Consider the following 64667-nt stretch of genomic DNA (forward strand, 5'->3'; position numbering starts at 1 on the left):
GGAGTCACTTCAAGGAGTGCTTCTTTTTCTCTAGTATGTTTTATAAGTTGATATATCTTTAATTTGTACGACAATATTATAATGATAATGATTCCAGAACATATCAAACACACAAGAATGTACTCGCACATATCAAAACTAATGGCGTAAAGTGAGTGACTTCAGTTCATGGAGTCAGTTCAAGGAATTCTTCTTTTTTAATATGTTTTATTTGATATATCTTTAATTTATACATCAACACTATAATGGTAATGATTCCAGAAGGTGTCAAACACACATGAATGTACTCATACATACCGAAACTAGCGACGTAAAGCAAGTGACTTCAACTGCTGGAGTCACGTTAAGGAGTCCTTCATTTTCTTTAATATGTTTTATAAGCCGATATACCTTTGAATCACATCACAATATTATAATGGTAATGTTAAGAAGCAAAAACCCTTTAGTACTCTTGAAACTAGGAAGTAAGCAAGCCTGCATCTTGTATTCAGGATACAGAGTCAAATATTTGCACATTTTGCAGCTTCAAACACTTCAGTTAACATCAACTCTATTACGATAGCATTGGTCTTTGTAATAAATTATTCTTATGGAAATTTTAATTCAGTAAATGATACGTTTCAGTTCTTATCTTAACTGTGCAATTTTTGCATGAGAAGAAAAATTCGCAATTAATTACGAATAATCCCCATTTTTTTTTTCCTTTCATGGCATAGAAATGAATACACACATTATGATCATATATGTACCGGTGTTTGCTAAGCAAAGAAAAAGTAATAAAGCGTCCTTTATTACTTTTACCGAGATTATAACCATTGGTGGCTCCAATCTTTCAAACAACAGCCTTTTCTAATCTTAAAATTCGATTTTGTTTCCAATACATAATACGGAAATGCATAAAATCCTTCTTCTATGAGTTGAAATTTTTTAATCATGTCCTACAGTTTCATTTATAGTGTCAAGACGATATAGAAAATAGAATTCTAAATATTGAAATATTTAAAAATAATTGAAACAGAATTTTCATTGATTTATTTTTTTGATATTATTAATAGAATCTGGACACTGAAAAATAACATGATAGAATCTGTTCGTATATTTTCAGAAAGGTTTAGGTCAAATCTGAAAAAATAAGCATGAAATGTTTTCATTACCACGATATCCATGTAATAACTAGCCATTTTAGACGATTACATATTGTTACGAATTTTTAATATTGTTTCTCAGCTCAGTAAACTTCCAAATAAGGAAGAAAGTTTCACAGAAATAACAATGGCTGTCAAATGGGTGCTGGTTCAATGACTCTCGATCTTAACGACCATTTAGCGATTTTAGAAAACAGAAACAACAAGACTTTTTGTCGGTAAATATATTAGAACTCAAATTATGGTTATCCTGCCTGAAGTTTCTGCGCTATGTCTCGGAAACTGTAAGATGGTGGATGATAGTTGCATACTAAATTAATATTTAGTTAGTAATGAGTCGACAATTGAGTTCAACTCAAGCGATTGAGAATAGCAGATGATCAGGAGGTAAAAATAGTCAAGTAAAATCTCTCTCCTGTGGAGCATGAAACGTTCTAGAAAAAAACAAAGTCATGATGGACTGATAATCATGCTAAGATTTCAAAGGATTTTAAATTTTAGACAAGACTTAATATAGTCTTTCATTTGAATTTGATATCTATTCAACCCATCCATACCTGACAATGGATTGAAATTGTGAATTTTGGTGAAACATTCTGGGGGAAAAGCCATGATGACATGATAATCATATTTCAGGTTCGATTTCAGAGGGTTTTGAATTTTAGACAGGACTCAAGATAGTCTTTCATTTGAACATGTAGTCCATATATATCTGACAATGGATCGAAATTAATGAATCAAATAATAGACAAAAACGCTTAAGAGACGGATTTATATATGTCTTTATAATAAGAAAAAGGATCTTAGAAAAATCTTTAGAAAGCAATTCCTTGCTAATGTATATTTTAAAAAAATCCGGATACTTATTTTTAGATAACAGTTATAACACTGAAATATTATTCATAGCTATGTATTACGTCAATTAATTGTGATATTAGCTTTATCACAATTAACGCAACAGGATTTCCTTAGAAAAATATGTCCTGCTTCCTGTAATATGTAGACTCATCATTTTCTTAAGATATAAAAATGCAGTCATAAACACAACTGTTCCGAAATTGCAGAGTGCTTCGAGAGTGCCAAATCGAGAAATTCAAGAAATTGCACCGTGCCAAAATGGTTCTTTTCATATTTATTCTGTCTTGTATGGTCACAGGTAAGCTGAAATTTAATGTTACATATCAATGTAATATTCTTAAGTAGAGAAATAAATTTTATTTATTATCTGTCTTACTACCCGTCATTGGCGACTAGCTTATTTTTCGTGAATGCCGGTGGCAGTTAATTCAAAATTAAATTTCTTATGTATAACTTAAGATTCACATTTCCTTTAACCAAATATTATCAATAATCAAATCGAAATAGATATTGAATATTTACTATTTTAATAGATTTACACCTTTTGCTTGTTATATTCTTTGATTGGAGTATGCTGTATTATGTATTGTTTTGCTTATTATATTCTTTGATTGGAGTATGCTGTATTATGTATTGTTTTGCTTATTATGCACATATATCTTGCTAATGGAACATAATAGATATAATTCGAAGAATGTGTTTTTATGATGCAAGGAGGTCTGACGTGTGGCGAGTCATCAAAATATAGAGATAAAATTTTTTGACGGTTACAATACTTTTTCTTTGTATACTTAATATTAGAGAACATGATTAAATATAATAATTAAAAAAACACACTTTTATCAGTTCATCGAAAAACTAATCCTATTAAAAATCTGAAGTTAAAAACAAAAATTATATAAGCATAAAGCGTAGAAAATAAAATGAAAATGCTAGAAATCCACAAATAATAAATGTCGGAAAAAAGATTAAGCGACCATTATATAAAATTTTAAACATGCATATTAAAAATATTATAACGATTCCAGTTTATTTTAGATTTTTTTTTATATGTACGTCACACTTTTACGCTTTCTATGTTGAACTCATACATTCTTATTAAAAAAATATTTTTTTTTCCTATTCACTATGGAGAAAGTGAATATTTTTTCAAGGAGTTTTCATTAATATTTTAATTATATACTAAATATAGTTTTTGAGGTGAGAAATTATGTCTTCTGATTAAACATAACTGGCAATAAATAAATCAATGTTAATCGGAAGAAATTCATTCATCTGTATAGATTTGTGTTAATCAGAAAAAATTAAAATGCCTTTTCTGAAAACTAAAAAAAAAAAAAAAAACATGATTAACTTATGTTTTTTATTAACAGTAATTTTTCTTCTTTGCATGGTTAATGGAACTATAAATTGAAATGTTTGATCTATATGAAGCAAAATCAATCGGATTCACATAATTTTAGACATTTTAATGTTTGATCTATACGAACATAATTGATCAGAATCTCATAACTTAGGCACAGTTAATTTAGGCATTTAAATGTTTGGCATTAAAATCTATACGAAGTGAATCAATCGGATACATATAGTTATTGTTTTCATTAAGATACTAAATGTAATTTTTTCTTAAGGTTCTCTTGCCTGTACTGATGAACATTGTCAGGATTTTACTGTCACCACACAGCTGTACGAAACAAAGTTTATGCCAAACAGATCACAACTAGAAATTATTTGCCCGTAAGTTAATTTTAATTAAATCGTTATTAAAATATTTTGTTATAGTTAATGTATACAAGTTGATCATAAAGTCTGTTTGAAATCAAAGCGATATCTCACATAACAAGGGATGTAACATGTGCCTACAGTAAAGTGACTATGCTGAATTTGTTGAGACAAATTACAGCGACCCTAGCAACAGAATCAGGAAGTTACAAAAATAACTAACAGAAAAGGAGATCGGCCAAAAAGTCCAGTAGAAAATTTGTCTTTTACAATAATAAAAGAACAAGGCAAAGTTTTATGTAGTTATTTGTAAAGTTAGAGGAAACATATACTATTATATTTATGAACTTCCATTGACTTGAAAGAAAATGTCTTAATTTGAAAAATGAGTTCTCCGAGATTATCATAAAGTTTTTTCGAGTTAAACAATGACTAAGTGAAATTTAAACAACAAATAAAGTAAATAAAAATAATGGGAAAAAAAAAACGAAAAACGCTCGCAGAGATAGGATAAAATATGAGGAAATATTTTTCATTTTTGAAGCGAACCCTTTTTCAACTCAAAGAAAGTTCAAAATTTTAATTGCAAATCCCCAATTTTACAGATATCTCCAAAAAATCTTTTCTTGTGTTTATTATGGTATGGCGTACATTTCTTTGACAGGACATTTTTGCTAATATCCCTCAATTTCTGAACTATTTTTAAAGATTCAATATTTCGCCTCTATGTTCGCTGTAACCTGTCTCAAGAAATTCAGCATATTCACCATAAATGTACTGTAAAAAGACTTTATGTGTCACCCTGTATATAAGCATAAAACAAGTATTGAGAATTATTATCTCCATTCAGGAAAATTATTCTTTTTATTAATGAAATAAATTTTTATTTCGAACTAGGTGACTTTTGTGTAAATAAATTGTGCGCCGGGAATAACGCATGCATCAAATATCAATAAAAATCGCTTATGCGTATTTATGTCTTCGATTGCCGCAGGTTTGAAATTAAAATTTTGATAAACATGAAACTCGCTCTATTTAAAGATTCTTGTTCGATGTCTATTCATCTAAATTATCTCGATAAGGCTTTACAAAATATTTAGATCAACAATATTATTAAAAAAAAAACCCTGAAACTTGAAGAGACCCAGAATAAATCAATGCACTCATTTGCACTAAACAAAGAGCAAAAAGTTTTAGAAACTTACAAACTATTAAAAAAATCATGATCGTAATCATTAATATTTGGAATTAAAGATTACATTTTCCTTATTTTCCCATTAACCCTATTCCTTATCTCATGAATATTATCAACGAGTTGATACATTGATAATATTGAAGCAACTAAAATATTAATGTAAATGTATTTTTTTTAGAAATCTCATCAAGATGTTTGAGTGCGAGAAGACATATCTGGAATGTCCTGGACAAAGCATCGAAGAGGTAGCTGTCTCTTCAGATACAGTGAAATCAAAACTAGCAAAAGCCATTCTGGGCGGATTGAGTTTGATCCGTGAATTATGTGACAATGATTCAGATCTCCAGAAAGGTAAATGACTTTGATATTCCGAGGATATTTTATTATGAAAACTCAAATCTGCAACCCATCTCTTAGAAATGCAAACCCGTAACAATTATTAGATTTTTTTTTGTAAATATATTTTTTTTATCTTTTACATGCTGAATATATATTTTGGAAGCCTTTTCTTTTTTCAAATGATTAAATGCAAATTTAGCATAGAACTGCCATTTTAGACTCGCTGGTGTGGTGTGGAAGTTTAGAAAGGGAGTTGAAGCTCAAGTGTCGTCCTCGTCATCTGACCACGGATCAAAATTACGCGGTCCATCCCAAAATAGTTTTAGTACTGTTTTAAAACGGAACGTTAATATAATTAAACTAAACTAAGCAATGATAGTCACGGGATCCTATATCATATTATAAAAGTCATCACGGTTTTGAATCATAGCATTGAAAAGTGCAAAAGTACGGATTTTCAGAGGGTAAATAACTTGACTGATTTATTTTCAAATTTGATCTGATTGTCTCTTATAAATTTTAAGCCTACATATCAAATTTTAATTATATATTTCTCCACGTTCTGAGGTTACATTTTTCCGTTGCATTTGAGAAACCGAACTTATAGAATTCCTGGTAATGATTTTCATTTAAATTCTGACAAATATCCTCATCTTTGGTGTAAAAGACACAAACCAAATTTCATCCTTCTAGCTGGAAACATTTTTCAGTTATCGTGTTTATAGGCAGACATAATTCCAAAAATGTGCTTTCAGGGTTCGAAAAAGTTTGAACCCTACGGATGTATACGGGAGATTAATCAAAATCTTGAGTACTAATTTTTTTTAATGTTTCTTTTTCTATTCTTTTACGTTTCTTTATATTTCATATAAAAAAAGTAACAAACGAGGAAGTTAGTGAGAACGATTCATTCGAAAACAGAATAAATATGTTGCCTTTCGCGCTTATTCTCAAATAAAGATAATTATCCTCTTTCCTCCTCATATAATCGTAGATCTTCAGAAAGGCTATTAATATATTGTATGGCATTGGCGAATGATAGTTATGAAATATGGATCTTTAAGGTGAATTTAGTATTTTTACTGAATCTAACGAGAAAATATGTATTGCGGATGCTTCTTTTGCCAACTCATTGATCGATAGTCAGTCACAAGATAACATTGTGGTGAAAGCTTATAAGCCAGTTAACAGCTACACTACACGGACAATTGCTTTTGTGTTGTGGTCATGTTACTGGTCTGCTAGCCACAAAGTTCCGGATTCTATAACCGCGCATCACAATCCACCAACCTCAGACAATGAACCTTCGTACAGCTGTCTACCCTCAACCAAAGTCGTCAGACTCACTTGACGCAGCAACTACTCACCCACACACGCTCGCCATAATGCTTGGAGCTACTCAAATGGGTACAGGCGCATTAGACTCAACAGCTAATGCATCACCACTCAACAGCCATATCGTTCGTTTCACCTTCGACTCACTAAAGGGAGAGTCTGTGGGGAAATCTTATATGCCAATTAACAGCTACGCTACACGGGCAGTTGCTTTTGTGTTGTGGTCATGTTACTGGGCTGTTAGCCATAAAGTTCCAGGTTCTATCCTCACTCATTCAATCAGCTACAGCATACCAAATTTAATGGATTTAAATCATTTCTTTTACATGCATGTTAAAGTAGGATTAAAGGCCGACTTTGTTCGAACAGATTTTCCTGTCCGACCATCGAATTTTATCTTTCCAAGCAAATTGATGATCACTAGAACCGGATAATTTTCTGTGTATTTAGCATTGAATTACTTAAGTGTAATCGATTGTTATCTCCGTAATGACTATAAGCAGTGACACTTATAAAGATATATTTTAAATTAAAGACTATCAAGCAGGAAATAACTAAAATTCAAAAAGATTCTATTTTCGGTCTTTGAAAAAACCTGTAGATTTAGAAATTACTTTTATTAATTTATTACATAAATGCAGCGCAATCATATTAGATCAAATCAATAACAAAGGCTAAACAATTTCATCAACTTTCACCGAATTAATTTAAACAATAGCTCGAAAGCATCGTCTTTTTAAAATTTGGATGGAATAAAATTTGAATATACCAATAACACTGACGAAGAAATAATTATAAGTGCTTCTATAATATTTTTATGGATCTAAGTCGAGAAAGATAGGTTATAGAATCACTATTTCATTACGCTTTATCTGTGGCTATCTATTAGTGACCTTTGAGAGTGTAGTGGATTTGTATGAGCGAGGATAGAACCTGGGACCTTGTGGTTCGCAGCCCAGTAACATGACCACGATACAAAAGCAAATACTTGGATAGCGTAGCTGTTAATTGGCTTATAAGCTTTCACCACAAGAGTATTAAGGGAAAATAAAATTACATGTATTGATGTTTTTCCAGAATATAGTCGTTTTATACATTATCTACATTTATATTTTCTTATTGTTTTCAGATTATCTTGAAAGTGTGGAATGTGCTAGAAGCCATATTACCGATATCGGAAGGCTGTGTCTGCCAGAAACTTCCAAACCGACAGAGGATTATTTTAACCAATTCTATTCGAATGAAGATGATTTCTTCAAAAAAATTTCTCATATCAGTTGTGTGTAAGTATTCCGTTGTTCCTAAGTATCAGAATGTAGTAAGAAAAATTTTTTCCCCTAGAAGGGGGGGGGACTTAAATTTTGGAATTGCCGATAAATTGTAAAAAGGTGACATATTTACAGAAGAAGTTTTAATTAAATTTAAAACATTTAGGCTTTCCGGAATGTGTGTAAAGTATGAAATACTTTATCAAAGACTTAATCCCACGGGGGGGGGCACCTCGTAATTGAGGATGACAAGTTTCCAGCATGGTGGTTGGTTCTCACCACCCTAGTGGGTACACAAAAGTGTGGGACTTTGGCTCTTCCCATCAATGAGAGATAAGTTGATACGTGAGTCCAAGAGATAAGTTGTACCGTAGCCGGTGATGGCCTTAAGACTCAAACATAGTTCCCGCCAGTGTTGCTGTTGCGGCGGTCCGGTCGTTAAAATTTTTTCGTGTGCCTTCCAGTGGGTCGGAGAAGCCAGTTTGTGGTTATCAAAGACTTAGTTTTTCATATTTAATTCTTTGATAAGAACGTAAATGGAAATATATATATATATATATATATATATATTTGTTTTCAGCTATGAAGCTGTATAGTTAAACAAATCGATCAACAATAAAAAAAAAGTATATCCATCATGCATAACTTTTGTCTTCTAAATTAGCTGGAACATTTTTTAAGGAAAAAAGGGGGAACTGTAAAAGATTCCATTTGAAGCTATTCCATACGCTGCTTTTTTATCAAATTTTTAAATACTAAGTCTCTACTTATAAAAAATCTATAATTTTCCATTTTTATGCAAATTTTGTAACCTGATGTGCAGCGTCTTTTTAAATGAAAAATTTTTTAGAGAACAGTGCATATTGAAATAAATAAAAATGAACGAAAATATGACATTTTCCTTTCATTGTTTCAAAACTAAAATACAAGTATATATTCAACTAAAATGTCATTATAATTTTATTGTTCAATAAAATGATATTTGAAGGGCATAGAAACAAATTATCATATTTTGTTTACTTTTCTCAAAACAATGCTCTAATTATGTTTAAATATCCTCAAACTATTTCAGGTGTCTTAGTTTTTGATGAAATATAATGAAAATGAAGATTTCAATTAAATTTTAAAAGAAAACAGTGTATGCATTTAATGTTTCTATTTCTTTTAGGTAGCTGAAAGTGAATTTTAACACAGAAAAAACTAAAATTCTTATAAAAATTCTGTGCGTATGCATAAAAATATTTCTAAATAATTAATTTTTAATTTTATCTATTGATCTTATTTTATTATTCGATATAAGTTTATTTGGAACAAAACTGGTTATAACATTTAATGCCAACTAAGTCGCCTGGAATATTTTTACATTTTTTAAAATTTCTATTTTTGATTTTTTTTAAAAATAACACATTTTGCATTAAAGCGTTTTTATAAATATTTGAAGCATTTATATTTTAATACATATGCATAAGAAATTTATCACATGAAGTGAATAATTAGCCACCAGAGTCCACCGTCTCTTTAACTAGTTAACTGTTTCTACCTTTTCGGAAAATGCTTATCTAAATTATCATATATATATATATATATATATATATATATATATATATATATATATATATATATATATATATAATATTATAATTATAATATATTAAACGGTTATATACAAATATAATAATTGTCATTGCATAAACTCGTCATAACGCTAAATGTACTTTTTCCATGACTAGTGTACTCAAAAAAACAGTTAACTGGAAAGTTCTACTGTAAACAAATAGATTAAGACGTTCCGAAATTACAATGCCAATTTGAATTAAAAATATTCAATAGGTTTTAACGTATTAATTTTCTTTAAGACGATATTATTAAAATTTAAAATTAATGAAATTGCATTAAAAGATTAAAACATCAATAAAATAAATATAAAAATTGATGTAACTTTAACAAAGAATGAACTAAAAAAAAATATAATTAAAATTTATTTTTTAGAAATTAAAAACATTAGATTAAAAATATTCAACATTCTTTACTAAAAGTTGACATTTTATCGTAGTCACCTACTTTAACTGTCCTTAAAAAAACTGGGTAACCAAAAAAATTTTTTTTCCTCGATTTCGAACAAATTTTTCAAATTTAGTAATAGATAGATGTTTACTGTGCAGAAAATTGAATTTCTAAAATATTTTTCAGATTCAAAAGTTTTAAATTTAATTATTTTAAATTTTAGAAAAGGTATTAAACTTTTTAAAAATGTTTCATCTTGTACAATTTTCAATACCTTTTCCCCACATTTTTTAAAGGACCTCACAATGTATTTAACAAAATTAGAGATCCGATTTTTGATATCTATAATAATTTCTGAGAAAAAGATGTTGCTCAAAATATTATGAATTTTTTTGGAAAACATCAGATTTATTTTCACTTTTAATTTTTTTTTTCACTTTTAACGTTTTCAGAAAAAAATCTGATAATTTTTTTTACAAATCCCCACCCCCCCTAATTATATTAAGCATGCATTTAAGTGTGAACAAAAAAAAATAATGCAACTGCAATAAACTTTAATTGAATTTTAACATTTAGTAGCAGACAGAATTTCGAAAAAAAAGCAAACTGAGTAAAACAGCTTTAAAGTTTAAAAATAATAAAATTGTAATAAAAAGATCTCAAATAAGTCCTTAATGAACATTTAAAAATATTTGAAAAGATTCATTTCAACATTTAAAAATAAAAGAAAAGATTTTATTTGCTAATACTATTTTCTCATTTTAAAAACTATACATTTTGATTTTTCAGTAAAGACGCATTCCATACGGCTTGCATGGTATATAAACTCCGTGACACCTGTGGAACCGTTGCAGAAAAAACAGCACTATATGGTTTGGAAAGAATGAAAGATGCCTTGAAAGCTAACAGATGTGCGAATGTAGAAAATGCTGAAAATCTGAAGACGAAATTCTTGGAATTCTTGAATTATGATGAACAGAAAAAGAATAGTATAAAAAGAGTCTTGGACTTTTTCTTGAGAGAGTAAAAAGAATGATTCAAATGAAAATTTACAACCAGCAGGAGTTTACGTTGTTTTTTTATTATTATTTTTTTATTTTGTTAAGAATTATTTCATAGATGCACAGTATTTCGTTTTCAATATTAAAAATATAATTAGATTTACCAATTACATAAAATAACAAAAATATAATTAGATTTACCAATTTCATAAAATAACAAAAATATAATTAGATTTACCAATTTCATAAAATAACAAAAATATAATTAGATTTCCCAATTTCATAAAATAACAAAAATATAATTAGATTTCCCAATTTCATAAAATAACAATCTAGAAAATCTTGAAGATCTGAAGACAGTATTCTTGGAATTCTTGGATTATGATGAATAAAAAAAAAATAGTATCAAAAGAGTCTTAGACTTCTACACAAGAAAGTAACAAGGATGATTCAAAGCAAGATATACACCTTTTAGGAATTATTTTGCTTTTAATTATTTTATTTAGTTAATAATTACTTCATAGCTGCACAATATTTCGTTCTGAATATTAAAAAGATAATTAGATTTCCCATTTTTTTTTAATTTCACAAAATAACAATCTAGAAAATGTTGACGATCTAAAAATGAGATTCTTGGATTATTATGAACAGAAAAAGAGTAGTATCAAATGAGCCTTGGACTACGTCGCGTGAAAGTAAAAAGTAAGATTCAAAGCAAGATATACAGACTTAAGGAAGATTACGCCGTTTTTTTAATTTTTTAATTGTTTAATAATTACTTCATAGCTGCATAATATTTTGTTTTGAATATTAAAAAGATAATTAGATTTTTCAATGCTTTTAAATGGATTCTTGGATTATGATGAACAGAAAAAGAGTAGTATCAAAACTGTCTTGGACTTCTTCACGAGAAAGTAAAAAAAAAAAAAAAAATGGTTCAGAGCAAGATATACAACCAGCAGTTTATAAATTTTTATAATTGGTTAAGAATTACTTCAATACCTGCATAATATTTCATTTTAAATACTAAAATGATAATTAGATTTCCCAATTTCTTTTTATGGATTTCTTGTATTATGATGAACAGAAAACGAGTAGTATCAAAAGAGTCTTGGACTTCTTCGCAAGAAAGTAAAAGGGATGATTCAAATCAAGATATATAGCATTCGAGATGATTATGTTGCTTTTTAATTTTTTTAATTAGTTAAGTATTACTTTATAGTTGCACATTATTTCGTTTTCAATATTAAAAGGATAATTAGATTCTCCATTTTTTTAAATATCACAAAATAATAAAACGGTTTTATATAAAATAATTCTTTTAATATTTTATTCTTTTTTTCTTTCTTTCTGGCTTAATTCTTTTTTATTCTTTATACTGGCAAGGAATATATTAAAATGGATGTAAAGAATAAAACTAGATAGTATTAAATCTTGCAGAATTTCTAGAAAATAAATTATTTGATTTTTATTTGTGTTATAATGCATACAAGATGCAGTCATACTCTGCAAATGTTTATACAAAGTGATTCATTACTTACTATACATATATAATATACATCATAATACTTGTAATAATAAATCTCTCAATTTAATAATAAATGTTCTTGTAATAATAAATGTCTCAAAGACGCATTATAAATAATTTATTTAAAAATATATAAAAATTATAATTCAGTGATACATAAAAAATAAAATGTTTTATTGATTTTGAGTACTTCGTTCTTTTCAAATATACACAAATTTATTTCGCATTTTTCTCATTTAGATGTTAAATTATCAATCAATCGTAAGCAGTTTCGTAGAAAATATATCAAATTCTTACTATACATTCGAAATTAGAAAAAGGAAACATTCGAAAAAGAATATTTCCTTTCAGAGAATTCGGTTAGCACTGATACAAATCTCAATCTTTTATTTCATAAACATTTAGATAAAAATTTTAGTCCAATGGAAAGCTTTTTGTCTTCACACTAAACATATGTAGAAAAAAAAATCACAACATTGGGGTTACTTAATATTTTAATACATTGGCTGCCATATGACTTTCATGCGATTCACTCTAATTATTTAATTAGATTATTCTTTCTGTACTACAATAAAAAAAGGGCTTAAATAACCAAATAAATTACTCGAATCATAGATGTACATAAATCATGGTAACAAACATGTTAAAGCACTGAATTTCATTTTATATTATGCATCGTTTTTGCTTATCATTTGCAATGCTGTTCTATTTATTTAAAATAATTGGCGAAATCACGTAACAACTTCCCATCACCAACCAGTTGTCCAATTTCACATTTGGTCGTTCGAAATGGAAACTCAAGACGCCTAAATATATCATCATAAATCGTTTGTTCTCCAATTTATTGCCTATTTTCCAATGAAATTTAAAAATACTTTTTCCATTGCATATTATCTATTAGAAAAAGAAATATTTGCAGAGCCCTCTAACCACAACTATTGTACCGATTTCGCCGATTTTTGTCTCATTTTAATCAACTTTGTCGATCAGCTGGTTCACCGGCGACATTGATAATATTTAATTTTAGTTAAAAGGTTGAATATAACTTCATATTCCTATAAATTTTAAAACATTAAAGCAGTTTTATTTTATTTGTGTTACATATAATCCGTTTATTGCGTTCATAGATCTCTCTAATGGTGAACAGTTCCATGACATCAGAATGTTTTAAAAACATATATAACCGATTAACTTATCTTCTAACATTCGTAGTATTGTTACTTCACTTTTTTTATTCGTCTCGTAACTATACAGATATTAGACAGAATCCTTCTTTAACTTTCAACAATAGAAGAAAATCTATGATCAAATATTCGACGAAACAATGAAAATGGTTTGAATTTCAGGCAAATATGTAATCTATCTTAGGAAATAAATGCAGAAAAGAATGTTTTTAAAAGAATTTCTCACGATTATTAAACTGATATCATTAAAAAGAATTATTTAAATGTTGAAACAATGTAAAATTTATTTTTGTACAAAAAATATATTCGGACGTTATTGTGGAAAAAAGCTTAAAAAAACCAGCCACATTTTTTTAACTAAATAAAATTCTAACTAAAATTTCAAAAAAAAAAAAAAAAAATTAACCTCGCATATTTGTGCCATCCAGAATATATATAGATATATATCAAAATAGACATCAACTTATTTTCGCACATCTTCCAATTTTGTGAACAGCTGATTTTTCAAATATTACGACATCGAACTGAATAAATGGGAATCAGAAGGATCCAAGTCTGGAGAATATGCATCAAGAAATTGATTCTGAACCTAGTCACAAACCATAAGAAAATTTCGCCTTGTGTCTGAATAAGAGAATATGAATAACTGAGGGACATGCTGTATATTGACTTTCTATTTTAATTCAAATAATTAGCTTATATAAATAATTAAAAAGTTTTAAAATATTTATCATCACGTCCATTGTTTTATTATTGTAATTAACTAGGAATAAAAATATTGTATTGGAAATTTTAAAAAAAATATTTATGGTTAGATAAATGATATTATTACAAAAAAAAATTAATGTCAAATTTATGCTGCTAATAGACATCTTTCAAGTCATATGCCTAAGTAAAAGAAAAAAATTAACATGATAATATATGCACACTTGCATGCTACACCATGTGATCAAATGTATCGGGATACTTTCGGATTAATGCATATTCCCGAAAGGTTAACTTTGAATATTTGCTATGAATATATCCTACCCTAATATATCCTATGAATACTTATTTAAATTCACACCTTTATATCACAAATTTCTGTTACTGAAGCCTTTGATGAACTTATTAGAAATTGGAGAGATAAGGTTTCTAACTCCCAACATATGATAGAAAGCAGAGATTGATTTCAAATTTTCAACACTAATTTTATTTTCTTTGGATACTTGCATGCGTTTTCATAAAACTAGCATTAAATAATAGAAAATATAATAGTTTTTATTTTAAAAAATGATAAATTTTTCGACGAGTTTTTTGTTTCTAAAATTAAAAGTTTTTAGTCACATTATGGAAAATTTATAAAATATGCAACACAGTATTATTAAAACATTATAATAAAATTCATTATGAAATTCATTCAGAGAATATTCATTATTTAATACATTTAAACTAAATCTACAAATAAATTCAAATTTTCACATAGTAATTTATTTAGATTTTTCCTCACTCTCAAAAATTTATATCGAACAAGTAATATAAAAAAAATAATTCAATTCCTACTTACGTCAATAAAGAAAAAATTTATTTTAGTTACTTTTTATTAAATAATTATAAAAAATAATTATTAAGTATCAAAAAATTATTGATTTTTGCAGAATTGAACTCGGATCCTTCACCTTCACTTGAAAAATACTGAAATCCTTGCAATTTACCGATTGAGCTACTGCCTGTTGATTTCAATTTTCATTACAAACTGCTAAAACTCTATTTAAAGTATCAAAAATCAATTTAATTAAATTGAACAATTTTAATTAAAATTAATTATTTAATTTTAATTACAATTAATTAAAATTTTAATTACTTAATACTTTATTTAAAATTTTAATTAAAGTTAATTGAAATTAATAAATTAATTACAATTAATTAAATTTAATTAATGAATGAATATTTGAAAAAACTGTATTAACATCAAGTGTCATCCACTACAAGTTTTAAAAAATGTATTTGAACTTAAGTGGATGAATAAAAAGTATTTTATTAATGATTGAAAATTTGAAGAAGGTATATAAATATATATAGGGAGAGTGTGAACTAAGAGTAGGAATTGAATGAAAAAAGCATTGCAATCATTAAGGAATTCAGTCTCGAGGATTTCTGTAGTGCTAATTAAATTAATCTCGAAAATTAATTAATTTGATGTTTTCGACCTTCTCGAGTCCTCCACCCCCCCCCCCCCACAAAAAAAAAAAGAAAAAACGCATTAGCAAACAAATTTTATAAAACAGCCTCCTAGCACACGGGAAGGGGGAGGATTAGAATCCAAAGATCTTCTAAAAAAATATATACATGATGGATACTCAATTTAGACATTTTTTACCCCATCTTACACAAATAGTGGCTGTACGCTAGGAAAACGCTTACAGCGTCACCTGATTGCGAAATTTGGTGTTAGTATTTTCATTTTAGAAATGATACATAAACCATAAATATGGCAATTATGTAATTGTGGAATATTATATATTTATAACAGAAAAATAGGTTCATAAATTAAACAGTATCTCTGCTTCTTCACAAACAGTCGAGGCCGTGGTTGCCTTGTGGTAAGGTCTCGGCTTGTGAGCCATAGGGTGTCAGGTTCGAGACCCGATTCCACCGAAGAACCGCCGTGTAAGGGGGTCTGTCGCACGTTAAATCCGTCATGCCAAATGTCCTCCCACTGGTGTGGTGTGGTGTGGAGAGGGGGGGCCAGCTCAGGTGTCGTCCTCGTCATCTGGCCATGGTTCAAAATTATGAGGTCCGTCCCAAAAATAGCCCCAGTGTTGCTTTACAACGGGACGTTAATATAACTAAACTAAACTATCTTCACAAACAGTCAATTCTGAATCATTAGGAATTGAAAAACACTTCAAAAAAGTGAAGTTTTATTTGTCAAGTTTGAATCAATAAATGTGTTGTTATAAAATTTCTGGATTAAAATCTTAATCCCCTTTCCCGGTTTATTACTTATATGTAGCAAAATAAACTTGGTAAGAAAGACAATTCCATTGTTGAATAAATTTTATTAGATTCATTCGCCATCGTTGCAATTAAATTTGCAATAAAAATTCATAATTTTCTCGTATGCAAAATCTAAAATCAAAAAATTTTTAATCACTCAACTATCCGAATTTCTCATTTTAATACATTTTATGATTATGTTTCTTCCTTAATCCGAAAGCATATGTTCGGTGGTATACTTTAGTGTCTGTCTGATTACATGTTTGTGTGTGTTTATGTGAACGTGAAATTTAATGGAAGAATAAGTTGGACGAATTTCATCTTAATATCGTCTTCCTACCACGTGCAGTCAGTTCTCTATCAAATTCTGCATTAAATCCATCAAATGATAGTCATTCAATATTCTTTCTACCGTGTGTTTGTGAAAAATTAATCCAAAAATAGAAAAAACTACAAGAGTGAAATTTAAAGATAGGTTTTTACACCAAAGTTGTAAATCTAGATTAAATTTTAGATCAATTAAGTTAATGGAGGCAATAGATTGAAGTGGATTTAATTCTAGTTTTTACAGGACAAAAATCGAGCATAGAAACTAAATTGAAACATCACTCTACTTCAGCAGTATCCAAATCCATAAAACAGATTTTAAAAATATTTGTATATATCTACAAATATTTTAGCAATACGATAATTCAACAATTTGGATTATGTAATTTTGTATTTGACCTTAAAAATTGTAGATTTATATAAATTTTGAAACAAAAATCTGTCTAAAAGTAGATTGTTCGTATGAAAATAATGGCTCAAAAACGTAAAAAAATAATAAATGCATGTGTGACCTTGATATCAAGTTTGTAAATATACACCGAATGTTGCTAGCAATCAGTGATGGTAATTAAAGTGATGTTCAAAATAATACTAGATTCGCTCTTTGAAGCTGAACAACAATCGAGTTGTGAATTAACAGAATACGAGTAAGCAAACAAAAAAAATCTGATTAAGATTACCTTCTTCTTATCCTAACGAAAACCATGACTCAAACACGCAATAATCTAACTGAATGAGTTTAGAATCCTAATAACAGTATTATATAAGGATCCTATATTCATTCGCATTTTGTTATTCGCATTTTGTTATTCGTATTCTGTATAATCATACAATCCTTCACTTAGAAGGATATATAAACTGATTTTAGGATATGTGATCCTAACATCAGTATGATTTTGGTATCATATATTCATTCATTAAAAAATAGATATATAAACTGATGTCGGGATATGTGATCCTAACATCGGTATGATTTTGAGATCATATACTTAATCATAAGAAAGAAATATAAACCGATGTTGGGATATATTATCCTAGCATCAGTATAATGTTAGGATCAAATATTCATGCATTTAATAAGATATATAAACTGATGTTGGGATTTATAATCCTAATATCAGTTTATAGATCTGTGTCAATATTATATCCAGTTGTATGATGACAATGGAAGTAATGTTCCATAATTTATACTGGGTTTTTATTCTTCATAAGGGGAAGCTGCACCTTAAATATACCACCCTGAAATGGCGGTATATGAGTAAATCAAGGAAAAGATATTTTTCACTCTTTCAATTCCCTTCAATAAAATTTCATACATTTATCGATTTCCTTTCAACATGCATTTAATATTTATCTTCTATTAGTTTTTCATTATGTTGTTGGAGAGATTAAATCAGAAGCAGCATCTAATTGATTAATAGGAATATGCTGAGAAACTATTAGATAAGTTCATTTTTGGTTGAGTTGATTTGGGCTGAGAAGTATTATAAAAGAGAAAATATTTTTGACAGAAAGAATGACTTGTAAATATTGAATTTAAAAAGTATTATAAATGAGCTTTATGTCCTTTTAAACAGCTTTGAGAAGATACATTATTAAAAACTGCGCTGTTACTAAAGATAACACAGAGTTGTCTTCTCTATGAAATATTTTGCTTGTAAAAAATTATGTACTTAAAATTACAAAAAGCCTTAAAATTGATTTTGAAGAAGATGTAAAAAAAAAGAAAGATTTAGCACTTCAAGGAAATTTAGTACTTAAGGATATTTAGGTACAAATTTAGTATATTAAGGAAATTTAGAAATTCAGGTACAAATTTAGTATATTGAGGAAATTTAGAAATTCAGGTATAAATTTAGTATTTTTAGAAAATTCAGTATTTAAGGATATTTAGTACTTCAAGTACAAATTTAGTACCTTAAGGAAGTTTAGTAATTCAGGTACAAATTTAGTAATTTAAGGAAATTTAGTTCTTAAGGATATTTAGTATTACAAGTACTTTTAGGAAAATAGTTAATACCTTCAATCTATATATATATTTCAGATTATTTGGAGTTTTACTGTATATTGAAATTAATGGTAGAATTTTCATTTCCATGTTATACAGTGTACTTTTTACTTTTTTAAAAATTGCAGTTATATATACATAAAAATAAATACAAGATACATGAGATCTTGTGAGGGATGTGTAGTATGACTTAAAAATGATGAAAATAATCTTGCGCATGTTTATCGCTTATTATAACCGTAATTAAAAAGTATTAATCATACGTGTATCAACGTAAAGTGAATCCGAGAAAAAAATTGCCAGGATATAAAATACGTCAATGAATTCGAAATGATAATATGGATGTCTTAATCATAATTAACGCAGAAGGATTTCCTGAGGTTATGAGGATCTATTTCCGCTAACTTAGTTTTTCTTAATATATATAAATGACACCTTAAGAATAAATTCTTATCAGAATTGCTCATAATCAACAACACATTTGTATTACCCGAAGACGTATTTTAGTGACTTGCACCTTAAACATGATGTTTCTAATATTAATTATGTCCTGTATGATTGCTGGTAAGCTGAAACTTTATATTGAGAATAATTAAATACTTTATACTTATCTTATACTCATTCTTTATTTTAAATATCTTTATACTTATTATGAACAAGCTTATATTCTCGACGTTTCTAGAGCTTATCATTTCTTGTTTGTTCCATCCAACTTTTAAAAAAATTGGCCATAAAATTTGTACAATGATTGTAAACCCCTTTTGTATTTTTTCTCGTTTCATTTTATATGATGCTATACTTACTATTTCCTTTCTTAATTCCCTGTCATTGAATGATTTGAATGTAAATATTCTTCAAAACAATAATGTATTTTAAATTTTCAGATATGTACAAACTATATGTTTAAAGATGTATAAATGCTCTACATACAAATAATTTGCGTAAATAAAAAAAGCATTCAGATTAATTTTTAAGTTTATTGAATTTTAATTATTTTAAATTAAATTAATTATATCAGTCATATTTGGAACCACAGAGAAAGATATTATACTCAGCCTGAAATCGGAAACAAACCTTGACAATATAACTTATGCCAACTTTTATTTTGTTTCCAAATTTAACAGTTTGTTGACATTCTAACAGGCATCTGTATATTCTGAAGTGATTTCCGTAATTGATGATCAGTTTCTTGATTAATTCTAAATAATGGCAGTTTTTCAAACTTTTAGTATCAAAGATGTTCATTATGTTGGGGTAATTATTTTGCCTGATTTGAATTAGTTTTTTCACATAAAAATGTTAAATAACATTGACTTTATAAAATTTAATAAATATCATAAAAATATAAGTTTTTATAATTAATATTATAAAATTTAATAAATATCATGATATTAATTTTTATAATTAATATTATAAAATATAATATCAATTATTGTTTTATTTTTTATAATAATTAATATTAAAATTAATTATTTTTATAATAATTAACATTATAAAAATAAATATCATTAATTTTTTAATTAAATAATTTTATTAATCATTTTTGAGACCATAGAGAAAGATATTATAGTCAGCAACAAGTTGAACACAACCTTTGACAATACAGCTTATGTCCACATTTTTTTTCCTTGGTTCCCACATTTAACAGTTAGCTGATATTCTAACAGGTATCGGAATATCCTGAAGTCATTTCCGTAATTGGTTCCTAAATCTTTGCTCTTCGATAATTACGAAATTCGATCTGTGAACCGAAATTTCCTTACAGATATCATGAGATAATATCAAAAAAAACAAAAACATTTCGATCTTTTTTTAGATATCCTCAGAACATGCCATTAAATTTTATACTCTTTCGTTGATAATATTGCCCTAAATTCCACTTCATAATATTATCTGAAATCCCTCAGTGATAAGTTTTCAGTTTTATACCATACATTTGAGCTTTCAATCGAAATTTTCTCTCAGATATCATGAGTTAATATCTAAATGAATATTTGGATAAATTGATTACATATCTTTTTTAAATATCCTCAGAACATGCCATTAAATTTTATACTCTTTCATTGATAATATTGCCCTAAATTCTACTTAATAATGAGATATGAATTTCCTCAATGTTAACTTTTCAATTTTATACCATACATTTCGAATTTTTCTTTAACTATTTAAGCATTTTTAAATTTATTGAACTGAAGTTCTTAGACTCTCAAATTATAATAATGGCAGCTATTAAAACTTTTAGTATAAAAGATGTTCATTATGCTGGGGTAATTATTTGCTTACTTTGAATTTCTTTCTTTCACATCAAATTTTTTAAATATCTGTTAAGATATGTGATTAAGTTAGGGGTGATTTTTCTGAAAAATGCCCGAAAATAGTTACATTTTTTAATATTTGCATAAAAAAGAGGAGAAATCATCCATGATGACAAAATAAACCAATTAAATGGCAAATATTCTTTTAAAAATTGGGAAAAAATCGGCATTTTTGGCTAAAAAGAGGTGTGAAGCAAACATTTTCTATTTTAGAGGTTTATCAAGTGTTTTGTTTAATATTTTACAGGTAGCTGAAAAAATATATTATCCAGTTCCTGAACAAAACATTAAGCTGTTTTTCTATCCATTCTTTAAATATTTGGTTTTGATTAATAAATAACATGAAATTTTCAATTATCTTTCACATTGTGAACCCCTAAAACAATTATAAATATTTCTAAATGAACAGATTTCTTATTCCCCAGTTCAGAAACTATAGAACATATATTAAATTATTATACCAAATTTGAACAAAAAATATATATTAGATTTTAATTTATGAGGTTCTTCATATGAAAATTCTACCAAAGATTAGAATTTGAGAAAATAGCATCTAAAGATGTAAACAAACACTAAAACGCATGTAAATATAATATAAAAATCAGTGTAACTTTTAAAAAAATAGACTTATAAACAAAATTCTAACGGTTTTATAAAGAAACAAGTTCAAACATTGAAAATATGAAATTTAAAAAATCATAAGTTTGAAAAAATTTGACTTTCCAAAATAGTTACCTACTTTTAAAAAAATAAAAAAATAATGACTGAATAAAAAAAAATCAACCCAGATTCACTAATTATTTTCTCAGCCTTCAACTAAATGAGTAATCAGCAAATTTCCAGGAAAATTTCATTCTCCCTGCGATATATTCCTCTCTATATTCGTTTATTGATTTGTATTTTTCATTTGTTTAAAAAATTACAAAGTATTTATTTTATTACAATATATTTGTTAGCCCAGAAAGTGAAATTTTCGGAGATCATATGGATTTATAAAAATAAATTTATCTGAAAACATTTTGTTGGGAGATGTTAGTGTATCATAAATTTATTTTCTTCGCCATATGTAGATATTACGAGTCAAAAAATTTATTAATAAAATAACAAGAATAAGAAGAGTGATGCCACTCAAATTAAACGGAAGTATGCTAATTGCTCGCTTCAACATCCTCTCCACGCTGGTCAACCTCCAGAGGTATCACCAGTTGAACTGGTGGGTAATCTCCTTTCCTTCAACAAGAAAGATGCAGGCACGAATTGTTCCATCACGAACCATCGATTAATTTTACAACGAGAGCGTTTTTCCACGTATGTCGTGGTCGTAGTTCTTCTTCATTAGGACCAAGTCTCCTACTCGTATTCGTGACGATTGCTTGACATTTCGTACTTGATGTTTTGAATTTAATTCCAACAGATTTCTTTGCACCATCTTTTTCCCAAAACGTAAATAAAAAGTCTTGCAGTTGCTTGTAAATATTTGTGAACTTGTTATTTTTAGGCTCTGGTCCGGATGGGACAGTGGTCAACTTCCGACCAGTTAGGAAATGATCTGCGGTCAAAGCTTCCTCTATATCATTTTCACCACGTTCATAATTCAAATATCTACTGTTGAGTGAGGCTTCTATTACAACTAAAACCATATTTAAGGGTTCTTCATCTAGTAATGCGCGATGTAGTAATGCCAAATGATTTTCGAAGGCATCGTTTGGTTAGATCTAATACATTTCTCCCACCATCCTCCCCACCAAGCTATACATGGTGCAATAAACTTCCACTTTATACCACCACTTTAATACCACTTTATACCACCATTAGGAATATAAAATTGCTGCACTTTCGCTGAAATTAATGTATTCCAAACGAAAATGAGTTCATTTTTTACTGCTTCATTGAAATTAATTAATAGAATAACAACAATAACAAGGGTGATGCCACTCAATCTAAAAGTAATTTTGCTAAATGTTTCCCTCTTCGCCGCAATACATCTATTAAAACAGATAAAGCATTGTTTCAGCTATTTCTCAACTTACGAACCTCTGGAATTGAAGCAGGCTATAAAGTGATATCGACTTCTGTAAACCAATCCCAAGAAATCCGCTGACTGAAAGCTAAGCCAAGGTGTGACAGTTCTTTGCATCTGCTTTGTCGTTACTGGGGAAACGCTGCCTGCCCAGAAAGGTTTTTTGCTGAAAAGCAGGTAGAACTATTTCTTGATGGCATTATTTTGCTCCATAAATATGTTCAGATCTATGCTGCGTTTTGCATTCAACAACTGCTATAATAATTCAGCAGGGAATCCCTATCTTGCTTCCAAAGATTACCACCTGTTCCAGTTTTGGAAAAAATTATTTGCCAAACCTTGGTTGGATTGTCTTTCCCCAGTGACAACCACGTACAGACAACTGTGACACGCTTTCTCCACTTTTATATGAACGATATCTTCGAAACTGGTTTATAAGAATCGGTCTCACAGAATAATATGTGCTTTAGTTTTGGTGATCCTTGAGTAGGGTTTACGTTCAGACAACTACAACCCAACCAGTAAGACCACGCATACGCAGAAACTGTGCAGTAGCAAGTACTTGTCTTGTCGAGACAAGAACTTGCTACTGTCCACTCTTTCAGTGAATGCGCTATGTTCCTCCTGCGCACTTACAGGAATGAGTGTAAATCCACCTATGTTGAGAGCTGATTGTATTTGTTTCAATAAATGTTTATGAATAATTAATATTTTTCTATATATTCAATGCCTCTTAGGAACTTACTTTTTAGGTGAACGAAAGATACAGAGTGTACTTAAACCCATGGCTTAAACTTTAAGGGTAGGTTAAAAAAAACATATAACGGGGCTTTTTCTTTGTATTGTAATGCTAAAGTGGAAATGAAATGTTTTGGTAGAAAAAAAATGCTAAGGAAATAAAAAGAAAGCTCTTTACTTACATAATTGTACAGTAAGTGCAGAAATAGGCCGCTACCAACATCGATACATGCCTAATAGCGTCTAACAAGTGATTGGCTTACTCTTCCGCTGATGCCTGGTGTATCACGAACAATTGCAGTAGCAAATGAAAATTTTTCAATAAGGTCCTTATAAGAATCAGTTGAATTCTAGTAGACAATATATTTTCCCACCTTGATTGTACTTACTTACACTTGCTTATTCCGCCTATGCTTTTTATTTTCATTCCATTTTGCTATACAAATAATGCTTCTTTATATATATTACCTACACTTACAATTGTATTCATGAATTCAGGGACACTAAATATCTACATATAAAATATAATATCTGAACGACCAAACTTCACTCGGCAGGTTTTTGTGTCTGTGTGAAATCGTGGTTTTTTTTTTTTTTTTCGTATAAAATATTTAGATTTGAATCACTTAGTAAATTACATATGAATATTTTTCAATCTTACTTACATATCAATTGGTCAATTAAATAAAATAAATCATGAATGCAGTTAGTTTAACATGTTATTCGAAACAATATGCTATATTTGCATTCATCATTTTATAGTTTATCTATCATTACTTACATTTCTAAACTTACACTCAGTTTTACCATGGTGATATCGGGTCCCCTATATCACATTGTCAGCATGATAGCAGGTAGAAAAAGGCTCTAATAGTTAGTTATAAAAAAGTTATTTTTTGTATAAAATCGCGCTTTTTCATGAAAGACATGTATACAGATAAATTTTAAAAGTAAAACTACTAAATATAAATACATAAGTAAAAGTAAAAGGAAATTGTTCAACTGGAACCAACGACCCGCAACACATGCATCACTCATATTATTCTGACTATCATACTGCGTTGCTCACACATCCAAGTGGAAGTTGAATATACTTATTCTAATAGTTAGTAATTAAAAATGTTGCATAAAATTTTGTTTTTTCAGGAAAGATATCTGCTTAGAAAAACTTAAAAAAATAAAGCCTTATGTAAATATGAAATTTGATCCAAATAGTTAGAGCCAATTTCGTCATCGAATATATATATATATATATATATATATATATATATATATATATATATATATATATATAACTCTAATTTAAATTTAATTAATTTCCAATGTTTTATCTCAATTTAGCCCATAGTAACTTCATTCTAAAATATTCTTTTATTTCCTGATCTAATTCCACATTCTGTACTTAATAAATTCAAGAGAAGCTTTGTAAAATCGCTTATATTTGCACTTTCACACGCTCCGCATGAAAGGATACAAAAATGTCCAGTAAGCACATTATTTTTAAAAGATCCCGGTGTGTCCCTTACTTGTGATTGACATGCGTCAGAAATCCCTAACAGAATCCTAATAATACATTATCACCGTAAAAAAACTATTTTCCCTGTAAATATCTCATGTTATATAAGACGAGGGATTTCATGTTATATAAGACGAGGGATCTCATGTTATATAAAACGAAGGGATTTCTCGATCTTTTCCACTTCTGCTTTTGTCCCGCGCCTTTTCGAATAAATCGAACTAAAAATGCAGTCTTCTTGACTGTCTTCGAAACTGCATTCTGCTTCACATAAAATAATGCTTGCACACACATATATATATATATATATATATATATATATATATATATATATATATATATATATATATATATATATATATATACCAGAATTGCTCTTTAAAGTTATAAGATATTTGGATTAAGCTTGATTTTCGAGTTCTAGATAGCTTGCTTCGAGAAAATGAGGAGAAATTTTCTTTAATTCATAAATGTGTTTGTTGTTTCTCTAAAAGAGTAACAAAACGGCCCAAACAAGAAATAATCTAAAGAAATTTAATTACTTCAACTTTGTTTGAATTACATGTTTTTTTAAGGTTCACTTGCATGCGGCAACGCTGAATGCAAAGATCCAATCCTCGCAGATAAATTACAGGAGACAGGTTTTCTGCCAGACGAGGAGCAGCTGGAAATATTATGCCCGTAAGTATATTTTCTCCCAAAATTTGTAGAAAAAGGAAAAATTCCTAAAATAAAAGGAATTATTTGATAAATATAAAAATATTAAATAGAACGAGTAGAAAAATATTGCAGAATACCCCTTAATCCTTTGGGCTCCACCGGGACATATATGTCCCGCTTATATTTTTAAATCATACAAAGGGATACGTAAGTGAGGAATTTATTGAAGTGTTTTTCCCCGTGGTTTTCTGTGATTACATTCATATGTTAGCATAATTTTTAACTACATCTTAGTAATAAACTAGTAATAAAGAAATCCGAACGAAAACTGTATGTGCCATGAGTAAAGTTGGACTCTGCAAAAACTGTTTTGCAATGTATCATACATAGAAATGTTATGAATAATGTTGGATATGTAATTGGTAAGAATTTAATTGCAATAAAATTGTTTTAAAATATTATAAAAACAAGAGACTTAACTTTCCACTGCATTTATATGGTCGCCTCAACCTTAATGGGATACATGTGTCCCATTTAAAAAGACCACTGGGACACGTATGACCCACCTCAAAAATTGCACCTATAGTTAAATTTTGTTTTTATTTTAGTAGAATATAGCTATTAATACTTTATTTGACCTATTAAAACCCTAAATTATCATAATTTTGGAAAAGAAAAAACTGGTATTGAAAGGGTTAAAAAATATATTAGATGGCTAGGTATACATGTACAAGTTAAAAACTCATTATAATGTTTCGAGACTGGAAAAATAAAGTTACTAATTTATTTTAATAACTAAAAATTTAAGTAAAATATTTTTATTTGCATAGTTTTTCGTTATCAAATAAAACCCGAAAACAATGCAGCAATCAGAATAACGAATCAGATTTGGCATATTATTACAAAGAACTGATTTAAAAAATAGTTCAAATATTTACCTACTCATCAAACCTCTGTTAGTGTTTAAGAAACCTGTCTTCAAAAGTTTTTATAGCATAGCTTTAGGAAGGGAGATTTTTAATCAAAAACAACAAAACTTGATTAAACATTTTCCTTGTTTTCAAACATCTGTACATCAAAAGACCGAATAGCATACTTTCTAATATTTCACAAATATCTGTTCAGGATATCGAAAGTATGTGTGTTTAAATTTCAAAAACAGGAGTTTCTTAAACAAATTTAACACAACTTCTAATTTCGTTGAGAAATATTTTTGATTAATGCATTGCGAATATTAAAATATATGTGATAAATTAGAAAATCAAAATCACAACAAATTTCATATTTTGCATATTGCTGTTGAAAGGTATTAAAATTTTACACATATCATATACAATCTTTTTTACACATATCATATACAATCTTATACATATCTTCATAAACAATCATATACAAATCTTATACATATCTTCATAAACAATCATATACAAATCTTATACTTATCTTCATAAACAATCATATACAAATCTTATACATATCTTCATAAACAATCATATACAAATCTTATACATATCTTCATAAACAATCATATACAAATCTTATACATATCTTCATAAACAATCATATACAAATCTTATACATATCTTCATAAACAATCATATACAAATCTTATACATATCTTCAGGCATAATCATATACAATCTTAAATATATATATCTTCAAAGTTTTATATAGATGTTATGATACAAGAATATTTAATAGATTTATTTCCCCTGAAATTTTTGTCGCCGTTTGAAAAGTTGATTTGTATGCAGATATTTAATTTATTTACAAGTTTGTCGTCCTACAAAACCAGTTTACATGGAAATAAAAATTATTTTATTAGTGATAAAAATAATTAAATGAAAAATATACATTTCAAATATATGATACTTTGAAAGTTTTTCCATGTGTTTAAATTATTAAAATACAATAAATATTATTTAAACATGTAACAATTTTGTTACAGGATAAAACTTGTTCCCATTCCAGTCTTCTTCAATCGTATTATTTGGTTTTAATTTTATAATTTATTTATTTATTATTTATATTTTTACTTTTATTTATTTATTTTTAAAGTTAGATATCGTATGAAAAATTGGCACAGCTTAATTGCGCCTCTTCAAATCCCATTGTCAAGATGCAAAATGCTGTATGTGTGATTCTGAGAGTGATTTATAATGTATTATTAAACAGTTATTTATAAAGTAGAAGATGCTCATTTATATTGGCTGTTATCATATTAACAAAATCTCAGATATGATTGTCTCAGATTAACTAACGGAAGTTGCACCAGAAAAACCTCATGAGTTTTGGGGGAATGTTTAAAGAACACAAAAAATTATTTAGTACAGTCTAAATGAAATTTTGCATCAACATTAAAAGTTTTGTTTCTCTACAAACGCATATTTAATATAAATAATATTTATGAACACTTATATCTAAAATAATTTCAAAAACTAGTTTTAGGCCAATAATGATCCATTTATAAAAGCAAATGAAACATGATATAAGTTTAATTTTTTTTTAATTTAAAAAAAACTTCATAAAATATTGAATTGTGCTAAGCATAAAGAAGAAAAATAAAAGCGAGAAGTAAAATACATAAAACGATAAAATAACTGAGAAATAAAAATAAATAAAACGATAAAATAACCGAGAAATAAAATAAATAAAACGATAAAATAACCAAGAAGTAAAATAAATAAAAACGATAAAATAACCGAGAAGTAAAATAAATAAAACGATAAAATAACCGAGAAATAAAATAAATAAAACGATAAAATAACCGAGAAATAAAAGAAATATTATTAAATAACAAAATTAATAAATTTTACAAAACGTGCTTTAGATATTAAAAGTATTGTTAGTTGCCTTATTTATTACATAAAAAATAATAAATTGATGTCAAGAATGATAAAATTCGATTCCAGAAGCCCGAAAATACACGTTTTCGCGGAAATACAATGCCAAATATCAAATAAAATAGCTGAAAGAAAATATCAGTATTAAATACCAATATTGGGTTTTACCCGGAAAAAAATGCAAGATTACATAATAAAAATTATTTATTATTCAAACTCACAGTCATTATTCACACGCATTTTTAAAAAAATGTAAATGGTAAAAGACGGGGTTTTTTGCTATAGTTACGAAATATTAGCTTTTGGCGTGAATTTACCAATTTTAGTGAATTTATCGCGTCATCTATGGCGAGTTATTTGGCGATTGAAACCTGGCACGTCGTTAATAGTGTTCAAGAATCGAATTTGTGTTTTAGACTCGTTTTTCACAATAGACATAAAACTGGGCTTGTAGTCACAAAACCACATAACTAATTTGATATTTAAGTCATCGTGTTTTTGAATTATCGTGATTACATGCTTCTGAAGGTACAGACTGACAGACATTCAAAACCAAGTTCTATTTGGCACAAAATCTGATACGTGCTTACAATACAGATATTAAAAATATATACTGGATATTATATATCTAGCTCTTTTGGTTTTGTAATCATCTTCTTATCTGATATTCGAACAGCCGGACAGACAGACTTCCTCCGAACAGGTTTTGATCAAAATTTGATAGAAATCTACAGATTTTATATATAGATGGTGTATCAAATTTCAACTGTATAGCTCAAAGTGGGTTTGAATTATCTTTGTTACAGACAGACGGATATTTTCAAAAAATGGTTTTTCGAACTCAGGAAGATCTGGGACATGGAGATTCATCAAAAACTCGATTTCGAATTTTTTTTTTTTTTTATGATTACTATGCTTTATATTAGCTATATGAGAAAATAAAAATCATAAGGCCAAACAAAAGTTGGCTAGTTGCCAAAACAGGGTGACAAGAATTTGTAGGATTATTTCATATATTAAGCTGATGTTATTAAAATTACTTATAATTGTAATTTTTTTTATTTATTATATAGTCATTAATCATCGAGTGATAATGTAATCATATTGCTACTTGATTGATAAAACAACACTTTCCAATCAAGAACATTTTACTTGGCGAACGTTTTACTTGGCGCCAAAACAAATTAATTTCTGAGCTGACTTAGCATCTTGAATGGAGTGTTTGTAGAATTGGGATGCTCAAAATAAGGGCCGATTATAAAACAGTTTGATGTCACATAAATTCATTTAATAGAATGAATTCACTTCACATCACAGTGGTAATGATCCTATTTTTGAAATAATTTTTTTATAGAAAGATCATAAACTTCGTGGAATGTGAGAGAAAATTCATGGAAAATTCTGGACAAACTCTTGAAGAGTTGGCAACTTCTTCAGATAAAAGGAAAGCAGGAGAGGCGAAGGCCATGTTGGGTGGAATCGGACTGATTCGTGATGCATGTGATAAAGGTTCATCTTTTCACACTGGTAAAAGGTCTTATAATTCTATCTAAATAACAGTAATACTCTTTTGAAATTGTTAATTCGCAGTCCACCAAAATTATTTCAAATATCGTTTCATATTGATCTATATTTTTTAATAGTGAAAGTTGGATGGCATGAATATTTATCATCGACAACATTAATAAAATTAAAAAGGAAAAGGCTGATGTTATAATACAGTTAGAAATTTATAAGATTTTTTTTCCCTATGTATTTTTTTGGTAAAGAGAATTTTGCAGATAGCCCAAACGAACACTAAATTAATGGTGGTCTACGACCCCCGCTTGGCGATTATTTGGAAACAAAAGTGGAGGACCCAGAATACTCGAGAATATTGATGATAGCCCATTCCGGTGTTTATTCTTGAAATCTGTCATAGATTAAATAAGATTTAAAAGGGGGAAATGATGCTACAATACAGTTACAAATTTATAACAACGTTTCCCTGCGCCTTTAGTTTTTTGAGAATGAAAAGAGTTCTGCAAACAGCCCTAACGAACTCTAAATGAATTCCGGGGTCGCTTGGTGATTATTTGGTGACAAAAGGGAAGGACCCAGAATATTCGAGAATATTAGCGATAGCCCATTCCAGTGTTTGTTTTCAAATCCTGTCATATAAATATAGAAAGCCGAAAGAAATATATATGGAAAGGAAAAGGGGAGATAAGGAGTAATCAAATCGAGAGAAAAAATAATTGAGATTTCTAAACAATTAACTGATGCTTGTGTGCTGCCTTCACTGCAAGTGTAATTCATGCACACATTTTGATATTGAATATGCATTTTTTTAGTGTAGAATAATGCGTTTTTACACGTTGTTAAGTCTGCCGGATTTTTTACTGTATTACATAAGGATTTATTTTAGATTTTCCGCTACAATACGAATAAACATGAAATCAATTACATAACAGTATACATAAATTATGTATATTCATTAACAGCATACATAAATTAAAATTAAATGAAATTATAGACTAACTTCTGAATGAATCCTAACATAAATAATCACAATTTAATGTTTAAAAATGTTTTTAAATGAATCATGAGCATCAAAATTTAATAGAAATGAAAAATTAATAATAATTTTTACTAATTTACAATTCAATCCTTAATAGTACTTTTAAGTGAATCACGACCATCAAAATTGAATGGAAATACAAAATTAACAACAGGTCTTAGGAATTTATCACAATTCAATCCTTAAAAATATTTTTATGTGAATCATGATCACCAAAATTTAATAGAAGACAAAATTAATAAATGGTTTGAAGAATTTATCACAATTCAAACCTTAAAAATATTTTTCTGTGAATCATGATCATTAAAATTTAATGGAAGTACAAAATTAACAACAGGTCTTAAGAATTTATCACAATTCAATCCTTAAAAATATTTTTCTGTGAATCATGATCATCAAAATTTAATGGAAGTACAAAATTAGCAACATGTTTTAAGAATTTATCACAACTTAATCCTTAAAATATTTTTATGTGAATCACGATCATCAAAATTTAATGGAAGTACAAAATTAACAACAGGTTTTAAGAATTTATCACAATTTAATCCTTAAAAATATTTTTAAGTGAATCATGATCATCAAAATTTAATGGAAGTACAAAATTAACAACAGGTTTTAAGAATTTATCACAATTTAATCCTTAAAAATATTTTTTTAAGTGAATCACGAGCGTCAAAATTATGCATTAAAAATTTTAGAGAAATCAAACACAATTAGTATTTTTTTTTGGGAATCAGCTGGTGGCCAACGGCGGCTAGCAGAAATAATAATATATACATTATTACCATTGTTTATTCACTCCAATTAAATATTATATATTTATATTCCTTTGTTTCCGTTTGCTTCAGATTACGTTGCTAATGTCAATTGCTACAGAGAGTACTTTAAAGGGCCTGTGGAGAATTGTGGAGAAAACATTACAAAACTAGTAGAAGAATTTTTCGATCAGCTTTATGCTGATGAAAATATATATAACACAAGCAGTGAAATATATTCCCAATTCTCGTGCTTGTAAGTATTCTGTTTTATTTGTTAAAATTTAATTTTCAACAGCAATAAGTATTTATAGTAACGAATACTGTGCAACTAAAGAAAAGTTTTGTATAGTAATAGTTTATATGTAAAATATTCTGCATTGTGTGTGTGTGTGTGTGTGTGTGTGTGTGTGTGTGTGTGTGTGTGTGTGTGTGTGTGTGTGTGTGTGTGTGTGTGTGTGTGTGTGTGTGTTACCGTGAATGTCCGAAATCGGAGAATGTCGACACTTACTGGTGAATGTCAACATATACCAAATACCTCGGTGAAAGACCTAATATCTTATTATATTCTTATATATTCGGACTATCATCGGCGTATGTCGACAATCACGAGATGCTTCGGTGGAGGTCGAAACGAGACGCCGATGTCCACGGAGAGGTGACACCCCTGCGGAAATATAAGTCCCTGATGTCAACCGTGGTCGTATACAGATGGTCGAAATGTGTTGGTGGTTGTTGTTGGAATAGAAGACTCCAACTTTTATAAATTAGCAAACAAAAATGGTATCCTCAAGCAGCCTTATACCCGTAATCAGTTTGTAATTTGTAAGGAAAAGTTATTTTCCATAGATGAGATTTCTTTTCAAGAAACGTCGCTGAGAGAAGCCACTGCAGCTAATTCGGGAAGTGAAGGGCCAGGCTATAAACGCTGTCATTGCAAAAGAAATGTTTCAATACTAAAAGAAATTGTAAAAAGAAAGGGACTGTTGTGCAATTCAAAGTGCCATAATAGTTTAAATTGCTGTAACACATAAGATAGTATAACGTCAATCACATAATTAAGTTTAATACTATGGCTTTAAGATTAATATTTTTATTTTCAATCGCTTTATTTAGCTTTATTTTCAATCATCGAATTTAGCAAGAATTCAGAAACATGGTTATCGAAAGTTAAAACATGTGACATGATTATTCTTTAACAGTTGAGTAAAAATAAAATGTTAATACTTGAGTCGTGTAAATGTTTTCTTTTTTAATTTTGATGATATTTCTTTATATAAATACAATCATAAAAGTCAGATAAGCAAAAAAAAAAAAAAAAACTTGTTTTCAAGCATTTAGAGCAGATGCAGAAGCTGTGTTCAGAAGACATTATTCATCATCATTATGACTGATTACTTAACTAAAAGATAATGCATTATCTTATTTAGACATTATCAGAAAGATAATGAATGCTCAAAACTGAAAATCGAAGATCATTAAAATATATTACAAAGATTTTAGCCAGCCATCTTTTAACGTCATTTACATAAACTAAGCTATATCAGTTATTTTTGAATTTCGTTTACTTTGTAACGTCTTTGTTATATTTATTTAAAACTTATTAAAATTTTGTTTGATATGTTATAATGCAGAATTATAAAAGGATATTAAAAAAAACGTTTAATACTTCTAACAGAATGGCAAATTAGCAGTTTTTTAAAAAGTATATATATATAACATTGCAGGTGCGTGGTCGAAAACATGAAACTTCCGAAATTTTAACTTCGATGTATTTCATCACGGAAACCATAATTTGTAGAGGGATGAGCGAAACGATGATAAAATGTAGTCTGTTTACATCACGATGCAAAAGCAAAGAGGCAGAAATCTTCTCCTTCGGTGATTTTCCTAAGAGAATCTGATAGGGACTTTTTTTGCCACGTTGCCGTGGCGTGGTGGTAAGGTCTCAGCTTCGGAACTGGAGGGTTTCAGGTTCGAAACCTGATTCAACCGTGTAAGCTGGTCTGGTGCACGTTAAATCTGTTGGAGCCAAACTTTCTCCCGCTAGTGTGGTGTGGACGTCGTTTGTATTGGGGGTGCCAGCTCTGGTTCATCCTCGTCATTTGACCAAATTCTATTATGAAGTCCATCCCAAAATAGCCCTAGTGTTGCTTTAATAAGGGATTTAATAAGACTAAACTAAAATTGCCGCGTGTCGGCTTAGAATAGGGAATATTAGGTATCGTTGAAAAGTGTGTATGCATATTAGGGATTGTTCTCCTTTCGGCCCCGGGGTGAGAACCACGGAGTCAACAGTTTTGTTAAGCACTTGTTGGAATTAATTAAATAAAAAAGGGGGAGTTGGATAGGAAATAAAAGAACCTTTTAAAATGAAGTTAACATAGGCTTATTTAATATAAAAATTAGGAAATTAATTAAAATTTAAATTAGAATAAAAAACTATATGACACACACACATATATATATATACATTGCACTATTTATTAAGTTACATTACTATTTATATTTTTATTTTACAGGATAGACGTTTACGAAGTGGTATGTATAATAGACAATCTTGGCGAAGCCTGTGGAAATATTGCACAAAGACAAGCACAGGAAGTTGTAACGAGGATGAAGGGACTGTATGAAGGAAGTCTCTGCAAAAATATTTTAGATTCTACGAATCTGAAGACAATGTTTTTGGATTTCTTGAAATTAGATGAACAACGAAGGAGTAACATTCAAGGAATTTTCGATTTAATAAAAAGAAGACGATGAAAAGGCTTTGAATCAAGATACACAACCAGAATGGCTATATTTTTTTATGAATAAAAATTATTTTATGAGTTGAAATAAAAAAAAATTGGTGTTTTAAAATAGAAAGATGTTTGAGTTTTTCTCAATATGTTTGCAAATTCTAAGAAAACAATAATTGGTTTTAAAATTGTTTTTGCAAATATATATATATATATATATAATAAATATAATAATATACAAGGTTAAAATATATAATAATGTATATATATATATATCATTTCGTACTCTTATAAAAGATAAAGGATTTCGAATGAAACAGAATAGTGTAATCTAATGCTTATAGGAAATGAATGATTTTAAATTTTTTAATAACATAATGCATAAAAAAACATAGAAATTTTCAAACTTTTTATATATTTTTAAGAGTAGTAATTTTTTGCCGAAATTCCCTTTTCTAAATCCATGTTCTTAGTCAAACAGTTGTCTTGTGTTGATTAATTGAAAAAAATACTTAACTTTAAATATTTTCAGTACATAATAATAAAAAAAGGCATCACAATTCTAATATTTTTCTTACGGATTCTCCCATCCATTGAACTTGCTTTCTGAACAATGCATAAGGTTAAATTTAAATCTGTTATTAGTTAATAATCAACATATTATAAATCATGTTAATTTTAATAGTTCTAAAAACCAGAAATGTATAAATCTTGACAAGTATAACAAGTGTTAATTTATATATAATTATATACATATATATCTTGACAAATAACCAATAAACAAATAATTAATTTAAATCTGTTATTAGTTAATAATCAACAGATTATTAATCATGTTAATTTTAATAAATCTAAAAACCAGGAATTATAAATCTTGACAAGTATAACAAGTGTTAATATATATATCTTGACAAATAACCAATGAAAAATTATCAATTTAAATCTTTTATTAGTTAATAATCAACAGATTATTAATCATGTTAATTTTAATAGTTCTAAAAATCAGATGTATAAATCTTGACAAGTATAACAAGTGTTAATTTACATATAATTATATACATATATATCTTGACAAATAACCAATGAACAAATAATCAATTCAAAATTTTTATTAGTTAATAATCCACAAATTATTAATCATGCTAATTTTAACATATCTTTTAAAAACTAGAAATGCATAAATCCTGACAAGTAATCTTGATAAATGTATTGTTGTTGTATTATGACTTAAGGCACTATACAAGTCGGCTTACAGTTATCTGTTAGCGAATTAAGCCGAGTAAGCGTCTCTTGTATTTTCAGTAGCGCCAAGGCCAAGGCAATTAGGGCCAAGAGTACGACTTAGCTACTTCCTGCGTCAGATTCGCTTGCACAACCCCTTTTTACAGGGGGGCACATTCACACACCTCACAGATAGAACACAGAGTAAGAACAACCATGCCCGAACCGGGACTCGAACCAGGGACGCCCAGATCACGGGGAAGACGCGCTATCCCTATGCCAGGACGCCGGCTTGATAAATGTATAAATCAAACAAGCATCCAGATATTAATCGAACAATTTATCACTTAAAATTCTGTTTAATACTACTTCTGCAATAAAAAATTTAAAAAAACTTTATAATAAATAAATGAAACTAACAGATGCACTTATTTTATTCTTTCTGAGAAATAGAAATAATTTATTTTTTTTTTCACTAAAAGGGGTTTTTTTTTTCAAAGCATAAAACAATACCTGGATTAGCTGAAAAACTTATCTTACATAAATTAGTCAATATTTAGAAATTTGTTAAAAACCTTCCTGGATATTAATCGATATAATTTCTGAAATTTATTCAAAGAATTATATGTATTGAAAAATATTTTTTAGAGAGATAATATCTATATTTGTATTAAACACCCCAAAAAATCTTATAGTATTTCTTCTATTAAAATAAAAACATGAAATTCGGAAAATTCCAAATTGGTTGGCTTTTAGACAGGCTAATATATAGGAGGTCATGAAAAACCTTTGCCTCTAGGTTGTATTGTTTGCCTCTAGGTTGATTGTTGAAAGGACCGACCTCTAGCGGTCGGTCCTTTCAACAATCGAAATGACATTTCAAATATAGTTATTCAGATATAAGAGCTCGAAATTTTGTGAATGGTAATGCAGTGGCCATTCACGGTTACCGTTAAACCCAAAAGGAGTCTGGAATTATGCTTGTGTCACAAAACAGGGACGCCTTACGCTTGCAGAAAAAAGCAGTTCTGCAAACAGTCAAAAAAGGAAGGGGAAAAAACCATACGTTCAGGTTCGCACGGTGGAAATTTGCGTATGACAGAGACAAGACACCAATCACTTATGTCAAAATAGAACGAAAAAAAAAAGTTTTATTTGAATAATATATTCTCCTTATGGGTTCCATCATCCACAGCTAATGCATTGCAGATAGGAGGCTGCAGACGATAAAGTCGAACATAGTAAATGAGCTGTCTGCAATTTCACGTTTGATGAAGTCTTTCCTTTTAAAATCCCGCAAAGTTTCTGGATTAATCGAGATAAACTTTGTTATTGTAAAAATTAATATATTGAAATTCATTCCTTTTCCTTTCCGTTGTGTTTTCGAATCATCGTTTTCATATACAATTGAAAAAGATATACTTGATGACAGTTAACTTGAAATAGTCCTACAATTCAAGTATGAAATGCATGTTGCATTTTTCATCTTTTTGTTTTGTGGTATTTTTGAATTATCGTATTTATAGGTGGACAGACAGACACACAGACAGAATTAAAAAAAGAGGGGGGGGATTCGAATCAGAAAGTTCTTGATGATGAATTCCATTATAAACTCAATAAAGAATTCTTTTAAATTATAATATTTTTTGCACATTTCGTATTCGAGGAAATATTAAGGAGTAATTAAAACAATTTTTTAAAAAATTGTTAAGGCACTATAAAGAAAAAAATTTCACATCAGTATTTTCTACTTTTTAAAGTCTACAATTTATAAATTATTACAATACAATTTTTAACCATACTAATAAAAAATAGTTTTTTTTTCAATTTTGAAGTAAAATGTGTCTTAAATTCACTACCCTCTGGTACTACTCTCTTGATAGCAAACAGACAAATTATTAATTTACTGGTAATTAAATTTTATTTTAAAAATTATTTGTTCTGAATATTAAAATGGTGTATCGTTAAAAAAAACGGAAATACGATTCATTTCTAAAAACTGACTACAGAAACCATTTTTTTTACCTGAATCAAGCCAATTTAGATATTATTCCTGATTATAAACAGTATTAATTCTTTTTTTAAACTCATTTGCCTATAAAAATGATTTAGTTTATGTTTGTAATCGCCCTATAACGACTATTGTTTTAAATGAATATCAAACAATTTAACTTCTTTCCTTCCTTTTTCTGATCGGCTACCTTTGAAGAACAGCTTGTTTGGTTGTAATAGAGACCGTGTTTCAATTCATTTGAATTTCCCTGTTATTCATAGTTAATTGGCAAACTACGAGGGGTGATCCAAAAAAAGTTTACAAGGCAAAGGAAAAATGCTTTGTAAACAATAGACACGATAGAAATGGAAATTAAGAGACTTATGTGGTGGTCACTTCTCTACATAATCACCAAACCTGTTGAGGTATTTATCACTCCGTTGGACCAATTTGTTTAACCCGTCTTAGTAATAATCAGGTCCCTGGCTATGGAGCCATTTCTCGACACCTTTTTGAACATCGCCGTCTGATATAAACCTTGTTTCGGATAAGTGTTTTTCTTCAATGCCGGGAAAAGGAAATAGTTACTGGGTGTCAAATCGGGGCTGTATGGGGGTGGCTCCAGACCTCCCACCTAAACGTTTCCAGCAATCTCTCTGCCCGCTTCTAAAGAATGACATCATTTCGCCGCATTTCTACGAGACACATTCTTTGCCCATAGAAATCGTATTAAGCTCGCACCTCTGAGCAAGAAACTTCTCTAGACGTCTTGCCATTACTTTCGCTGTTTCAGGTCTCAGTACTTACACTATCTGCTCGAGCGACCGGTCTAAGACAACTAGCGCCATCTGTCTCCACTCTGGGTAACAATATTCCCATCCACAATTTCTAATTTCCAAATGTTGCTGCTTATAAACTGTTTTTTGGATTCACCCCTCGTAATTTACGGCTTCGAATTATAATAGGCTATTGGGCTATATTATTTTAATATGCATATAAAATACCCGTAAATACCTCGATTCACATGATATGAAAGTCCGGATCCTCATCTGACTATCCCAAAGGCGGCTTGTAATAAATACATAAGGAGCTGTAACAAATAAGAATTTCAACCCTCGACTCCATTATTCGCTTCATTTGTATAAACTTTTAATAATAAATATATAAGAAGCTATAACAAATGAGAATTTCAATTCCATTATTCGCTTCATTTGAATAGACTTTTAATAATAAATATATAAAAAATAACAAATGAAAATTTCAGCCCTCACTTCCATTATTAGTTTTATTTAAATAGACCTTTGATAATCAATAACAAATGAGAATATTAGCCCTTAACCCCAAACTGACCTAACCATCGTCTACCTAAAACGCCCACACAGAAATAATTTGGATTTAGCCTCTCAACACTTGTTTGAAATGCGGCTTTTTCTTAAAGGTTCCTTTGCATGTAGTGATGTTTATTGCAGAGATTTTGTTCTCAGAAAGGAATTAATTGAAGTCAGTTTCCTGCCAGACAAAGACCAGTTAGTCACCTTATGTCCGTAAGTATATTTCCTGTCAAAATTAATAAAAAAAAAATCACTAAAGTAAAAGGAATCATGTTTAAAGGGGAAAAAATTAATATGCTTTTAAAATTAAAAGCAGGAAGATTATCTTTCCATATTTTAAATTTCATCGGGATTTCAAACTGAAATTAAAGTTCAAAAATTTTATTTAATTGATTAATCACACGATATTTTTAGATTTCCTAAAACTTGAATTGCTTTCATTAACAGAATTTGAAAGTTCATGTGACTTCGAAAGACAAGAAAGCTGAAATATGGCTTGGAATAGAAAAATGTGCCTCTTTAATAAGAATTTTGAACAAGTTATATTCCAACATGAAGTTATAATAACATGAATACTAGTGTGAGTTTGAGGATTCATTTTAATTCTTATAATATTGAAAAATATGGTTATTAGTTCATGTTAATTCATAAAAATTTAACTGGAATATTTTTCATTTATACGGATATCATAATAATCTTTATCTCCACATCTTATGTTATCATAATTTGATGTTTCTTTTTATTTTAATTACTATCTGAACAATTTATTTATCATAACTTCTCTTCTTGATTTCCAAGTCTTCGCAACAAGACGGGAAATATTTTCTGTCATTCTTAAATTGATTTATAATTTACTATTATTTATATAAGGTGTCTCAACACCAGGGTTATAAATATTTCTAGGATGGGTAGTGAATATCTGGATGATTTCAAATCACATAGTTCTGCTGAGTCGGAAATGCTTAACACATACGGTAGATGGCGTTGCACGTGTGGGGGATTCCAGAGACACTCCTTAAGAGAATTTTCATTTGAGCATTTCATTACAAGATTCAATTATCCTGACCAGTGATATTACAGCTCTCCACTTCCAACAGACCATGATCGTTAATCAGTAACAAAGCAATGATGTCAGAATTGACGTCAACAGAACAAAATGTATAGTTTCATGTCAAAAATGTAGAAAGCACTTTCAAAGTCGATTCAAACGCACCATACTCTTTGACTGGGACGACAATAAAATTCCTGCATGGAAAGATTTCTTCCAATACATAATTCCCCAAACAAAAAAAAAACAAAAATAACGAATAAGTCATTGTAAAATCATCTCCTTTCAATTACAAAAGGAATAAATTTTTGAGGACGTCATTGATCGAAATTCCAATATGTAAATGTGGGAGAGGGAAAACGCTCTTTCTGCATAAGGATTATGCATATTGTTTATAAATGCAAAGTCAGCTGAAGTGATTGTATTGTCCACGCTTTGTTCACGTGGATACCTACGAGATCACTGGTTATGATCGTTGAATCTTGCTTTGGAATGACGAAATGAAGAATCTGGGAATCATGTGCACGTGCATCATGTGGAAAAGGGAAAGGGCTCTTTCTTGACATCGAGACAACGCACCGGAATACCGGGCCAAACTGAAATGGATGACTTAATCGAATGCAATTTATTATGTACTTGCAGATTTCAAGATCCCTGTCATACTGAACGTATATGTTGTGTAAAATATACTTTTGAATCACAATATGGAAGATCCATTTGTAGGACAGTAGATGCTGCTTTAGCAGTTAGTCCGCCTGCTCATTTCCCGGAATGCCAACACGACTTGGAACTCAACAGAATAAAGTCGACACTATCTCAGCGTTATGATGCGGAATGTAAAAGCTTACGAATTTTTTTTAGTATTTCATATTGAACAATATTGTGCCATTTATATATTTTACTGATGTTGTTGTTGTATTTTTCATCATTTTATCATTTTTAATTCTGTTTGCACTTTTATTTTTCGGGGAAAAAGCTTACGAGCTAGCATGTATTGTTGAGATGCCTGCGGATGCGCTGCGCAGACAACAGCTCGTGAGACTTAATTAAGAGTGAAAGGCGTGTCGTATGATGTTAACATTGCGGCTTTGTGAAAAATGCCACAGATCTGAAGACAAAATTCTTAGATTTCCTCGAGCTTGACGAAATACAAGGAGCGACTTTCAGGGAATTTTCGATATATTTAAAAGAAGACGAAGAATTATTGAATATTACATATATGATTGTATCCTATGTGAATATGCTTCCCTTTTCGAATTGTAATTGGACTTTGAAGCATGAATCACACATAGGAAGAAGACAATAATGCTATTTTTTTTTCATGTTTTAAACGTATTCCACTATTTGAATGCTCGTATTGTAAGATTCCAGAAAAAATATCTGAATTTTCATTAATGTTTTTCTAAAATGAAAAAAGACAATAAAATCGATTTACCCTTAACCTTACTTTCAGATCATTTATTCACATTTATCATCCTGTAAAAAACGAATAATTTGGAATAAAACAAAAAAATTGTTTTTTGAAAAAAAATTGCTTTTATCTTTTTGTTAATATAATAATACATAAGAAGCGCTGCAAATTTTGAATAACTTCATACATACCTATCAGGAGGCAGGTAATGAGTTTATTTTTGACATACCTTTCCAAAATCTGTTTTATTAACCAGGAGATCGTCCTTTAATGGCTAATTGAAGAAAAATACGCTCTTTAGATAAAAATATCAGAAACAGATAGCAGCAAGAATTCAAATTGTTTTTCTTATTGTTCACACATGTATTAAATTCGGCATCGCGAAGATAAATGATTTGTAGCCTTAAAAAAATTTGAAATATATGAATAGCTTATAATAAACAGAGTATAAATCATATTAATTTTAATTTATTTCGAAAATGCAAACCACATAATCTCAGAAATATAAGAATCATAACATTAAATATAAATGCGTCTCGAAATTAATTTAACAATAAAACAACAAATAATACATAAAATTCTGTATTACAATAAAAAAATTTGCAATAACATTATGATATTGAAAATTAACGAAATTAATAAAAAAATTTTATTTTATTCTTCTTTAAAAACAGGCAAATATTTTTAATTTATAAATATATTGTTTGGGATGTTATTTAAGGAAATTTTTTTCAAATCCTAAAAACTTCTAGAGAATGATGTGAAAACTATGTTACAAATTTGCTAAATAATAATTGAAATCATAATTGTTTTCAAAAATAATTATATGCCAAAAATGTTTATAAAAGGAGAGATGTTGCTTTCTTATTGAGTAGATTAAAAAAAATTTTTAATTCATTGATCACATTAATTATTTTTCTTTTATAAATCCTGTAGATTCATTCAGATTCAAAACACTTTAGCTTTTAGATTAATATATCGGACAGTTCATTTAGCAAAATCGTATCAATACAAATTAAACTGCTTGTTTATAGGAGAATTATACACGAATAACTTCTGCATTAGGATTTAAATCCTTTCATTTTTGCTAATTGTTGAAAAGACGAAGCCTTTTTTTAGTTCCCAATCTCTGGTGGATCATAAAAAGAAATGATAGCGAAGAAACTGAGCTATATTATTGTATATTTATATACATATATATTATTGTATATTATTCTATGTTTTTATATATTTGTATAAAAATGAATTGTATACAAATATAATATTTCTTTTTTTTTTACACAATCGCTAAAAGACTTAGTCTTTTCTTATAACAGTGGGTCAAATTTCCGATCCCATCTTCGAAGAATGAACCACTAGGGATGTGAGATGGGGGTTTAACGTTCTTTTGAAACTCCTCATTGGCTTCGAAGTTCTTTGAGTTTTCTTTTAATTACATTAGCAGGAATATCTAAATATTCAATTTTCCTAGTCCTAGTTTTGACATTGTCAGCCACGGTTCACAGAATCTAAATTTTTTCGAATGACTTAATCGACCCGTTGGTAAAAATAATGGAATAGATTTATGCATATTCGATATATGACTGTATTCTACATGAATATACTTCCCTCTTCTGTTGAGAACAATCAAATCACTACCAAATAATGATATTGGTTTATGCATATTCAATATATAATTGCCTCTTATGCGGATATATTTCCCTCTTTTAATGAGATCTGTGATTGAATCGCTAAAAATAATGACGACTTATGCATATCCGATATACCATTGTATGCTAGATGAATATACTTCCCTCTCCTATTGAGAACTGTAGTTGGAGCACTACAAAATAATGGGACACATTTATGTATATTAGATATATGATTGTATCCTATGTGGATATAAATCCCTTTTCGAACTGTAATTGGATCACTACCACATAATAAGATAGATTCATGTATATTCGATACATGCTTGTACTGTAGATAAATATACTTCCCTCTGCCGATGAGAACTGTAGCTGGATCATTACCAAATTTGGTACGCATATTATCCCAAATACGCAGTTTCAATTTTAGAAGAAAGAAATTTCGCCACTTTCTCTATGAAGTAAAATGACATTGTGATATTATATTTTTATATGATCTAAATTATTGAAATTCTTCTTCCTATATAAGAATGTACGAAGACATTCTTCATTAATGTATGATAACGGATATTAACTTTCGGTCGTCAAACTTCTTTACCCAAGATATTACAATGGTTATGTTGCGCCCAAGGCATTTCAATAGAGAGGATCGAATTCTTCTTACTAATATCGTATACATTTCCTTTTAATGCATTTTAGAGACACTGGGACTTTTGCAATGAAACTTGGACGAATTCGCAAATCAATTACAAAACAGATAGCTGAAGAAACTGTAATTGCAATTTCAGAACAAACAACAAAATATGCAAATGATAGAAATAGCGATCATGCAGTTAATTGATTTCACTATTTCTCTTTAATATATTTTTGTCGGTATTTTTTTCCTTTGAAAATAACATACTTATTTGTACAGTAGAAGCATTTTCTTTGTGGCCAAAATGTTTTTTTCCCCTGAAATCAAAATATCAGATATGTAGGCATAATTTTTGTAAAGGGGTTGTCTAAATTTCTGTTGCTGAATTTAGATCTCCTTAAATATCTCCAATAAAAAGTAAGCCAAATCATGGGAAAGACGTTAAGACGTTAATTTTCTTCTTACAGTTAGAATTATTCTTTTCTCTAATTCAGTGCTTCAGTGAATGTTTAAACATCTAAAGTCAATTTACTAAAGTCAAGAGTTCTTGAAAATTGATGAAAGATAAGAATTATATATAGAAATAGAAATCCATATAATGAATCATTTTAACAATTAGAATTGGGATATTTCATGAATTACAAGTAAAAATTTGAGATTTCTCATTTTTACTTTCTTGCATACTTAATATAGAGTATAGTAAACGTCAAACAATTCGAGACTTTGACGAATCTCCACGTTTTAGACCTTCTTTTATATGTCTGTCTGTGACAAAGATAACTCTCAAAAATTTTGAGCTAGAAAGCTGAAATTCGGTATACTGTACACCAAAGTCGCAAATTCGTATACTGTACACATATTCGATAAACCTAATTCGCAGATGTCAAATTTTGAGTAAAATTTCTTTAGAGGAGGTTCGTCTGTCCGGTTTTTCGAATATAAGTTAACATGACAACAACTAAAAGAAGAGAGTTAGATAGTTAAGATTTGGTGCACAGATTTAACACCTATAATGCTAACATACATCTGTCAAGTTTTGTGCCAAATGAAACAATGGATTGATCTGTATTTTCAGAAACATATAAATGCGACAATTTCAAAACCCAATGACTTAAATATATCAAATTTGGTACTGGATTTCGTGACTACAAGTGCAAGTTTTGTATCAAATCTTTAATCCAATCGGTTGAGAAAAACGGATCTAAAGAACAAATTTGATTTCCGGATACTATTAACCGCACGTCAGGGATTTATCGCCAAAAATTCGCCAAGGGTGACACGCTAAATTCACTCCAAAAGTTAATATTTCGTAACTACTGTACGCGAACGCCATTTAAAATATTTTCTGGCCCAAGTTTATTAGAGAGTATCCGAGAAAGCATTAGGGAGACCACTGCCACTGGTTTATTTAAAATTTTATAATTTAATAGTTACTGAGATCGATCCTTCCATTTTTAAAAATTATGTTTAAAGATAGAGAATCGTTTAATCCTTACATCTGGTACATTCAATCATTTTTATTTAAACAGAAACAGATGTTAAGCTGTAGTACATATCATTACATTTTTTCTAAATTACTTGAGAAACCGAAATGAAGAATATATGCCATCTTAGAAAATTTTAAAAATTCCCTCTTATTATAAAGCATAATATGAAGTAAAAGTGGAGGTTAAAAAGGAAATACAAATTTCGATTAAACGCTTACTTTTTTCCAAGAAAACTATTATTATTCGAAAAACTTCTTGCAGGATATTAATAAGGTCCTTCAAACAAAAAATCATAATGCTTGAGTTCTTATCACAATTAACTCAGTAGGATTTCCTTGAAGTAATCTGACTCTATTTCCGCTAATTAACTCCAAACGATTTTTTTAAAACTTTGATAAAGGGTCTAATAAGAACAAGATCTCAGTAAAATTGTTAACAGTCAAAGCAGTTCTTTTAATTTGTTCGAGATATTCAAGCGATTTCTTTCTCTCAAAATGGTGCTTTTGGCTTTGTTATTTTCCTGTATGATTGCAGGTAATTACTATATTTTTACAAATTATAATTTATTTTTGAATCACAACTTATTCTATTTATATATATATATATATATATATATATATATATATATATATATTAAAAATTTTCGGCTGAGTCTTTTTTGTGACATAATCCTGTTAAGTTATTACAACGATAATGTAAAATTATATTTTATTCAGTTGTGATTCTTCGGCAATTTTGAAATTAATACTAGCACTTTTGCACAATCGTAACCCAAGTTTTTGGAAAAGAATCTGAAAACAATGAGCGTTTTCCCCCTATAACTAAGAAACGTGCCACATTTTAATTTAAGATACATCGTATAGAAAAGTAAACAGTCCCTTTCCTTTACAGTCATTTTGACTATAATTTTTACAGTCTCACTCGTCTAATTTGGATGCCAATAATTTTTACAATATAACTTTTGCAATAACCTATCATTGTTTGATGCCAGTATCATATACCAACATTATTCTTCCAGTCCGCTTTCGATTTATTGCTACATGATGTGTAGAACCTTGATTCAAACGTTTGAACAAATATGTGAGGCAAATGATTCATCAATTAATAGGACAAGTGCATGATTATTTTATTGTCATGGTATTATTATTAAGTTTGGCCCTTTGCGTGGGTCAGTTAATTCGTGAAAAAGAACTTGTAATTTTTAATAATGCAAAATTGTATCGTCCTCTATCAGTTTGTTAATCCAAACAATAAGATGCAAAAATGATTCTTTACTTGATTAACAGCAACAATACGACTCATGCCGGTTCAGCCGTGTATCTTCACTAAGAAATAGCTTGCTATGAAAGTATGAAGCTTCCGTCGATTCGAATGCAAAAGATTCGGATGCTAAGACAACCGCTAGAGCATCTCCCAATGTGAATGTTCGACATTAGACAATGGAAACTCGTTAGATGGAATCTCACCAGTGCCATATACTATATAGCGTCCAAATTTATAAGGTGTTCGCAGCTACTAATAATGCTGGCTTTATAGAGTTCGTAGGCAGATCGATTGACATAATTCCAAATGTATACATTATTTTTTGTAACTAAGGAATAGCAAAAGATGAATATATGTCAAAATCTCGGGTTCGCATTTTTAGAAGTTTAGAATATATAGTGGGGAAGTGACGGAATTCCTTAAGATTTCAGCTTTCAAACTTCAAAACTACATTCTTCCAAATACAGTCTTTAACTAAATTCAAGCTTTAATTCTTCTTAGTTTCCCCATCACATGAAACATTGCTGATTTAATTTGAATATTTAAAATTGGGGCTTTATGATTTATTTTTGTCTTTTATAATCTTGCCAAAATCAAAAACTTTATACCAATACCATAAAAAAGGAAATTCCTACTAATAAGTTTAATTTAATGCAGTATGTCCAAATCTTACCAATATATTATAATACTTGTCCTCATTGATTGTTTGGAATGATTTGAAGGCAACTGTGTGTCAAACTAAATACCAGCGTTCTTTTTTTTCTGATTAACTGGTTCCATATTTTGATATAAAATAGTCGAGCAAATCTGATTTCTTCGTGGTTTGATTAAATGATATTTTCATTCATATATAGTTTGCAGTATTACATCAAAATCAAATGTACTCTAAATCCTCAAATTTCAAAACTGCAACCATATTTATATACGAAATTAATATAAGTTTCAAAATTTTCAAACCTGGATATTATGAAAGATTTTAGATATCAGATTTTAGATTTTAGATATCAGATTTTAGCATAACTGTTGAATCATAACAGTTATGCTTCAGTTTGTCAATTATAACAACAATAATCATAAAATGAACAAAGTGAGATATATTTGGTTCACCTTTAAAATTAATTAATAATTAATAACTAATTTCATCTTTGTGTCTAGACTGCTCTTGTATATCGAATTCTGGACCTAGTCAATTGAGAGAAATTTCTTACTGTTTAGAAAATTAAATATGAAAGTGCCATATTTTGGAAGGACGCGGGAAAGTTCAGCAAAGAATGTTCGCACGTTTCGAAAGAAATTATGTCGAAACTAATTCCACAATTTTGGTTATCAATACATTTTTTAGTAAAACAGTGAACTAGAAACGATTTTTGAAATTACTTAATACATTCATTAATACACGAATCGTATTTAACGATATCTATTTTTGGCTACTAGATTCTATGAAGCATATGTAATTAACATTTTTCATTTGAAGTAGCCCAAATCATTGAAACTAAGTGGAAATGTTTCGAGGAAAATGAAAACAAAATTTAAAACGTTACCTTTTTTTATGGTCCCTTTGTGGCTTTTATTATCAGCTTACTTTTTTAACACTGTATATAACACATTACTCAGTAAAACAAGATAAAATCTAATAATAATCAGATGAACTGAATTATTTAAATTATCGTTTTCTTTAAAAAAATATTTTTTTCTTCATATTACCATAATTTTGAAACTCAAAGGAAAAAAATTCCGCTTCTTGTAGAGCTATTTTTTGATGATGGAATAGAAATATAAAAAAAACACATTTTATTCCATTTTGACACATTTGATAAAGATATATTATCAATATATCTTTTATAAATATATTAATAAATATATTTTCAAAGCATAAGCAATAAATTACCAGGATAGTTATCAAAAATTATCCATTCAAAAGCTATGAAAGCAATGCTTCATTTCTTCAAAGAATTATTTTTTTTTCTAATCTGTAACTATATATACCTGCCCACATGTAATATCCATTTTTTTACCAATTTCTATGTTTAAAAGCAATAAATTTCAAAATAAAAACCAAGAGGAGATATGTCCCTGAAGCATTCGCACATACTCTTTAATATAAATACCATTACTCCTCCCTCTATAAAAATTGTAGAGCTGAGGCAAACTTTTGAAGGCCACGAGTACTCAATTTTTTTATTTTTAAAGTTCTACTCATGAGCTTTTATCTGAGCTTCATAATATAATGATAAAAACCGAATATGCCATTTTTGAAATCTGTACTTTGACCGATCTAAACTGAAATTTGACTCGAACAGATTACATACTAAATGTTCTGTTTTTGTGTCATCACGTATGCATAAATTCGAATACACAGAAAAACAGTCAATCCTTTGAAAGATTCACTTCAAAACTTCAAACGATTATTTCTGCAATACAAAAGTTAAAAATGTGTATCAAATTTTAGCTATCTCGATTTTTTTTCTTTTTGAAAGTATCGTGTTTATTTGCTTATGGACGCAAATTTCATCTGAATGGATTTCGTTCAGAATATATGTAACTTAAATTTCAAACTTTTGTTCAAAATTTAAGTGATACCACATACCAAATTCCATCTTCGTATCTGAAACAGTTTTTGAATTATGGCACCATCAGAACAGATACAACAGAACAAACGGTCAACGAACCAAAATTTTACAAAACGTATTATCTGACTGAGGGAGGAATGAAATGTAGAATTATGTCAAAATCTTGATATTGAATGTTATGACAATTACAGTATATTTTAGACACCGTATACTAGAAAGTTCAAAAGTTGCAAACAATTAAATACTGAATGTTTATTATTAGCGATATTGAATGTTTTGGCAATTACAGAACATTTTATACTCCGTATACTAGAAAGTTCAAAAGTAGAAACCAATTAGAAATTGAATGTTTACTATTATTAGATAATAGACGATTTGATGATATTGAATGTTTTGACAATTACAGTACATTTTATACTCCGTATATTAAAAAGTAAAAAAGTAAAAAACAATTAGAATTAAAAAAATTATTTAGCTCATAACTAATGACGTATTTAAAACTGTTTTTAATTAAATGCGTTTCTATGTTACATTTTTCCCTGATTGGTATGCGAGTTTAAATGCTTAAAAGTATATGAAAAAGGAGGAAGTAGTATACTGTTAAAATTAGTTTACATTTTCTTCAAGTATCACGTACTATTTATACCACTATTAACTGTCGTTTTTTTTAAGGTTCTCTCGCTTGTACTGATGATCACTGTAAAGATCCAGACCTTGCAAACGAACTGTTGAAAGTACAATTCTTGCCAAATCGGGAGGAACTCATTACTTTATGTCCGTAAGTGAATCAATTTTTATTGAAATAATTCATATAACATAACATAATAATAAGCAATAAGAATTATTAAGTGTTCATTGGCAGGAATTCTCCGGAAAATTATGCATTAATAAATTTATTTTTTTAATTATAATTTATATTCAGATTGTTATAGAATGAAATATAAACCTATTTAGCCATATTAATACCATATTTGATAATGTGTTGGTGGAAATATTGTTGAACTGAGTTAAAATTGTTTTTCATGTTGCAAGTTTTAATTAAGGAAATGGGATTTTAATTAAAACAGCAAATGTTTATGTCAATACATTTTATTTATATTTTAAGTGGTCTATTATCATAGCGTAACTTTATTACGGGTGTCTATAAAAGAAATCTTTTTAAGTAAATGAAATCAAAAATGTTAAATTTGTTCACTCAAAGTGAGAAACGTTAAATAAAAATGACGATATATAAAGAAGTTATAACCTAGTATTTAAAATAAGAAACTCTTAAAATGATTATCCATTTGATGCATTTCATCATATAAACAATGTAAAATGTTTAACAAATTTATAAATTTTCAAAACCAGTACGTAGTTGCTTTTATAATCATATAGTATGAGATAAAATTTTATTATAAAAATATACAAAATAGGTGATACTTAAAAAAAGCTCTGTTCTTATATGAAAGAGCATGAAATAAATTCAAAAAGAAATCTAATTACATCTATTAAGGGAGATAGTTATTTAATATAAAGTATTAATCAATATATAAATAACTTTCATAATTAAAAAAGACTTTTTAATATTAGAAACTCTTCTATTAAAAGTTTATACTTCAAATTTTGGCATCATTTATCACATTTTACTACCATAAAGTTTTTTCCTTCTATTTATCATTACTTTACATTGTTAGAATGTTTTATCATGATTGGTCATGCTGTCTCATCTAAAATACTGTCACAAGTAATCATTACTTCCAAACTCTGGCTATTTAATTGCAAGCATAATCAATGTATCACAAGACAATTGCATTTTCCACTATTTGCCAAAAAGGAGAAAGATAATTTTCTTCCTATTTGTCAGACCATTTCTCCATGTAAAATATTTGAATTGATATATTGTCAAGACCTAGTTTAAAGATTATCTTCAACTTAAATTTTAAATTTTCTAATTGTTTTAATTGAAATAGTTAGTTTATACTGAAAACTCAAATCTTCTCCAATAAAAATAAAGCGACAGCATGTGCGAGTCTATGTGCTCTATAGGTATCTTAAATAGTTTGACCAAGAGTTATCAAAATTTATATAAATGAAAATAATTTTATAGGTGGAAATACTCACCTCGAAGTTATTTTGGAAGGGAGTGTTTTAATTAAAATTTAATTAATTCAAATTGGACGAGATTTTGAAGACTTTCTGCGAACTATTCTACAATGTTAGTGTGTAAAAACCATAAAAATATTTTAACTAAATAAATTAATATGTTGTGTAATTTCCCAACTGAATTTTAAAAATTTTCTAAAAATATTTTTCGCATGACTTTTAATAATTCATTACTTCCTTGCAGTGAGACAAGCCCTTCACAGTTTTATCAAATATTTAATATCATCAATCAATTATCAATTAAACATTATCAAATGTTTAATATTTATCCGTCGTCAAAATAAAGAGTAATGAAGCGAAATCATTGTACAGCTATAAACGATGTAACATTAAAAGGTACTACCTGCTTAGATCACTCGGAGAATTTATTACCGTTACGGGATTTAACTCCATTAAGAATGTACATGTACTCGGACAGAAACAAAACATGTTATTAATGTACCTAACAAAAAAATACTTCAACTGTATAATATAAGTACTTTTAGATTAAATATTTCAACGACTAATGCCTATCACTGTCTGATGCTTTAGAATACTTTTTTGAAGAAATAAAGAACAAAACAAAAATCATTAGGAATTTAAATAAACTTAAACAAGCCCAATATTTCTGACGAAAGAAGCAGTAGACAAAAACCTGTAATCTGTTTAAAAAATCCAAAATGGGGAGCCATTGAAGTATTTAAATCTAAATTTGCTATTTTATTTCATAAATTAAATAGTTTTTGAATAAAGTAGGTTATAATTGATTTTATTTGAAAGTTACAATAAAGGGTTAAAATACCGAGGGCACAAAATGACTTTCATTTTGAAAATCAGTATGTAAAAAAAAAGATGGAATGCAATAGAAATGTATCATTTTCGGCCTTAGGCTGGGGAAATCAGGGAATTTCATTCCATCAAATTGCAAATTTAGTAAATATTTCTACCAATAGATGGCACTGCGAAGTAGGAAAAATGAAAACCTATATGACAATGTTAAAGAACTGTTGTAAAAAATCAAATAACGGTGTTTTCAATGTAATTAGCATTTGAAGAAATAATGTGGAACATACAGTCTAAGGCAAACATTTTCAGACTTCCGTGCAAACATGTCAGTTGGAATTGCCTCATATATAGTGCAGCGCCATCTATCGGTGTCAACGTTAAATACATTTGCAATTCGGAGAGATAAAATTTCCCGACTTCCAAACGTAAGCCATAAACGATACATTTCTATAGTATTCACTCTCTTTTTTTTAAAATTCATTTTCAAAATCCATCAGTCATTTTTGGAACATTCGGTAGAAAAAGGATATTAAAGTAATTCGATCAGGTTCATAGATATAAGGAAACTATGCGAATTTATCATTCACCCAGAATGGATTAAAGTTTTCCTAATTCTGTCAAATTTTCATAACTCCAGTATATAATTATTAACACTCTATAAATAATTTGATGGTTATCCATATGTTGTAATAAATTATATTTATATTTTAGAAAAGTTATCTCTTTCTTGGAATGCGAAAAAGGATTCTTTGAATGCCCTGGAAAAACCCTCGAGGAGATGGCAGTTTCTTCTGTTAAAGAAGATGTAACAACAGCCAAAGCAATGTTGGGTGCAATGAGTCTGGTTCGTGACGTATGTGACGAAGATACATCTTTTCATAATGGTATATAGCATCATTATTCAGCAAATCCTTAATATTAATAGCATACAATGGAATTTTGTTAATTGGAACTGATGATTTGTAGCAGCAAAGTAGAATTTCTTTCATTACATTTTATTAAAAATATATTTGTGAACTTTTTTATGCTGACACTGCAGTTCAGAGTGAAGTTTTTAGTCAACCCAGAGTTTAGAATTGAAATAATTTTTATCCAATTTGAACAGTTGAGATAACTTTCATATTACGTTCCATAATATTTACAACTTTTATTACAGTATTAAAAGTGTTTTTAACATGTGAGAACATAATGATGTTTTGATATGAGTCCCAAAAGGTACGGACTGAAAATTGGCGGTTTATCGTTTTAGTGTTATTACAAAATAATATATACTTTTTATTTTCAATCTTTCTAGCTGGGAAAAAAAGTTTTAAAAAAGCCAGTCGCTTTTCTAAAAATTGACGCATGCATAATCTGATAGTCATGTGATTGTTTAAAACCGGTAGAAACTGTTTTTTCACCAAAAAAAATGCTGGCCTCGTGAAAAAAATTTTAGAACTCGGTTGATTTTGAAATGGTCAAAAACCATCGCTTTCTTTAAATGTTAGTGATATCGAAATATGAGTCACGTGAGAACATGATTTTTTTCTGTCGGATTGATACCACGTGAAAAAACTGATCAATATCTTCACGAAATTTTCCATATTCAAAATGCTTTCAATATCTTGAAGATATTGTAATATTATTGTTGGTCACTTTATAATGATAGAGTAAATGCAATCATATTAAATCGAAGCAATGAAAGCTAGTTGAAAAAAGCACACACATCAAAGCATCATAATTTTCAATATTGATACGAAACAAAATTTGCATGAATAAAATCCATAGTTCAGAAAGAAATTTTCCATAACTTTACGATATTTTTATGGATATTAACTGATTATCATGTGCTCAAGGACACACAAACATACTAATATTATTTCATAGCATTTTATAAGTTAATAATTTCATGCGGAAGCATACGAAAATGTTGGAAGGAAAACATTTCCATTTATAGCCTCTGCCCTCTTAGGAGTAGCACACTTTTCCGCTATCTGATTAGTTACAGAGGGAGCACTCCTCCAATATTCCTGTGGTTGGCGTAGCAGAGCACTCGGATTAAATTCCAACTCCAACTAAGTGCCTGTCTCCTCCCGTGTCTCTGGGTTGTAAGATTCCCGGGATAATGGCGGGTTTCCGATCCAGTGTAATGCTGGTCGCTTCCAAAACTGACCCTCGTTAAACCGCTTTCCGACTAAAGCTGTGTGTCTGCAAACATGGCACACTTTCCCCCTAGTCCCCATCTCTTGCGGTTTTCCAGGGTTCTTTAATGTCGGTGGACACGATCCGGGGTTTTCTACAAATTATCGGTAAACTGAACATACTACAGAGAACCCCAGAAAACGCAAGAGAGGGAAAACAAGGGAAAGTGTGTAGATGCACTTTTAGGTTCACGGGTCCGTGGGAACGGTAAGCATTTTGGAACACCACCCCGCTGTGAGCTGGGCTGTATTTTTGTGAGTTGTCGGTGTGCCTTGGGCGGGGGAAATCGGCGCTCACAGGATGGCGTTCGACGGGTCGACTCGAGAGATCCCTCGGTCGATCCCTGGATATGGTGACTTGTCAAATTAGAACTTGGGCAGCTTCGGTTGCGGGATCTTTGATCCACGTCTTATCTGAGAATGATGACTCGGGTTTGAAGAGTTAGGTCTAAGGTCCTCTGGAGTTATTCTTCTCGAGTGGACTTTTCGGCTGATTCTGCCGGGGGTATTAGGGCGGATATGACTTCGTGGGCGAGTGTTAGTACGGTTTGTCTACCCTCTAATTATACTGTGCAAGACCTTAGTTGTTGTTCGGTCAGGGATGTTCTTGTTCTTTCTGTCAATTCACATATAAAATTCAGAGTATTATTATGCTTCAATAGTTGTTTTATATTTTTTTCTTGTTTGCACCAGATTACCTTGGAAGTGTTGAATGCTTCAGAGGCTTCTTTCCTGTCGCTGGAAAAATGTGTCGACAAGACATCGCAAAACCGATTGAGGAATTCTTTGATCAAATATATTCTAATGAGGTTGAAGTCAATGAAGAAGCTTACGCGGAAATCCGTTGCTTGTAAGTATTCCTGATTTCGTTAATTAGTGGGTTTTCTGGGTAATTACCTCTAAAATCATTGAAAATGGCACTATTCAAAAACTTCCTTATTACACCAATTTCAATCGCTGGGAAAGGAATGTGACTTTTAAACACGCTTTTATTAATTATTTTTCTACTGTATTCACATGTTCGGTGCAAATTTTGCAATTAATTTTTCACTGAATTAGAAGCCTGAACTTTAAATATAATTCAAAATTAGATGACAAAGCAATATTAATTCGCTTTCTTATATATCTGCTGTTCGAAACAAATTTTACAATCGAATAAAAACTTTCAATACCAACAGATGGCGCCATACGAAATCGTTAGTTCATCAGGAAGTTATTTTTAAATATTCTTCTCTCTCTCATACATACATATATATATATATATATATATATATATATATATATATATATATATATATATATATTCTATTCTATATTTTAAAAATTGATAATCGCAAATATTCAGAACAATCTGTATGGGGCTAGGAGAAATTATGTCATACTTTTTAGTCCATTTAAAAAAAAACAGATACACTAAAAAGAATGATTTAAATAATCATTTTTTTAAAACTCGGGAATGTTTCACTATATATGATTCAATTCGACATCGTAATAAAATTTTTAGCTTCGTATTCTTTCAGGAATAGAGATAATGACTTATAAAGTATAATAATTATTTTTTTATTTCATTTAATGACTCCTTTCTTTATTTCAATAAGATGTATAGGCCTATAAGTTAAGCTAGTTAATGGTTCAAGATAAAAGCCGACATCCTGTATTCTAATGACATGACACATAAATCTTTACGTTACTAAGACATATTGAACCATAGTAAATAACTGAACATTTAGAAATGCAGTACACTCCCGAGTATCCGTCTTAATATGGTGGAAGTACTGGCCAGACAACAAAAAAGCTGGATAGGCCGATGTTCTATAAATCCATTTCTTTACCCACAAATACCAGAAGGCAAAGATTTTATAGCAAAGCTCACAGTTATAATACGTATTTTCTCATTTCTTATTGAGTATTAAGCCGTCCACTTATCTCAATGTGAACACAGCTGCTACCCAGTGAATCACAGAAGCAATTGCCAGTGACATTTCAAGTTAAAATAGAAGACTCTATACTGGTAATTTATATGTGATTATACACTGCATTGCGCTATTCAAGAATTTATTACAGAAAAAGTAAGTTAAAAGATATAAACTTTTCATATTTTAATACAAATTCTGTAATGTGTAACTTAAAGGCAGGAAACATAAACAAACCATTAACGTAAACAGTAGGCCTGATTATTAAACAAATTTGATCAAATTGATTTTACTTTTCACTAAGAAATGATTACACAGATATGAAAAGGTAACTCTAAGATAAGAGTCAAAACTTATAGTTTTTAGGTTTTCAAAAAGTTCTTTATAGATGGCTTAATAGATGTCCTCAATAGACTCCTTGCCTTCCTCATCTAATTACGATAAAAGAACAAACTAGGCTGGATGGTACGAAAGCCAGATAGTCGCAAACCGGAAACTTGGGAGTGTATTGTAATAGGAATTATTTCTGTCATTTGAAGCCTTTCATTTCAAATACGGTTCAGTCCTTCTTTTGATTGATATATATTCTTGCATTCTTGTAGGAGCGACGCACTAGAGTTGGCTTGCATAATTGATAATCTCGGGGACTCCTGCGGAGATGTTGCCACGAAAACTGCTGTGACCGTTCTAGAAAGAATGAAAGCTTTTTTGAAAGAAGGCAGCTGCAATGACGTGGAAAATGCTGCTGATCTGAAAGCAAAATTCTTGGATTTCCTAGATTTCGAAGAACCCAAAAGAAGCAGCGTTAAGGAAATCTTCGATTTTCTTAAGAAAAGGCGATAAGTGAGACATTAAGTAAGATGCAATGACAAAAGAAAGAATGCAATATTAATTTTTTGAATTATTAAAAGTTTATTTCACAAATTTTAAAGGCTGTATTCAGAAATTTAATAAGATGTTTGGATGTTCTGAATAAAAAGATATTTTTAAATGTAATAAAAACAATAAAGAAATTCGCAGTAATATTTTGCTTTTAGAAATTTACTTTTACTCTTTGAAAAACATGAAAAAAATGACACACACATGAAAAAAACACAAATATCATTGGCAATAACAGAGCTTATAGAAAATAAATGTTTTGATGTAAATATTTTAATAATCACTGCTTTTTTGTTAAACGATTATTCAATACAAAATATTAAACAATTATTTAATATAATTTATATCCGTGATGAGATAATTTTTGAAAGCATAATAATGGATTTCATTTCTTATTTAATAACTTTAATTTTTTTCATTAGAAAAAATAATCAAGATTAAACATGAAAAACATCCAAAACTCAATGGCTATACAATTTAATATGCATACAGTGGGATCATAATGTTTTAGCCTTCAAACGATTTAATGTTAACTATTATTTGTTTCAAAAGTAAAGTAAAATATGTTTTAGTAATGTATAAAAAAAATAAAGTTAAATAAAGCTAAAAAATACTGAAATCAAAAGCTCTTCTTTCTGTCGAAAGAAGCGAACAAAATTGATTTTATTATTTATTTATCTGAATTATTCTGTTTATAGTAAAAAAAAGATTTATTTATAGAATCATCGCTGTAAAAAACCCTCTTCGTGTGGGATTTCTTTAGTACGCGCAGTAGAGGTCACTTCAAAATTTAGTCAAAAATTTTTATTCACATTTTTGATTCGGGACAAAACACAAAAGAAAACATAAAATACGAACAAACACTGATTTCAATAGATCACCAATCTCGTCTTAGTATCCAGTCCTCCTCTCTCCACAGGCATGCCTCTCCCCCCCCCCCACTCTCCGTTAAGAAAGCGGGGTTTGCACGAAATGGTGAGCGGAATTGTAAAAATTGGCTTGCCTTACACTTGCTATGCATAAAAGTTTCAATCTTTCAAAAATCAAAGTGAGAAATTACATTCATCAAAAGCGCATTTCAAAGCAAAAAACATTCATCACACTTTTATAAAAAAAAATTTCAACACATATCAAAACCGCTTTCACATTGCATTATTCATTTCATTTTACACTTGCATAGGTATTTACATTAATAATAAAAGATAATGTGTGTGTGGGTACGCGTGCGAGTGCTTAGCTATTTGATCTCTATTTTCAAGACCATTTAATCAAGAATGAACGATTCTTTTAGAATTAATTATAATTTGTAATAATTGAAAACTGTTTTCCCAAGATAATTTCTGAACATATTATTGTATAGAATCTAACTTTGTTTTAATGATATCGATTTAATTTTTCTTGAATTTTTTAATAAATTTTTAATATTTTTTTTCTTTACAATCTTTAATAACATTTTTGTTGTGGCGAGGAAATTCAAACCGCTTTTTTCTGATACTTTAATTGTCTGATTTTATATTAATTAATAACAATTGATTAATATAATTAATATTATATATTAACTATTATATATAATATCAATATATTTATGCTAATTATTAAGGTTTTATATTAATTCGCAAGAGCATTAACAAAAATTATAGTGTATTACACATAGAGAAGCTGCAGTATAATTTCCCCGTTAAAACCAGTATGAAATAGTTTCCACAAAAGTTTCTCGTATACTCCATTATAAAAATTTTATTTCTCCTTTCTTTGGATAAAAACTATGAATCTAGAACCAAGCCAGGTATGACAGGAATGCTGAGATTTTTATTTCATCAGTCCTTGTACACCAGGGCACAACTTGGCTAAAAAAATCTAAACCACCAACCAACACCCTGTATCGTTTTAAAAACTGATTATAAATTTTACATCTCCTTTCCTTCAGATTGAAATTAAAAGTCGTCATAAAACTGTAGGTTTAGTAATAAGATTATATCAAATTTCAATTTATATAGGTCATGCACACAAACAGCAGGTCTTATCTGGATTCAATATCAAGCAATATCCATAATTAGGCATTCTCTGTCTCTTTGGATGCAGCATTACAGCACGAATTGGTACATAATTTGTCATTCGTTTTATATTTGGTATAATTGACAATCGTCGAAAGATAAGCATTTACTTTGCACATGAATTCATTAGCAAGTTCTGCCTGCTAAAGATAGTTTGTCTTTTATTTGAATTCAATGGCAAGCATTGCAGGTAATAAGAGATATTCGTTTTGTACTTGAACTCACTAACATAAATGTATACAACAAGAAAGAATTGGCTTTGTATTTGAACATATTACAAAAATTACATATCAGTAACGATTCCGAAAATTTAATAGTATTGTACAAAAAAATTTAAAAACTCACTGTAGTGTTTATGATTTTTATTATTTCTTTGAATTACTGAAAATACTTTATTTTGCTTAATTTTTTTTAAAATTTGCATAAAAGGTCTTATTTGCTTTGATCTTTTGAGCGAAATTCCATTATTGCACACTAATAGAAAAGTTTTTTTTTTTTTTTTTTTTTTTTGTAATTTTTCTTGGGTGTGATTTTTTGTAGAATAAACTGTCCATTGCAGAAAGAAATAAAAATTATAATTTGCATTGAATTAAAATATTTCAAAGTCTATTAATACATTATTTATCAAAAAACACTTTTAAAACGTTCTTAAGATTTTAATTGCATTTTACCTCGAAATCAAAAAAATAAGGCAGTAAGAAAAAAATATTTACAGTTTATAAACTTTTACAACTCTAGTAATTTTTAGGAAAACTATGATATCTCGTAAATTTATAACTTTAATTTAAAATGAAAATTTTAGATTTCCGACTTTGATTGACAGTGAAAAAATAAGATTTCCCTTTACCTTTTTTCCATGTTATTTCGAATACTCAACAATTTATAAAATTTATTTTTATTGAGATTTATATGTAAGTAATATATTGGAATTGATATTTTCTTAAAATTGAAAATTCGTAGCTTTCAACTTTAACCCTTTATTTACGATCGCCAGATACAAATTTTATGTATTTGATTGCCTATGTGTACAACCACCGGATATAAACCGTGATCACTCGATGATCTGAGTGTATGAGCTCCATCTTATACAATGATGGTGTCAACACCGTTTGTTTCATTCTGCGTTTGCTTTACTCCATAAAATAAACACCTATCACGATTTCGAAAGGGACTAACTTAGCACTATTGAATAATAATCATTATCCAACAATGTGCTCAATATCCATGTCGGTATTCAAACATCCAGCAGCGATTATTTAACCTACGTGAAATATGCACACTTTTCAGAGCGATGCCATGTTCAGTGGCTCTACTCTGGCGGATCTGTATTCCAAAAAATGGATTAATTTTCCAGTTGAATATTCTTCATTAGATTTTAACTTGATGTTTAAAAATATGCCATAAAGTTTTTGTTGTTTGTTTGTTTGTTTCTTATGGCACTTGCCACTGACAAGCCCGCTGTTACGAAGACAGCGATTTAAGCCTGAGGGGAACGTCTCTTATTTTTTTATAGCAGCGCCAACTAGGGCCATGAGTACGACTTTGCCACTCACGCATCATTCATTCGCTTGCACAACCCCTTTTTACAGGAGGGCACATTCACACATCTCACAGATAGAACAACAGAAGAACAACCATGCCCAAACCGGGACTCGAACCCAGGACGCCCAGATCACGGGGAAGACGCGCTACCCCTATGCCAGGACGCCGGCCATAAAGTTTTTAAAAATAGATATTGAGATGATTTCAACCCATAAAAATTTCCAAATACTGGGCATAAAATTATATATATCAACATTGAAACCAAATTATATAAAAAAAATCCGAGAAATTAGTGGCAAGTACTTCTATGATTTCACTTTGCAATACAATAAACAAAAAAAGCATTTAGTAAGCATTTTGAAAAGCATGCCGAAGTCACTAAAATTTGGTAAAAGACGATCGACAGTAAAAGTTACAGTAATTTTACTTTAAAAGGTTAAGTCAGAATAAACATGTAAGCAGCGCAAATTGAAATTGTTTTATTTGCTTTTGATTTCTCTTAATTGTAATCGCAAAATTTTGTGAAAAGGAAACTCTCTCCTTGAAAATGCATACGTTAACTCAGTTTCAGGCAATTTAAATTTTATTTTCAGGTTAACTATTTAAAATTTTGCTCAAGCCCATCTTTTAGAATAGTATAGACTAGGAAATGTCTACAAATATCAATTACACTATGCTCTTATCTATACAAGAATTCTAGTTATGGTTTCTTACCAATAACTAATTAGCATTTTAAATTGATGTAAACATTTTAAGGGTAATAATTTAATATTTTTCTTGGCCATCTTTTATTGACAATAGAAACTGAGGAATGATTTCAAATCTCGTTTATATTTAAATTAAATTTGAAATTATACCCTATTCAAGCGTTCCACTTTTACTTACTAAAAAAACGTTTGAGTTTAGATTTCTAATCAGTAGTTAATAAGATTTTAGATTTGAAGAATTATTTTTGATTTATTTCTATCAATGTCTCGGAGAAATACTTATCCTTCTTAAGCTGCATTATTGAATTTGTCATTTAGCAAAATATCTATTCATAGATTTAATATAAAAACTTTGATATGGCCTAAAAAGTCATTCAATATATCAAACACATTTTTATTTATTTTATGATGGTTAAAAGGATCTAATAAATCAAACAATTTCAAAGTAATAAACTAAGATTGACGGAAGGAGCACAATAAATAGAAGAAAAAACTGTAAACTTTTTTTTTTTTGTATTAGAATTCTCCTTTAAGAAACTATAGTTGAACGCCAAGCAAAACAAAATGAAGTGAATGTTTATAATCGTTGCGAATTTACTCCAATATTTTCCATGGCCTTCAACGACTCTCAGAAAAGACACAGCGTAAATACAATAAAAAATGTATGCTAAGTTCAACGCTTCACGATCACAATTACACAAAACCCTCTAGTGTGTTCTATGTATTTCATAGTCTTGCATTGAATTTCCCAGAAGAATTTCTAAATCTTGAGTTCTTCGAGAGATGAAGCCAAAGTCTTTGCATTTCTCAGGACATTCATTTCTCTTAAACATTCTGTCATCAAGATACTGTGTTATTGACTTAGCATCCATTGAAAAATACAGTATATTTCTTTTTCTAGCTTGTCAGGAAAGTTGTATGACAAATTCACAAGGACAGCAATAAAATCTTACAAAAGATAATTTTCAATTCATAACTTAATTACGATTAAAAAATAAAATTTTTATTGATAAGCAAAGCGTTACTACTTACAAAGAGTTATATTAATAAGCAAAGTGTTACTACTTACAAAGCGTTATATTGAGAATCAAAGCGTTTCGTTATGCCATTTTTTTATTAAAAGAAACTGATCTTGAAGCTTATAAAAATCAATGCGTTTCTGCTTGTAAATTTGTCGAGATACACCAAAATGAAAAGAAACATTAAATTTCATAACTAATAATAAAAAGAAATCATTTTTGATATTTTTTTCGAAAATATCGTTTTTTCAATATTTTTCGTTTGTCAGCTAAAAAAACCTTTCAGACTTTTCATATTCAATTTTTTCTCCGTAGATTCAGTAATTCTTTAGATAAAACATAAACCCTAATTTTCTGCAATGCAATCCAAGATTAAAACTGACGCATACTGCCTTTTCATAAAACCAAATCGCACAAAGAATTAAAGACTACGAAGAAAAATTTTTATTGGCATATGGCAAGAATTATAGACTCTAACCTATGTTAAACTTTAGTTTGTTCCAATCATTTTTTAGAGGAACTAGTTGCATGACAATCTTTTTAAAAACTCTGTAAATACCGAATTACTAGCGGATCAAAAGTAAACTACAAATGTAAAGGTATGATTTAGGTAATCATTTACTTGAAGAATACAATCTACATGTAGAATATAGTATGCGTTTGACAGAAAAAATTCCATCTTTGACTTTTAGAGGACGATATACTCTGAGAGTATTACTATTAGTTATTTGCATCATGCTACGCATAACACGGACAAAAAAATATTTTCTGTACGATGGTAAAATGCCGTAAATTTCTTTTATGTTCTTTTTTTTTTTTTTTTTTCAGAATTCGAAGTATACGAAAAAAAAAATTATAATCATCATAATCATAACTTCGATGAATCTTTAAATTTCAAAATTGTCTTCAGCTATAAATAAACAGAAAATTGAAATAAGGATTCTTCGTTCCTAAGAATAATTTGTAAACAGGATACATTAGAAAAAAAGTATTTGGGTAAGCATTTGCATTCAAATTGTGCAATTCAAAATTTGCCATTAGATACATTTCTGTTGTTGGACATACAATTTATAGTTTTTTGAGGGACTCCTATAAATCGTCTGAAAAATGATTAATCAAAATTTTAATAGGTAACTTATTATAAATTTTATATTATAAATTATTTAAAAGCAACAATTTAAAAATTTTTTAGATATTACTAATATATTAAAACAATGTTCAAAATAATAATAAATTTCGAACATGTCCGAACTTGTAATCTCTAAGATTCCCTGTCAGTTGAAAGGATATACGTGGGAGTATTTATTAAGAATTTTTTTTTTCAGTTTACATATACAATACACATAAAAAGTAACTATATACAATATTATAATGATGAGGGAGGTGTTCGGTGGGGAGTATGAGTAGATGAAATCTATTGAAGTTAATATATTCTGGAGAAGAGCTTGGTTGAGAAATGAAACGAAAATTTATACTGGGCTTGGGTCTGGAGAAATCAATTCCTCGTTCTCTTGTAGGAACCGCACAAGATTTCTAATTTTGACCTTGGACATCTTTTTTCTCATAACATTGGTCCACCAGATATTTTCTAGGTCGTGGGTGGGTTTTTTGAGATGAAAAGATGTGGTGAGAGGGCAGCTAGCGGAATAATGAAGGAGATCGCCTACTTCGCCGCAGCCACATTGATCCGATTCTTTAATATGGAATCTCTTGAGATATGAAGGGAAAGGGCCATGGCCAGTTGTAAAGATAATGTCAAGCTTATTCCAAGATGATGGGTTAAAGGACACTTTCGAGATGATTTGATAGATTTTTCTGCCAGTTGAGCCATTGTCC

General features: G+C 29.0%; 3 protein-coding genes across 3 annotated transcripts; all 3 read left to right on the forward strand.

Moving 5' to 3' along the window:
• Positions 1 to 2149: 2149 nt before the first annotated feature.
• LOC129984173 (uncharacterized) lies at positions 2150 to 11813 on the forward strand. The gene is made up of 5 exons (XM_056093977.1): positions 2150 to 2301; positions 3635 to 3740; positions 5099 to 5271; positions 7724 to 7877; positions 10656 to 11813. Exons 1-5 carry the CDS (start codon positions 2262 to 2264, stop codon positions 10891 to 10893), a joined length of 711 nt encoding a protein of 236 aa, XP_055949952.1. The 5' UTR covers positions 2150 to 2261; the 3' UTR covers positions 10894 to 11813.
• A 7535-nt stretch (positions 11814 to 19348) lies between these two features.
• Positions 19349 to 35162, forward strand: LOC129984155 (uncharacterized). Its single transcript, XM_056093956.1, has 5 exons — positions 19349 to 19457; positions 26058 to 26163; positions 30340 to 30512; positions 32394 to 32556; positions 34823 to 35162. The coding sequence occupies exons 1-5, from the start codon at positions 19418 to 19420 to the stop codon at positions 35061 to 35063; spliced, it is 723 nt and encodes a 240-aa protein (XP_055949931.1). The 5' UTR covers positions 19349 to 19417; the 3' UTR covers positions 35064 to 35162.
• An 11012-nt stretch (positions 35163 to 46174) lies between these two features.
• Positions 46175 to 57655, forward strand: LOC129984156 (uncharacterized). The gene is made up of 5 exons (XM_056093957.1): positions 46175 to 46328; positions 50300 to 50405; positions 53249 to 53421; positions 55411 to 55567; positions 57233 to 57655. Exons 1-5 carry the CDS (start codon positions 46289 to 46291, stop codon positions 57471 to 57473), a joined length of 717 nt encoding a protein of 238 aa, XP_055949932.1. The 5' UTR covers positions 46175 to 46288; the 3' UTR covers positions 57474 to 57655.
• The last annotated feature ends 7012 nt before the right edge of the window (positions 57656 to 64667 follow it).

This window comes from Argiope bruennichi, chromosome 9 (genome assembly GCF_947563725.1).
Source record: "Argiope bruennichi chromosome 9, qqArgBrue1.1, whole genome shotgun sequence".
NCBI classification, from domain to species: Eukaryota; Metazoa; Arthropoda; class Arachnida; order Araneae; family Araneidae; genus Argiope; species Argiope bruennichi.

Coding starts and splice junctions, on each gene's coding strand:
- LOC129984173 (XM_056093977.1), top strand. CDS start 2,262: ATGGTTCTTTTCATATTTATTCTGTCTTGTATGGTCACAG. Junction 5,272..7,723: donor TGATTCAGATCTCCAGAAAG/GTAAATGACTTT, acceptor TATTGTTTTCAG/ATTATCTTGAAAGTGTGGAA. Junction 7,878..10,655: donor ATTTCTCATATCAGTTGTGT/GTAAGTATTCCG, acceptor TTGATTTTTCAG/TAAAGACGCATTCCATACGG.
- LOC129984155 (XM_056093956.1), top strand. CDS start 19,418: ATGATGTTTCTAATATTAATTATGTCCTGTATGATTGCTG. Junction 19,458..26,057: donor TATGTCCTGTATGATTGCTG/GTAAGCTGAAAC, acceptor TGTTTTTTTAAG/GTTCACTTGCATGCGGCAAC. Junction 30,513..32,393: donor AGGTTCATCTTTTCACACTG/GTAAAAGGTCTT, acceptor CGTTTGCTTCAG/ATTACGTTGCTAATGTCAAT.
- LOC129984156 (XM_056093957.1), top strand. CDS start 46,289: ATGGTGCTTTTGGCTTTGTTATTTTCCTGTATGATTGCAG. Junction 53,422..55,410: donor AGATACATCTTTTCATAATG/GTATATAGCATC, acceptor TGTTTGCACCAG/ATTACCTTGGAAGTGTTGAA. Junction 55,568..57,232: donor TACGCGGAAATCCGTTGCTT/GTAAGTATTCCT, acceptor GCATTCTTGTAG/GAGCGACGCACTAGAGTTGG.